The 72,089-nt window shown below is 38.2% G+C and overlaps 1 protein-coding gene across 1 annotated transcript; it reads right to left on the minus strand.

The window, feature by feature from the left end:
* Positions 1-33,026: 33,026 nt before the first annotated feature.
* Positions 33,027-36,339, minus strand: CXCL8 (C-X-C motif chemokine ligand 8). Its single transcript, XM_008543287.2, has 4 exons — positions 36,066-36,339; positions 34,971-35,106; positions 34,609-34,692; positions 33,027-34,176 (listed from the first exon to the last, which is right to left on the minus strand). Exons 1-4 carry the CDS (start codon positions 36,127-36,129, stop codon positions 34,155-34,157), a joined length of 306 nt encoding a protein of 101 aa, XP_008541509.1. The 5' UTR covers positions 36,130-36,339; the 3' UTR covers positions 33,027-34,154.
* Positions 36,340-72,089: the final 35,750 nt, after the last annotated feature.

Raw genomic sequence — 72,089 nt, forward strand, 5'->3', positions numbered from 1 at the left:
TTACACTTCACAATGTTTTATGTCAATTATATAGCAATAAAGCTAAAAAAATAATAAAGTCAGTGTATTAGAGTCCAATGAGTTATGAGCAGAAGGTCAAATGGTTTGGGTTTAAGTCCCAGCTCTGCCCCTCACCTACATGTATAACCTTGGGCAAGTCACGTCGCTGAGGGCTATCGACCTGAGCTCTTCCCTGTACTTCTCCCTGGAGTGAGATTAATACGTTTGCTCAAGGTCACTCTCCTGAAGAGTTGAAACTGGATTTGCCTCAGAGAGTTTAATTCCAGGGGCTGAACTCTTAACCAATAATCTTTAGAACACAATATATGGCCAATTGATTTTCTACAAACGTGCCAAGACAGTACCATGGGGAAAAGATAGTCTTTTCAATAAATGGCATGGAACAACTGAACATCCACATGGAATAAAATGAATCTCGATCTTTGCTTCACATCAAAGAAAAATTAATTAAAAATGTATCATATACCTAAACATAAAAACTAAAATTAATGAATGTCTAGAAGAAAACACAGAAGAAAATTTTTGTGACTTTAGGATGGGCAAAGGATAGTAAAAGCATAAATCATAAATTAAAAGAATTGTTAAATTTGACTTCATCAAAATTTCAATCTGCTACTTTTCAAACAACACCATTAAGAAAATGAAAAGCCAAGTCAAAAACAGAGAGAAAATATTTCTGATATATCTATTGATAAGATTCATAATCAAAATATATAGCAACTCATACAGCTCAACATGAAGAAGATAAACCATTTAATAATAAACAGGGAAAAGTTTTGAATAGGTACTTCAGAGAGGAAAGTATATAATTGGCCAATAAGCACATGAAAACGTGCTCATCAAGGTCATGAGTGGCTAGATGGGTCAGTATCTTTGTCAGAACACATCAAGTAGTACACTTTAAAAGGATGCTTTTTACTGTATGTAAGATATATGTGGAGCTGTCTGCTTTTTCATATCTTTATTCAAACGGAATGCCAGTATGGCAACTCTTAAGATTTGTCACAAATAGGAAACAGTGTCATCTTCACTAACCTCAAAATTGCATGCCTTAAATCTGGAGAAGGAAGCCGACACCCCTCTGGAGCCATGAATATTGTCCAGACTCCATCTGTTGCTCTGATTGGAATTTCAGCAGATTTACAGACTCAGACTGCTGTGGGGGATGCTGCTGACTCCTTAGCTGATTCATTCACTCAGCCATCCATGAAATGTGGGGCAATGTCTACTGCTCTGCTTCATCATTTGCTCTTTCTGAGGCCTAGATGACACCAAATCCATCTGAATTTTTCATTCCAGCAAGTGAGGCTCAGCCAACGTTATGAAAATTTTCAAAGATGACTAACATTGAGTCCTCTCCTCTGAAAAACACAATTTGAATAATTTCAAACGTTCTTAAACTTGTTTTGTTTTAAAGATAAATGACACGGTTTATAAGTAGGAATCAAAACAAGAAAATGAAGGCTATTTTAAAAAGTCCTTAGCATCATTATTAATAGAAAACTTTATAAATTTAAAACATCGAGAAATGAAAACGACATCATTTGTGAATTTTTCCCCCTTAAGTTTAAAATACTATTTAGAACCAAAGGTTTTATTTGTTTTGGCTCAACATGTATTATTTGTTTAAAATTACGTAAATTCAAAAAGCAAAAGTAATATGCTTTTAATGTTCCCCTAGTGATTTAAAACAAATTGTCAAGCACTGCTGCATTCCTAATCTTTTTACAATGATTTTCTAGAAGGTTAACAAAATCAACTACAGCCAACTTCTAGAGACTTTATGTAAAATATATCAAATATGCATTGTACATATTGAAAGATACTCTTCAGGAAGCATTTCTTTGGATTGAGAGTACTTCAAATAACACAGGTTAGATGTCATTTTTTTATATCTGAAAAATCATACATTTTTGTGCTTGTTTACTAAAACTGTCATGATAAATGCTGAGAGCCTTTATTCAATCCCAATAAAGGTATGAGGCATTGTATTGAATATGGGATTCATCACCTTTACATATGAAGAAAAAAGTCTTTGTTTCTCAACAAAAGTGCACACTTATACCTTTAAAAAATATCTTTTTCATAAAAATTTTTGTTTATAAAGTTTATAAAAATTTATAAAATATAAATGTATTGCATAAGCCAAAAAGAGAAAAGTAAAATGCACAATACTGTCAGCAGTAACACGTGGCTGACGTCCTCTGGCTTGTGAACATGGAGACAGCCGCTTGTAGTAAAAGTCTGAAAACAAGTAAAAGCAGTGCATTAAGTCAATATTAATCCTGAGACAGCATCGTGCATGTTCTCAGACTGTTTCCACTCTGCTCTGAAGACCCCTGCACCAAGAGATGGGTGGGACAGGAGAGTTCCAACGCCCACATTTCAGACACCACAAAGGGTTACAGACTCGGGGACCTTTATGGGTTTCACCAGAAGTTGTATCAACATCCAAATGTTTTGGCTTTTTTCTTCAGCTGTGCCAGAGAAAATAGTTTCCTTTTAGAACCTCTAGCTTAGAATCTAGGTTAATAGAGGGCTTTATATAAACCAGCTAAATTTTCTGTTTCAGAATGAAACCACAGAATGGATCTGGTTCGAGGTTACTAATTCCCATAACAAGGAAGAAGGAAGTTTGGCAAGTAAAAGCCCAAAGGGATTTTTGGTGGAGGAAATATTTAAATTCTCTTCTTTTGCTCTGTTAAGGGAAAACATTCACAAACACATTAAGATTTTTAACATTCAATTATAAAAGCTTTTAAACAAAAAAGTAAAATATATATACATATAACAATTTCCTATCTATTTTCCTCTGAGATTAAGCAACATTATATTCATAATATATTTGCTTCAGGTTTTTTTTAATTTAAAAAATGGTATGGATACTAAAGCCCTGTTGGCCAATTCTTTTTCCCCTTCACTGCCCAAATCCTATGATAATGTCATTCTCATTAATGTTCTGAACCTTTACTATACATGCATGTTTCTATTAATGATAAATACAGTACCATTATTCGGAGCTTTAACATTTGCATAAATGGCATTGTTCTAAACATACCTTTTTCTTTTAAATTCAAAACTATGTTTTAAAGGTTTACCCATGTTAATCCCATCAGATGGAGTTGTTTCCTTTTAACTCTGTCCCGTGGCATTGTTTATCAGGTTGACTACTGAGGGACAGCAGATGTTTTCACATCTTGCTTTATCAACAGTGTTTCGTGAGCATTATTATACATCACTTCTGATGTACACGGGTGAGAATTTCTCTAGGGCAGACGCTTACAAGGGATAATGCTAGGGTAAGAGGTGCCTGTCTTCAGCTTCAACTAGGTATTGCCAAACTGCTTTCCAAGGTGGTTGTGTGCCTTTATCCGTCCTCCAGCCAAGTCTGATTCCCATTTCTCCACATCCTCACCAAAAGTCAGTGTTACCAGATTTACCAATTATCAACCATCTGATGGATCTGAAATACTATCTTATTGTGATTTAAATTTGATTTTCCTCCATAATTAATGACACTAAATATCTATTATGTTTCCGTGAATTACCTATTCATATTCTTGTTCATTTCTGTTAGATTGTTTTTCTGCATCTTACTGATATGTAGCAGTTTGCAATATATTCCAGATACCAATTTTAGAAGAATGAGACTTTCATTGTGTTTAAAATTAATCTGTTAGACCATTTAGATGTGCCAATTTAATTTTAACTTCAGAGTCTTAGTAGGAAAGTTTTACGATTTATTTTATCTTCAATATTGTCCTGAGTCTTGAATCTTAATCCTCAATATTATCCTCACATTCTTTTACCTATTGTAATATACCTTGATATATCTATCTATCTATTCATCTCAAAGAAAGACAGTGTAGCATCACATTTAAGAGGACAAGGCAGGGTCTGGGCCAGACTAATATTTCCTAGCTTTGAATCCCAGCTCTGTATCTTCCTAGTCATGTAACAATGGGCACATTATATAACATCTCTGTGCCTCAGTATTTTCATCTGTTAAATGTAGAAAATAATAGTACTTACCTCATAGAGCTATAATAAAGACAGAACACTTAGCACAATGCCTGGCAAAGAGTAAGCACTCTGCGTTAGCTATGATTATTATTCTATAAAATATTTTTAAATTACGGTATTATTTCGAACTTTTAAAACTGTAGCTTAATGGAAGAAGATCCAAGATGGTGCCATGAGTAGTCCTCTTTGTCTCTCCCCCTTTGAGTCTACAATTATTTGGACACTCATCACTTAACAAAGGATATCCAGATAGCGTCTCAGGATGTCTGAGAGTCCCACGCGACTATACATCGGAAGGCGGACAGACTTCCCTCCGTGAGGAGGTGGAGATAGGTGAAAACTCTCCAACCCCAACCGAACAGCCTAGTACCTGCAAGCGGCTTTCTTCCAACGGACGCCTCCAGAAGATCAACACACACCTAGGGCAGGAGCGAGCACACACCAGAGGAGCGACGGTGGAAACAGGTGACCAGAACCCTACCTAAACCCCCCGCAATTACTCCTAAATGCAGAGGGGAAACTCTAGAGTTACACACCTGAGCCCGCGGGGAGAGTCTCGCCCTGCCATTGGCGGGGAGATCCCGCCTGGTGTCCACGGCACCCGGAGGGTCCCAGAGAGAATCACAGAGGGTGCGGCGGCCCCCCAGCTGCCACTGCCTGCACAGTGGGGAAAGGGATTGCCGGAGATCTCGGAGAGGACTGGGGCTGGGTGGAGCTCCAGAGGCCGGCTCCGCGGCCCGGCGGGGGGAAGCTCCAGAGTTCTGCCCGGGCAGCAGACAAAACTCTCTGTCTGCCATTAGCGGAGGGGCCACACCCAGCATCCACAACTCCGGGAAAGTCCCGGAGAGAATCCCAGAGGGCGCGGCAACCCCCAGCTGCTGTTGCCCGCCCAGCAGGGCAAGGGATTGCCAGAGATCTCAGAGAGGACTGGGGCTGGGTGGAGCTCCAGAGGCCGGCTCCGCGGCCCAGGGGGGAAGCTCCAGAGTTCCACTTGGGCAGCAGACAAAACTCTCTGTCTGCCGTTAGCGGAGGGGCCACTCCCAGCATCCACAACACTGGGAGGGTCCCGGAGAGGAGAATATCAGGCAGGGCAGCAGCTGAGCAGCTACCACTGAAATCAGGATCTCCAGCTATCCTCCAGACAGGGCAAAGGGCTCCCCGAGTTCCTGGGGAACAGGACTGGGGCTGGGTGGAGTTCCAGCGACCCGGCTCCATAGCCTAGGGGGAAACCCTACAGGCTCACAGCAGCCTCAGTGAAAGCCTCTGCACAGCACCAGTAGAGAGCACCCATCCAGCAGCCACAAGGCTGGAAGACACCGGGACAAAAGTAGCATAGCTAGGTGAGCTAACCACAGAGTGTAGAAGATGCCAATAGCTCTGCTGTGACCCATAGTGGACAAGTGAGATTTTGTGGGTGCCGACAGTGATAGAGTGGCAAATATAAGTGATCCTACCCCTGGCCGCTGGAAAAGCCCATAACACCGTTGCAGACCCCAAGGAGGGAGCACATTTACGTGGGCTGTAACAGTAGGCACCAGCAGCCTGAAGCCCCCCGGTGACGGCCCCCACGGCAGAAGAGGGAATCCAAAGGACCACTGTGACTATGAGGAGGGGCCCAGGCCCAGTTAGCAACAGCTGATAGGGTTCCTGGTTGGTGCAGTATAAACAGCTGCTCCCCCAACACACCAGCAGAAACAAGTAGAAGGAGCAACTAAACTCTATCTCTATGCAGAGGCACAAATCTACAACATCAAGCAATATGAAAAAATACATTAAATTTCCAGAACAGAAGGAAAATAACAAATACACAGAAAACAATCCCAAAGAAAATGAAATATATAACCTAAATGACGATGACTTCAAAACAGCCATCATTAAAATACTCAATGAGTTAAAAGAGAATTCAGATAGACAACTCAACGAGTTCAGGAGCTATGTCACAAAAGAGTTTGCTACGATAAAGAAGAACCAGACAGAAATACTGGAAATGAAGAACACAATAGAGGAGATTAAGAAAAATCTAGATGCACTGAACAGTAGGGCCGATAATATGGAGGAAAGAATTAGCAATTTGGAAGATGGGAATATAGAAATGCTGCAGGCAGAGGAGGAGAGAGAAGTAAGACTAAAAAGAAATGAAGAAACTCTCCGAGAATTATCAGACACAATTAGGAGATGCAACATAAGGGTTATAGGTATACCAGAGGGAGAAGAGAAGGAGAAAGGGGCAGAAAGCCTATTCAAAGAAATAAGGGCTGAGAACTTCCCAAATCTGGTGAGAGAGATGGATCTTCAGGTGACAGAAGCCAATAGATCTCCAAACTTTATCAAGGCAAGAAGACCAACCCCACGGCATATAGTAGTGAAGCTAGCAAAAGTCAACGACAAGGAGAAAATACTAAGGACAGCCAGGCAAAAGAAACTAACCTACAAAGGAACCCCCATCAGGCTATCAGCAGATTTCTCAGCAGAAACTTTACAGGCTAGAAGAGAGTGGAATGATATATTCAAAAATCTGAAGGACAAAAACCTACAGCCAAGAATTCTCTACCCAGCAAAAATATCCTTCAAATACGATGGAGAAATAAAAACTTTCCCAGATAAACAAAAATTAAGGGAGTTCATTGCCACAAAACCTCCTCTTCAGGAAATCCTCAGGAAAACCCTCATTCCTGAAAAATCAAAAAAGGAAAAGGGCTACAAAACCGAGAGCAGAGGAGATAAGTAGAAGGACAACAACAGAGAGTAGCAGCTCTTCATCAGAACAGATTAAATCATGGGACGAGAAACAAAGGAAACTGAAGAAAACCAGAAAACAAGACACAAAATGGTAATGGTAGGCCCCCACATCTCAATAATCACTCTGAATGTAAATGGATTGAACTCCCCAATCAAAAGACACAGAGTGGCAGGATGGATCAAAGAACAAGACCCAACATTATGCTGCCTCCAGGAAACACACCTCAGCCCCAAAGACAAACACAGACTCAGAGTGAAGGGATGGAGAACAATACTCCAAGCTAATAATGAACAAAAGAAAGCAGGTGTCGCTATACTAATATCAGACAAGGTAGACTTCAAAGCAAAACAGATAAAGAAAGACAAAGAGGGACAGTATATAATGATCAAAGGGACTCTCCACCAAGAAGACATAACACTTATAAATATATACGCACCCAACACAGGAGCACCAAAATTTGTAAAGCAACTCTTAACAGAACTAAAAGAAGACATCAACAACAATACAATAATAGTAGGGGACCTCAACACACCATTAACACCAATGGACAGAGCATCCAGACAGAAAATCAACAAGGAAATAATAGAATTAAATGAAAAATTAGACCAGATGGACTTAATAGATATATATAGAACACTTCATCCAAAAACAGCAGGTTACACATTCTTCTCAAGTGTACATGGAACATTCTCAAGGATTGACCATATTTTGGGAAACAAAGCAAACATCAATAAATATAAGAGAGTTGAAATAATATCAAGCATCTTTTCTGATCATAATGCTATTAAACTAGAAATCAACTACAAGAAAAAAGCAGAGAAAGGTGCAAAAATGTGGAGACTAAACAACACGCTTCTGAACAAACAACGGATTATTGAAGAAATTAAAGAAGAAATCAAATATTATCTGGAAACAAATGAAAATGAGAACACGACATACCAAATCATTCGGGACGCAGCAAAAGCAGTCCTAAGAGGGAAATTCATCGCAATACAGGCTCACCTCACTAAACAAGAAAAAGCTCACATAAGCAACCTCAAACGACACCTAACAGAACTAGAAAAAGAAGAACAAACAAAGCCCAGAGTCAGTAGAAGGAGGGAAATAATAAAAATAAGAGCAGAAATAAACGATATTGAAACAAAAAAGACAGTAGAAAGGATCAATGAAACAAAGAGTTAGTTCTTCGAAAAAATTAACAAAATCGACAAACCTTTAGCCAGACTCACCAAGAAAAGAAGAGAGAAATCTCAAATAAATAAAATTAGGAATGAGAGAGGAGAAATCACAACAGATACCAATGAAATACAAGGGATCATAAGAGAATACTATGAAAAACGATATGCCAACCAATTGAACAACCTGGAAGAGATGGACAACTTCCTAGACTCCTACAACCTGCCCAAACTGAATCAGGAAGAAATGGAGAATTTGAATAGGCCAATCACAAGTAAGGAAATACAAACGGTAATCAAAAACCTCCCCAAAAATAAGAGTCCAGGACCAGACGGCTTCTCTGGAGAATTCTACCAAACATTCAAAGAAGACTTAATACCTATTCTTCTCAAACTATTCCAGAAAATTGAGGAAGATGGAGTACTCCCTAACACATTCTATGAAGCCAACATCACTCTGATCCCCAAACCTGACAAGGACAACACAAAGAAGGAGAACTACAGGCCGATATCACTGATGAACATAGATGCAAAAATCCTCAACAAAATTCTGGCAAACCGAATACAGCAATACATCAAAAAGATTATACACCATGATCAAGTGGGATTTATACCAGGGACACAGGGATGGTTCAACATTCGCAAGTCAATCAATGTGATACACTACATCAACAAAATGAAAAACAAAAACCACATGATCATCTCAATAGATGCAGAGAAAGCATTTGACAAGATCCAACACCCGTTTATGGTAAAAACCCTCAATAAAATGGGTATAGAAGGATAGTACCTCAACATGATAAAGGCCATATATGACAAACCCACAGCCAACATCATACTCAATGGACAAAAACTGAAAGCCATCCCTCTGAGGACAGGAACAAGGCAAGGGTGCCCACTTTCACCACTCCTATTCAACATAGTACTGGAGGTGTTGGCCAGAGCAATTTGGCAGGAAAAAGAAATAAAAGGAATCCAAATAGGTAATGAAGAGGTAAAAGTCTCGCTGTTTGCAGACGACATAATCTTATATACAGAAAACCCCAAAGAATCCATAGAAAAACTATTAGAAACAATCAACAACTACAGCAAAGTAGCAGGGTATAAAATCAACATACATAAATCAGTAGCATTTCTATACATTAACAATGAACTAACAGAAAAAGAACTCAAGAACTCAATCCCATTCACAATCGCAACAAAAAGAATAAAATACCTTGGGATAAACTTAACCAAGGAAGTGAAGGATCTATACAATGAAAACTACAAGACTTTCTTGAAAGAAATTGACGACGACATAAAGAGATGGAAAGACATTCCATGCACATGGATTGGAAGAATAAACATAGTTAAAATGTCCATACTACCTAAAGCAATCTACAGATTCAATGCTATCCCAATCAGAATCCCAAGAACATTCTTCACAGAAATTGAACAAAGAATCCTAAAATTCATATGGGGCAACAAAAGACCGCAAATTGCTAAAGCAATCCTGAGCAAGAAAAACAAAGCTGGCGGAATCACAATCCCCGATTTCAAAACATACTACATAGCTACAGTGATCAAAACAGCATGGTACTGGTACAAAAACAGGTCCACAGATGAATGGAACAGAATTGAAAGCCCAGAGATAAAACCACACATCTATGGACAGCTAATCTTCGACAAAGGAGCAGAGGGCCTATAATGGAGAAAAGAAAGTCTCTTCAACAAATGGTGCTGGGAAAACTGGACAGCCACATGCAAAAGATTGAAAATTGACCGTTCTTTTTCACCACACACCAAAATAAACTCAAAACGGATCAAAGACCTAAAGATTAGGCCTGAAACAATAAGTCTTCTAGAAGAGAATATAGGCAGTACACTCTTTGACATCAGTTTCAAAAGAATCTTTTCGGACACTATAACTCCTCAGTTGAGGGAAACAATGGAAAGAATAAACAAATGGGACTTCATCAGACTGAAGAGCTTCTTCAAGGCAAGGGAAAACAGGATTGAAACAAAAAAACAGCTCACTAATTGGGAAAAAATATTTACAAGCCACTTATCCGACAAAGGGTTAATCTCCATAATATACAAAGAGCTCACACGGCTTAACAACAAGAAAACAAACAACCCGATCAAAAAATGGACAGAGGACATGAACAGACATTTCTCAAAAGAAGATATAAATATGGCCAATAGACACATGAAAAGATGTGCATCATCGCTAATCATCAGGGAAATGCAAATCAAAACTACACTAAGATATCACCTTACACCCGTTAGTTTGGCAAAAACATCCAAAACCAAGAGTGGCAAATGTTGGAGAGGTTGTGGAGAAAAAGGAACCCTCATACACTGTTGGTGGGAATGCAAACTGGTACAGCCACTATGGAAAACAGTATGGAGATGTCTCAAAAAGTTAAAAATAGAAATACCCTATGACGCACCCATCCCATTACTGGGTATCTATCCTAAGAACGTGAAATCAGAAATCCCAAGAGTCCCTTGCACCCCTATGTTCATCACAGCATTATTTACAATAGCCAAGACGTGGAACCAACCTAAATGCCCAGAAACTGATGATTGGATAAAGAACATATGGTATATATACACAATGGAATACTACTCAGCCATAAAAAAAGACAAAATTGGCCCATTCGCAGCAACGTGGATGGACCTCGAGGGTATTATGTTAAGCGAAATAAGCCAGTCAGAGAAAGACGAACTCTATATGACTCCACTTATAGGTGGAAGTTAACATATTGACAAGGAGAACTGATCAGTGGTTGCCAGGGAAAAGGGGGGGATGGGGGGAGGGCACAAAGTGGGAAGTGGTGTACTCACAACATGACTAACAATAATGTACAACTGAAATCTCACAAGGTTGTAGTCTATCATAACATTAATAAAAAGAAAACAGAAAAAAAAACTGTAGCTTAATGTAAAATTATATTTAATAAAGATATCAAAAATAAGTGCCCATAACCTCAAAGTATCCCCCCAAAATGTTTAATTACCATGCTGATTTTAACATATGACCACGAATGCTTTGATACTCCTTTCTCTTAAGTATGAGATGAATCTAGTGAATTCTTTCCAACAAATGAGGTTTGCAAAGGGAAATTGTCACTTTACAGGGGAGCAACCTGGCTGATGTCTCCTGAACCGGATGATCGAGGTTAACATCATCAGCCATAAATAATGTCGACATCAGGTGCCTCTTTTCCCTAAAGTTCATAATTCCAGCCTGTTCATGAGAAAACATCAGACAAATCCCAACTGAGAGACTTTCTACAAAATACCTGACCAATACTCGTCAAAAGGCTCAAGGTCATAAAAAACTGAGAAGTGATCACAGATCGGAGGAGCTGAGGGAGACCCAACAGCTAAACCAAGTATGGTATCCTGGGTTGGATCCTAAAACAGAAAAAGGGCAATAATGGAGAAAGAGACTGTAGTTTAGTTCATAGTATCATACTAATGTTAATTTCTCAGTTTTGATAAAAAATACCGTGGTTATAAATGATGTTAACATTAGAGGCAGCTAAGTGAAGCACGTATGGGAACACCATCCAATCTTTGCAACTGTTCCGTAAAACTAAAATTATTTTAAAATAACAAGTTTAAAATGTGAATGCCCATAATACTTTATTTTACTATTGTTATAACAAACCAAGACCATTTGTAATTAAACAAAAATATATAGATAGCACACACGGGCAGATTATATATCTTTATTTTCTTTATGTTTGAGGACCTAGTATATTTTAAATTAAATTAACTAGGTGTATGTTGCAATGATCTTTAACACAACATGAATTATTAGAAAGTTTTACCCATTGGAAGATATTTAGCATTTAGATTTATTCTAACTGATAAGAGAGAGACTATAGACAAATGTAAGTGGATTTTTAATTTTTTCAATGTTCTGTTTAAGTATTATCTGTGGCCCCAGATGACCCAGCCCCCGCCCCGAACATTAGAATTGCTGGATACTTCAGTTTTCTTTTATTCCTGGCTGTTAGCATACTGAAACTTTTAATTTCTCCAAAAATGTTTTCATAAATACATGTATGACTCTTACTTTGGAATTGTATTAGTCCAAACTGACAAAAATCAATTAAGGAAGCCAAAAAATCTAAGTTAACAGAAAAGCACAACACAATCAACATTGAGACTAGAATGTGTCTGAGAAACTTTTTTTAATTCTACCTAGAAAATTCGCGTGGAATAATTTTACAGGACCATATAATTTGCAATATTGTATGCAATTCATAGAAACCAATTTTAAAAGACTTTAATTATTTACAAATAAATAATTTAGCTACAAATTTGTGCTCATATTTATATACTTTCAAATATCAATTTGGACAGTGATAGATTATATAAGGAAATATAAGAAATTTAGACAATTTTACCCATTTCAGTCCTTGTTCAAAATCCAAACTTTTTCACTAAAGTTTCACACTTACAACTTGATTCTGAATAGTAGTAATTCACTATCACCATGAGGATAAAAATGTATATATTCAAATATTTTGAACCCAAACCTATAAAATAATTCAATCAGCTAAATATGTTGTCTTAATTAGAAGTAGTAGAGAGCAAAATCAGCCACACTTTATTTTTTTCATTTAAAAGTTCCAGTAATAAAAGATTCTAGAATAGACAGGATTTTAATCTTGGAATCTTAAATCTAAGGTTAATTTTTCTTAAAAGTATGGCAATTAGAGCAGACTTTTTCCAGGCTTCCTTATCTCTAGCTAGAAATGGCTTCAACCCAGAGGAAAAAATGTTTTTAATGTATAAAACTTTTAGCCTTTTAACGACTATGGCTTTTTGACATGATGTTAGTTTTAATATATTTGTTTATTATCTCTAATTGAGCTTACACTAAACAAGCTTCTGTCTCTAGGTCAGATCCTTTTCTTCTTTTTCTCATCAGAATGTTCCTATAGAAAATCAGGATTATTAATTTAAAATAGAGCTCACATTCATCATAATAATTCTGGTTTGTTTTCCATAATTGTATTTATCACATTTATTTTTCTCCACTAAATTTCAGTGTTTTACAAAATAAAAGTTTAAAAACTCTATAAAATATTTAATTTTCCACCTCAGAGGGAAGATTTTCTAATAGAAAATCATTTTATGATCCAGTTCTCTGCACACTGATTTCTTTAACTCAAGTAGTGCAATTGCATAGATCACATTTTTCCAAGCTCAGCTCTCTCAATAAGAATCCATCTTACCTCTAAGAACAAGATCAGCTAACACCTGCTCTGATAGAGGACCCAAAGGGGACTAGGAAGAGTGAGTCAAACAAACTTTTAATGTTACTAAAAAAAAGAAAGAAAGGAAGGAAAGGAAACACCAGAAATTTATATCAATACTTTGTTGATATCTTGATTACCCCTGGAGGGTAAATCCTGTATCTTAAAATTCCCTGGCCTCCCTTTCCTTGGCCATGAAGCATATATAAGAAGTGGTTCTAATAAATTTCAATGCACTTGGAGCCAGTGCTCAGGGATACCATTTTCATATAATGAATAACAAATTTAATCTTAAAATAATCTTAGTGTATTGAGAGATTGCAAGGTGGTTTTCCCGCACTCATCATATTTGTGGTATAACCACTTACTCCAGTCAAACTGTAGAATTTGTTGGACACCACATAGAACGTTAACGTCCAGAAATGCGCCTGTGTATTTTTCGACTTTATAAATCTGCTCAGGAATTGTGTGTCAATTGAGCATACCTATTTGTGTGTGTGTGCGTGTCTTGGAAGGTGATATTTAATCAGAACCAAGAGTCTGAACAAGAAGTGGCTGGAGTTGAGACCTTAGGCAAGTTAGCCATAGATCAACACCTTCTCTTCCCTTTCTGGATGTCTATTTTCACCAAGAGTCCAAAAGAGAAAACCTGCTCAGCCAGCTAGTGCTGGGCAGCTCCTTAAACATAACTTTATCTGTCCTCTGAGAACTCATTCTCCAGGGACAGAGTTCGCTTTGAGAATCTAGTAACCAGAGTTACCCACAAGTGTCAGAAGATACTATTTTGGTCAGCAAGCAATTTTGGAATTCTTTCCTCCATGGCTTTATAAGCCAATTTGTTCCAAAATAAAAATTATCCAAACACTCTATAACCATTTCATGCTTTAATCTGATTAGTGTCTTAATCTATACAGATAAAAAGGCTGAGAGAACAATTGCTCCTCTTCTTTCATGATCTCACAGCCTGTAGGTCAGAATCTTCATTCATAGACATGCAAGATCTTCTGACATTGCTTCTAAAACACAAGTTGTTCATTAAATAGACCTATGTTCATATGTTTTTCTTTACCTAATTTAATAAGTCTAACAGATTCCACTACAGAAGGTATAAACTGAAATGGTTCTGGGCAAGGGACCTTTATTTAGAAGGGAAGTCTCCATTCTAAGGATAGATCTATTCACTATCAGGTAGTACATTTTACAACTTATTTTTAAAAATCCTTCCCTATCTCAAGGTCAAAAAGACATTCCCCTATATTTTCTTCCAAGAGTTTTAAAGATTGCATTTGGATTTGCTTTTTTTTGGTTCATGCTGTGAGAAAAGTCATTTTCATTTTTAAAATAAATAGATAAACTTTTTTATCTCAATATAGTGATCTGTTTGTCTCTCACTGTATTTGCCAACACCACAATGTCTTAACTATTATGGATTTCTAGTAATTCCTAAGATTGCAGTATGTCAAGTCTCCTCTCTTTCCTCTTCTTCTTTCTAAGAATCTTGGTTATCCTAGGCCTTTTTTCATATCAATTTTAGAGTCAACTTGTCAAGTTCCATTTTTCATGAAACTTTCAATTAAAATTTTGGTCGAGACATCATAGAACCTATAAATCAGTTTGAGGAGAACTTACATCTTTAGGATTTGAAGTCTTTCATATCACTTAGGATTATATATTTAAAATAGCTACCATTTATTGATTGCCTTTTATGTGTCATTCACTTACCTATTATATAGTTTTATAATAACTCTATGCTATAGGCAAATATATACAGTTTTCAAGAGTGACAAAACTGAGTCTCAAAAATTATTTGTCCCAACTCACATGGCTGTGCAGTGGCAGAACAGAGATTTAATGCTATGTCATTCTTGGTCCAAGTTCATGCTCTTAACAACTTTTCAATACTCTTTTCCCATATATTGTGAGAACTTCTAGCTAAAACCTTTATTATAAAGTGTTTCAGTAGCAGATTCCTGAAAAGAAGGAATGTGTGCTGTCCCACATAACCGCACCAAGCAAGAACACAGCGCTGCTTATCACTAAAGTATTTGCTACTTTTTTTTTATGTACTCTGTAATCATTTGCAAGGGCTGCTGTAACAAAGTACCATAAGCTAGATGACTTAAATAAAGAAATTTGTTGTCTCACAGTTCCAGAGGCTGGAAGTACAAATCAAGGGGTCAGCAGTGTTGGTTGGTTATGAGAGAGATTCTGTTCCATGCCTCTTGCCCAGCTTCTGGTAGTTGCTGGCAATCTTTGACATTTTGAGCTTGTAGATGCATCACCTCCATCTCTGGCCTTCATCTTCATAGGGCAATTTTCCTCCCATTTATAAGGGCATCAGTTATATTGAATTAAATGCCCATCTTACTCCAGGATGACCTTATCTTCTCTAAACTAATTACATGCAATGACCCTATATCCAAATAAGGTCATATTCTGAAGTACTAGGGGTTAGGACTTCAATACATGAATTTGGAGGGAGGTGGTTTGCACACAATTCAACCCAATATGTGATCCTAGTAGTAAACTGGTGCTACTTAGAAGCCTTATAAATAAAGACAAGTTTGTAAAGTTGTACTAATTATTATATTCATTTCCAAAGTAGAGGTAAATGATCAATAAATAGGTCAGTCATTGGGGAAAAGTTTTAAAAAAGTCAGTGTTTTACAACTTTTTCATATGGAGTCACTCATGACACTTTAATCTTTGTCCTCTAAGTGATGTGTGGGACCAGTGAAAGCCCCTGAGTCAAAGGTAGGAGCTCTGTTTATGCTCCAGTCATGCTGCTTTGTTTTTAGTTTGCCCTCTGAGTCTCAAACAGGTTTCATAGAAATGACTGTACCTTTGTATCTAGTACCTAGCACAGCGCTCAGTATTGGGTGCTCAACAAATATCACTTGTTTGCTCTCACCAGGACTTCCCAAAGAAGAGTGCATGAATTACTTTGAGGAACACTAACATCTACCAGACCCTACTTATCACTTGGAGATGTGGAATGATGGGGACAACAGAAACTTATGCTATTTGAATTAGATGAAGCATTTTATGAACAAAATGTTACATACTCACCATTGTTTCTGACCATCTATTGACAGATTTATTTTTTGAAAGGAGAGAGGGTTAAGGTAAAAGTCTTTCCTCTAGGAAATATACATACACACATACACACATATCTTTGTCTATCTGTCTATCTATCTATCTATCACCAAGACACTAAATCATAAATATCTGGTGTATAGTAGGCGCTCTGTAAATATTTGAAGAAGGAAAAAAGAAGAGGCACAAGGAGAAAGAAGAGGAGGTAAAAGAAAGGAAAGGAAAGAGAAGAATAAGGAGGAAAGAGAGGGTAGAAGAAAGGAAGAGAGAGAGAGACAGACAATGTTAGGCTATCTGGGATCAAACCACCCTGTCACTGGTAAACAGAGTGGTAGGAGTTTACTTGTGACTAACACAACTTAGTCTGAGATTATTCCATAAAGATAAATTTGGTTCTCCCACCCATCAGCCACTACTGATTCACATGTTATGCAAGTTCTATGGGGATTCCCTTTATTTCATGTACACAGTCAAAAGGAGATTTTCCATATTTTATCTAACATCTCTAGGCTTTTGAAGAAGAAGGGTTTTTTTTGTTGTCTGCCATCTTGCAAAACCAGAAGTTCATTTTTTACTCCCACTTCATTCTTTCAAAATATTTATTAAGCCCTTCACAGGTTTGTTTTTTAAAGATTGGCCCTGAGTTTACATCTGTGGCCAATCTTTGTTTTTCCCTTCTTCTCCCCAAAGCGTACCAGTACATAGTTGTATATTCTAGCTGTAGGTCCTTCCAGTTGTGCTATGTAGGACACCACCTCAGCATGGTTTGAATAGCAATGCTAGGTCTGTGCCCAGGATCCGAACCTGCAAAACCCTGGGCTGCCAAAGCAGAGCACGTGAAGTTAACCACTTAGCCATGGGGCTGGCCCTCATAAGCTTTGCACAATTCTAAGCACTGTTGTACTATTGTAGATATCAGAGACACAAAAGTGAACAAAATAGGCAAATCCTTCCTAGTAGGGAATAATAATAACTAACAATAAACATGATAAATATGTAAATTATCAGGTATGGTAGAAGGTAATGAGTGCTACAGAAAAATCCCAAACAGAGCAAGGTAAGGAGGATGAGGAGTGTGATGATGAGCAAAAGGGCTCATCATTGGGGTGGATGGGCCTGACATACTGGACTCCACTAGTTTAAAAGAAGACATTTACCTTGGCTGAAATTCATATACCAGAATGTGTGAGCTATAGTTTATCCCTCACTATGGCCCCAGTAAAAAACTAACAGCTCAAGCTTTAGAGACTCAATTGACAAGTGTATTTTGTTGGTTAAATTACCCTCAGGTGCCAGGCCAGTGGCGCAGCGGTTAAGTTCGCGCATTCTGCTTTGGTGGCCGAGGGTTTGCAGGTTCAGATCCCAGGTGCAGACATGGCACCGCTTGGCAAGCCATGCTGTGGCAGGCGTGACACATATTAAGTAGAGGAAGATGGGCACGGATGTTAGCTCAGGGCCAATCTCCCTCAGCAAAAAGAGGAGGATTGGAGGTAGATGTTAGCTCAGGGCTAATCTTCCTCAAAAAAAAAAAATTGCCCTCAGCTATATACTGGCTAACTCGCTGAAGTCTGTGCAATAATGATACACGTTGTTGTGTCTGGGTCAATCCTTCAGGAACAGTGGAACAATCAGTTAATCAATTAAAAGAAAAGACACTTGGTTAGCTAAGGGTGGATGAACTGATCCATAAGGCTTACGATTTTTTAATTAAGCTTATATCAATATTTGCTATTTGTGATAACTTTCACTGTTCTTCCCCTCCCCTGCTCTCTGATACACAAGAGTTTAAAAGCTATTCCACAGCCATCATCCTGAGCCAACTTCCAGATGATCAAACTGTGCCAAAAAAGAGAGAGAGGGAATTCATAATGAGGGAAATAGTGCAGACTTGGCTGAACTAAGGTGGAGATGCCAACATAAGGACAGAGAGATGCACATTCTCTTGTACATGCCACAAGTTGCAAAGTTTCTCAGAAAAGTCACAAGTAGTAGAACTGTCCTCTCGAATAATTCTGTCAGCCTACTCAAGGGAGCATCCTCTCTTTGATAGCTTTTAGCCATTTATCTTACTTAAAAAAAAGAAGAAAACACAAGACTCTCTATTTTGAAAATTGTCTGAGGTTTCTGGTCTAGTAAACTTTTGTTGTGCCTTTGTTTATGGAGGAAAACTTTATGAGCTCTGGCATACTGGCTGATACTGACTCTTGAGAGCCATTTCTTAGATACTCAGAAATTTTACCAGCCAGTTGTAAAACCATCGGTAGCTTGAAAAGAGCTGTGGTGAGAGTATTTACATCTCAGAAACTGGCAAATGCTACAAATCAAGGCTTTTATTTTGGAGAGCTCTTTACCAGCACAAGACTATTACAAGCCTTGTCCTAGAGCCAAAGTCAGAGGACACCTGCATCTCTCAGGAAGGGATCTACCTTAGTATTCCTGCCATGCATCATTGTCAGCTGGGAGCAATGCCTAGGAAGCCTGGTCTTGGGGAAAAATCAGTGGGAGATTTCAGAGCACAGTGGCTGAAGCCAACAGTCAATTAGGCTTCCTGAGATCCAAGGGGTACATTTTTACAACTGCCACGATGATGGAGACAAGGCTCTAGGATTCTCTGATGATCTTACTGACTTTCCTTTGAACTGTACTCCAGTCCAAGATGCCTCCATCCAACCTACCCTCATTCCCTCCTTCACTCGGGGGCAGACCTGCGTTGTGGTCTGATGGGTCTCCCAGCCTCCTCCAGCTCCCTCTCCATTTTCCTTCATACACATTTACTTTAATAAACTTCTTGCATATCTAATCCTATCTTGACATCTGTTTCTCAGAGGATCTGGACTTACTCACATATATAGAAGTACGTCTTAAACTGCACCCTAGCTTGATCTCTCTGAATTATGATGTTGCCCTGAATTTCACCATTCCTAATCTATTCTTCCACTTACAGTCACCCTCAATCCTCTCCCCTAGGTTCACGTTCCATGATGAACTCTCTTTCCCTTTCACCCACATTTTATTCTACACTTCTTCACAGAATGTTTATTCAACATTTTAAAAAGATTTTTATTAAAGTATAACAGGTATACTGAAAAGGGCACATATTTTAAGCTCAGTGAGTTTTAGCAAACTAAACTAGCTCCCAGATCAAGAAACATAGAATTACCAGTACCCCAGAACCCTCTTTCCTCTTTAATCACATCCTGTCTACCAAAGGTTGCCATGATTTGGACTTCTAAAAAGCACATATTACTTTTTGCCTGTTTTTTTCTTTTCTTTTCTTTTGGTGAGGAAGATTGGCCCTGAGCTCACATCTATTGCCAATCTTCCTCTTTTTGCTTAAGGAAGATTATCGCTGAGCTAACATCTGTGCCAATCTTCCTCTATTTTGTATGTGGGATAACTCCACAGCATGACTTGATTAGTGGTGTGTAGGTCCATGCCTGGGATCCAAACCTGTGAACCCAGGGCAGCCAAAACAGAACATGTGAACTGAAGCACCACGCCACTGGGCCAGCCCCTATTTTTCTTTTTTATATGTGGAACCATATAGCATGTAGGATTTTGTGTCTGGCTTTTTAAACCCAACAATATGCTTATGAGATTCATCCATATTCTTGTGTATAATTGTAGATACTTTATTCTCAATGCTGTAATGCTGTAAAATATTCCATTATGTGAATATGTTATAATTGATTTATATATTCCCTTGTTGATAGACTTTTCAGTAATTTTCAATTTAGCACTACAATTAATATTGCTCTGAACATTCCACTACATGTCTTTTTAGGAATACACAAGCACATTTCTATTGGGTTTACCTAAGAAAGGACTTCCTGGGTCATAAGGAATGTGTATGTTCACTTCAGCGGATGTTGCTCATTGTTCACCTGCACACTTGTGCTCCTGCTTAGATGGATCTCCAGTTGCTTTGTTTCTGCACCATTCTATAACAGAGAGTGATTGCTATTGCTTATTCTACCCCTTTATTAAGTTTCGCTTGCCCTTTGAATTAGAAATGTTGCTTGTTTTGTATCTTTCTGGTATGAATAGATTAATAGTTGTCTTCCCTTCCTCCTCCAATTCTTTGCAGTCACAGATGAATAAGGTGACTACTTACTGAAGTAGCACTTTAGTTATGGACCAGTGATGCAAATTTTAGCAACCACAGTAACCTGAGTGTTCTTTGGAAATGATCTGCTAGGACAAGTCCTTGCACTTATTTCCATGGCTACCACACATAGGGTGACAGAAATGCCATATTTCTCCTACTATTTTGTCCTGGGAGGCTTGCCAAGATTGGTGGTTCCCAATTCTGCTGACTTTGTAAGGATGAGTGGTTTCTGCCTCTTCTCCTTTCTACTCAGGTCCCATAAGATTTTTGCTAGGCCAGAGTGTAGAATTCAGTCATATGTACAGTAAATGCACCCGGCTTTGTTTCCAAAATGACCCAAATTCATTTTATTTTTTCAAACAAATCAGATATCAAAAGAACCTTTAGTTGGAAGCATGGATAATATCATCCCTAGCATTAGAGTTTTATCTCCAGAATTGAAAGGATCTCAGAAATAGTTTTGTGAAATCTCTTGTAGCCCAGTTCTGCCCTTTCTTAGCATCCGACTGACCCCTAATTCTATATGCCTTGCTTTCAGACTGACAAATGCAAATTCTGCATTTTGGCCAGAGTTAGCAAAAAGGCGTACAGGAAAAAAAGAATGAGGAAGTGTAGGTGTTCCTCATGGTTGTATAACTTGTTTTCAAGACCTAAGGCAATAACGTACACTGATTATCAAATTATTACAGACTAAGTTCTATTCTTCTCCTGATTTCATTTTACCCACAATGACCTTTTTACTGGAGTAAACGCAGGCTACGTGCTTGGAGAGGATTTTTGCAACCATACAGGAAGAATTATTTTAGCAGGCTGACACATGTTGCTCTTCCCAAGCAAGAGACACGTGATTTGCAAATGTCAGAGTTCCATTTCTTCAGATTGTTTTCCCAAGAACAAGTGACTAGATGATTATTATCAACATTCTAACTCTGCGTTTTCATAATTCAGTGCTTAGCAAGCATAGGTCTTGCTTCTTTTAGCCCTCACAACACTTGGTACATGTGATGGACTCAAGACATTTTATTTTAGTTTTTGTTTTTAAGAAAAGGATTCTTAACACAACAATTGCAGAATGAGAGACTAAAAAGTCTCTTTAAAGATAACATTTAAAGCCTCAATAAAAGGAGTCAACACTTTTTAAAGTGATCTAGTGAGGCAAAGAGTATCAATACAATAACAACCACCACCACCACAACAGTAACAGTAAAATATGATCTTGATCTGTCTACTATGTTAGCATTTCTAGTAGTCATACCAATTCCTAATAAAAATCCATTGTAGTTAATTCTAGTACTTTTCCATAGACTCTGGTTATAGTTTGTTGAGTATGATTATGCCATAGTTAAATTAAATATTAATTCTTTCAGTTGATATAAATGCAATGTCCCCAGAGAATGGAGATGAGGGAAAGAGAGAAAGATGGATGAAAATATAAAGAGAAAAAAAGTATTTTATTTACCAGAATTCCTCATAAAAAAATTGCAATTTTTGGTAAACATACTGTAATGGGCAAATAGGGGAAAATGTGAGTTTTCCAAAGGGTGCTAAATGTAAGTAGAATTATTTTGTGCGAGAAAGTGGAAGAATTTGAGATGAGAGAAGAGAAAGAGAATGAAGAAGATGAACCAGTGAGCCGTAGAAGACCATATGATTTTCCATGGGTCCCTTTCCTTCCCAACTAATATTATGACAGGTTTCAAAATGCAAAGATAGTCTAGAGTTAGTTGATGTCTGAGGAAGTAATCTGGTGAAGATTTGGGATTTGCACTGTGATGATCACAGAAGAATGAGTAAATTTTGGAATCTTACAGGATTAGTGTGGCAGAATCTAGATTCTTACAAAACCTTGGACTCAGTGTTTAGGTCAAATTTAACCAGATTCCCAAGGGCAGGGGGCTCCAGCTGACATTTAAGTTATAAAGGTAACGGCGACAGTACAAAATCCTTACTCAGAATTATCTATGAGGACTCAGAGCTGTACAGCCTTTGCCAGTGCCTGTGGGGTACAGCACATTTGACTGTACCCATGGCAAATAATTGTACCTATGACTATTTTCTAGCCAACACTTCTCAAGGAAAATAACTGTAGCTTATTCACTCATACATATTACCTGAATTTTCCGGCTCAAAGATTAACAGATGTTTGTTAATCTTTGTTAATAAATTCTTATGAAACCGATTTGAGTAAGCCTGACAAGATCTTGTGACGTAATGCAGAGAGAGGATTGATTTGGAGACCAAAACCTAAGTCCAAATCTCGACTTCAGGTAACCTTAAGCAAGTTCCTAAAATTTTCTGAATTTTAGTCTTATCAATTACAGATGAGATAATATTAGCTTTCTCAAAAATGCTGTACTAAAATGGAAGAATATAAAAGTACCAATTAAATAACAGGCATAGGAATGCAATGTGTGTTTGTATAATATATATACATATTTTATTGTCAGGCTTTCAAAGATTATAAGTCCTTTATATTAAAATTTGGTAGGCTAAGGACTATCTTCCTTACATTTAGAAGAATCCTTTTACGTAATTTTGTATGGCCATGGGCCCCTGTAAAAAGGGGTTCCATGAAGACTTTATGTAAGGTTTTAATTATAGTTTTTAGTATATCTATATGCAACTTTTAGTGGCAACACTCTATGTCTCAATGGTGAAATAAGTATAAATGCACCTAGTTCTTTTTCTATGTAAAGTGAAACATGACTATTACTACCATTCAGAAGAGTAAATAGTTGTTTATACTGAAATGTGAGGGAACATTTTATTAAAAGTGTCTTTGTCACTAACTCTTTGTGGTAATATAGCATTTGCATAAAATTTCTGGCATTATTTACTCACCATTTTCACAGAAATTCAGAATTCAGAAATAATTTTACTGTTGCTATTAGCAGTATATCCCCTCGGTGGATGTGACTTTCTTAAGCTTCTAGAGGAATATAGCCAGGAGAGAAATTGATCAGTATTACAGCATCCTGGGAAATTTTAAAGGCCTCACGATGAGTGTTGCACCATGGAGCTAAGAAATGGTACATTCCAAACCCAACTCAAGATTGTAAATTTTTCAAATCTTTATATAGATTAAAATCCTTTTGTCTATGGCAATGTTTTTTCCTATACTCACCTCTATACCATAACAACCCACATCCAATGATTCCTGGCAGGGGAATTTCATGAGAAAGAGAGAAGATTGAGCCTCCTCAGAGAGCTCATTCAGTAATTGCATATTTTTCTTACGAGTTCTTAGTCCTTGTATCATAAAACAAACACCTGTGAGCCAGAAAACAATCCCCAGATGGATACAGGAACTTTTGGCATTTTGGATGTCAAGATTTTGCTTCCTCATAAAGATATGTTTTACTTAAGGTCTAGGACTTTAGATAATATAAATCCTACAGATGAAATTGGGGAGATATCTAATACTACGAAAGTTTTAACACACATAATACCAAAAGCAAAAGCAATAAAATTAAAAACAGATGAATTGGACTTCATCAAAATAAAACACTTTGGTGCATGAAAGGACGCTATCAAGAGAGTGAAAAGGCAACCCATGGAATGGGAGAAAGTATTTGCAAATCGTATATCTGATGTGAGATTAATATCTAGAATATATAAGGAACTACAACTCAACAACAACAAAAATAAACAACTCAATTAAAAATGTGCAAATGACTCAGATAGACATTTCTCCAAAGAAGACGTACAGATGGCCAATAAGCACATGTAAAGATGTTCAACATCATTAATCATTAGGGAAATTCGAATCAATATCGCCTTGAGACACCATTCCTTACTCACTAGGATGGCTACTATTTTAAAAAAAGAAAGAAAGAAGGGCCGGCCCAGTGACCTACACACCACTTATCAAGCCATGCTTTGGCAGGCATCCCACGTATAAAATAGAGGGAGATGGATACAGATGTTAGCTCAGGGCCAATCTTCCTCAGCAAACAGAGGAGGATTTGTGGTGGATGTCAGCTCAGAGCTAATGTTCCTCAAAAGAAAGAAAGAAATAGCAAGTGCTGATGAGAATGTGGAGAAATTGAAAATCTAGTGCATTGCTGATAGAATGTGAAATGATGCCGCTGCTGTGGAAAGTAGTATGGTGTTTCCTCAAAAAATGGAATTGCCATATGATCCAGCAATTCCACTTCTGGATATCTTCCCAAAAGAATTGAAAGCAGGGAGTTGAACAGATATTTGTATACCAAAGTTTGTAACATTTTTCACAATTCACATTCATAACATTATTCACAATAGCCAAAAGGTGGAAACAACCCAAATGTCAACCAATGGATAAATAGTTAAACAAAATGTGAGATATATCTATATTTATATACATATATATGATATATTTATATATATACACATGCACACAGTGGAATATTAGTCAGCTTTAAAAAGGTAAGAAATTCTGACACATGGTACAACATGGATGGACCTTGAGGACATAATGCTAAGTGAAATAAGCCAGTCACAAAAGGACAAATATTGTATGATTCCATTTATACTAGGTACCTAGAGTAGTCAAATTCATAGCTACAGAAAAAATAGAATGATGGCTGCCAGGGGCTGGAGGAGAAGAGAGAATGAGGAGTTATTGTCTAATGGAAACAGAGTTTCCATTTGGGAAGATGAAAAAATTCTGGTAATGTGTAGTGGTGATGGTTGCACAACAATGTGAATATACTTAATACCACTGAACTGTAAAGCTAAGTATTATCAAATTATCAAAAAGCGGTATGTTTCTTTAAGTATATTTTATCACAACAAAATAGTTTTAATGTAATAGGGAATGCAGGTGACCCTAGATAGGTGGGTAGATAGATAGATAGATAGATAGATAGATAGATAGATAGAGGACTTTTAGAATTATATAAAAATTTCCTAACTTTGATAAAAAAAGGTAAAGAAATACAGCTAGGTCAAGCTTGAATTCAGACTTATGCTTCTTAAGTTGAGAACCCAGTATAATTTATCGAGATTCCGTTGACTCTTCCTCACCTACGTCTACTCAACATATAATACTTCTAGACTATCTCTGTCTCAGGCTGCCAAGTTCCTTGCTTTTTAGGGTTAAGTTAAAGACCTCAAGGTTATTTTAGAATTAGGGTGGAGGACATTCTAAACAGTCAGAGGCAGACACAGTGCAAGGGGCAAGTACAGGTAACAGTCAACTCGGGGAGCCAAGGGTCAGTACTGGAAATCCGGTCTGTTATTACATCTAGAGAACAAGTAGGGGAACGTAGTTAGGAGGAAAAAGAAATGATCAGAAACTAAAGTTGCCAAGACAGAGTGCAAGGAAAGAAAATATTATATGCTTCAAGAAAAAAGCCATAAGCAAAGCCAAGGTATTTGCATTTGCTTTTGCTTTTAGTAGGTGCTGGCCAAGAGTTATTGAGTTGTAGCTGAGTCAAAATAAAGCCTTATTAAGGGAACTTTGTCTCCATATTTTATTCTCTATGTACAGGCCTCATATTTAATGCAATCTTTCTCCATCTCCATATGTCTCTCTCTCTCTAGCTTCTGTTCTGGTTTCTTACATCATTGCAGTTCAAATCATACTAAGATTTGTCAACATTGGACAGGGAGAAGAATAGGAAGTTGAGATAAGGTGGAGAACAGATTGTAGCTAATTGTGCACTTGAGCTCAGACAGGCCTCAGAAAGGGCTGGAGACAACTAAGTCAAGTGCAGCAGAAAATCCCAGTTAAGGTAACTTTATGGTTTGTGATATCATATCCAAAGGATGGTGGAACCTCACGCAGTTTGTAGTATCACAAGGTTCACTAAAGTGGGCAGGGAATTCCAAGCGATGGCTCAGTTTGTACTGGGAGTGAGAATATGTCCAAACATAGTAGGATTTCAGTTAGGGGCATGGGAATAAGGAGGATGAAGAATTGTCTCTAGACTGAAAGAGTGGAATTGTCGGGAACTAGACTAGTCTAGTTAGTCCAATTAATGCTTGAGACTAAAGCTGGAACCCTAAGCCTTGGAGAGGACTGAGGTAAACGATAGGGTAACTACAGAGAAAATTCAGAGTGGTGCATGAATAAATGAGTCCTTCTTTGGCCCCAAGTCAGTATAGAACACAGATATAAGGAGACATTACTACAGGGACTGATTAAGAGAAATTATTGGAAAACGTGGTTAGATAGAAGAACATGGGAGCTAATAGCCCACTGACTCGGTTGCTGGAATCTGTTCCTGAGGGAGTCTGGTATAGTGCTTGTATTTTTATTCATCCTGCCAGTCTTAGTTTAATAACTTGAGAAGACTGAAGCTGAGGCTTAGCCCATCGGTTGGGCCAGTTATAGATAGCTGGGGAAAACAGAGAGGAAAGGAGGGAGGCAGTCATTAACACATTATTCTCTTGATTTCTTTCAGTCCTTTTCTCTCCTTTGTCATGTTTCTTTTTAATTGGGCATGCTGAAGAATTGAAGAATAATTTGACTTATCAATAATATTTATTGAATAGTATTTATTTGTATTTCTCAACTCTCTCCACAATTCCAGATGCAAAAAAGCTAAAACATACTGTGCTTAACACATGGACTGTAACGCTGATCATCCAATCCTAATCTAAGGCGAGTAGGCGTGAATGGAACCATGGAATTAATTAAAGAAGGAACACCTGTAGTATCAGATTTTCCTATTACATAACACATTCCATTGAGGGGTTAGTTTTTATCAGTCAACTCTGTGGTCCAAACTGGAAACCAAAGGAGTTTGACTTGGCAATCTCTGTGCTTTAAGATTATTTGAATTATTAAGACTCCAGACAGACTATGTGTTCTGCAGTTCACCACAATTCCTATGCCATTCTGCTGATGCTACTTGGCTGTTACATACACTTTTCTAACCAGTTTAGTCACTGAATATGATTATGATTATTGTTGTAGACCCTTGACATATTTTGAGAAATATGTATAGATATTTGGCAAGTTCTCAAAGCCCAGCACACTCTAGTAGCAGACCTCAAGGAAAGGATGAAAGGTTGTATAGATGTGGTTAGTGGTAAACCTAGCTTCCCCACTGCCTAAGAGATATGCTCCCCACACACCAGCTTCCTGTACCAGGTTCATTGTGACTAGCAGAAAACTATGTTAGTTATTTATTTTGGTTCCTATCTCCCTGCTTTTTTTTTTAAATAGACATTTTTAGATTTACTGAAAAATTGAGAAGATATTATAGAGAATTCCCATATATCCCATACCTAGTTTCCGCTATTGTTAACATCTTATATTAGTAGGGTACATTTGTTACAATTAATGAACAAATATTAATACATTATTGTTATGGACTGAATTTGTCTCCCCAAAATTCATATATTGAAATCTTAAACCCCTAATATGATGGCATTAAGAGATGAGGCCTTTGGGAGGAAATTAGGTCATGAAAGTGGAGTGCTCTCGTATGGGATCAGCGCCCTTGTGAGAAGAGCCATGAGAGCTTGCTCAGGCTCCTGCTTTCTGCCATGAGAAACTACAACCAGAAGTCAGCAGACTCCAACTGGGAAGAAGATCCTCACTAGAAGCCAACCACGCTGTGGGTTTCCAGTCTCCAGAACTGTGGGAAATAAATGCCTGTTGTTTATAAGCCACCCAGTCTATAGTACTTTCTTATAGCAGCCCAAACTGATTATTATTAATATTAACCAAAGTCCATACTTTTTCCAAATTTTCATAGATTTTACCTGATGTACTTTTTCTGCTCTAGGATCAATTCAGGATATGTTACATTTAGTTGCCATATCCCCTTAGGCTCCTCTTAGATGTAACAGTTTCTCGGAATTTCCTTGTTTAAGATGACCTTGACAGTTTTGAGGAGCACTGGTCAGGTGTTTTGTAGAATGCCTCTCTACTAGGATTTGCCTGATGTTTTCCTCATGATTAGATTAGGATCCTGGGTTTTCAGGAGGAAGACCACAGAAGTAAACTGCCATTTTCTTTACATCATTACATTCTATCAACACGCTTTATCATTACTCGTGTTGACCTTGGCTGACATCGTATTTTTCAGCTTTCTCTTCTGTAAAGTTACTCTTCTTCCTTCCCCTTCCGAACTCTGTTTTTTGGAAGGAAGTCACTATGCATGGCCCACACTTCAGGAGTGCATAGTTATGCTACACCTCCTTGAGGAAGGAGTATCTACATGAATTTTTTGAATTCTTCTGCATGGGAGATTTATCTCCTCTTCTTCATTTGTTTATTTAGTCAACCATTTATTTTCATCGGTATGGACTTGTGAATATTTGCTTTATGTTTTGGGATATAACACACTACTTCTTTAAGTTTGTTCTCAATTTGTTCCAGCTTTGGAGATAGTTCCAGCTTTCAGTTGGCTCCTGTTCCTCTTTGACATATCCTCATCAATTTTTTTTTTGGAGGGAGTCACTTCCTTAATCTCTGAAGCTAGAAGATGCTCAAGACTTATATTTTTCCTGCCCCAGTCCTGTGATCAGTCAGTTCTCTGAAGAGCCTGGTTTGTTGTGTTGGAAAGTGGTTTCAGAAAACAAGACCTGGGTTCTAGGTATGCTTGTTGCTACTGGAGTGTCATTGCTTTTAGGTCCTCTCAGCTGACAAAGGAAGAAATATATCTGTTTACTAACTCTTTTATATACACATACCCGTAAGCATTTCTATATGTATCCATCTGTACCTATATAAGCTAAACACAAATTCATAGTGATGTCTTCAACTTTAACTCATTACTACATGGATTATTTCAGCCTCCTCCTCTTGCTTATCTGAAAATTCCTCCTGTAGCAGAAGGAACCTGGCTTCTACCATCAGCCATCCACTTACTTAATTGTTCAACTAAATTGTTCAGTTACATTTGTAGCAGCATCAGAACTGTCAACCCACACATCCCCAGGCCACAGATTTTTCAAGAGAAAATTTCAAAAGTTAACCCACAAATATTTTATTTAGGGGAACACTAAAAATAGAAATTTGATGGTATTTTGAGCGGCATGAGGTGAATGGCAGAAGATTAATTTGGAATGCAGAGGGTGGAAAGAATCACATCATAACATGATTAAAACTTGAGCTAAATCATGCCTCATGAGATAGAATTGCTAGATACATTCAAAGTTTATGTTCAGCCCTGGCACCACAATCTTTTACAAAGCTATTAGAACATTTCTTTAGATATGTCTGAAACAAACTTTGAGTTCAAATATCTGTGAATGTTTTCTTATCTTTAATTTTCCAACCTGCTATGCTTTAAGTGTACCTATCATCTCACCAAATAACGTGAGAAAGTCTTGTAACAATAGTATTTATCCAAGTTGAGTTTTATCAATGGAAACGCAAAGAACGTAAAAGCCCTCTTTCTCAACTCATTAAGAGCTGGATTCTTTGACCCTTAAGTAATCTTCTGGAGAATTCCTGATTGCCCCATCAGTAAATCTTGTGGGAAGGAATTGGTCTGATATTTACTCTATGTTGAAAAATTCCATAGTTGTTGTCTATGATCTCTGCAAATTCAGCTGATGGTTATCAAACCTGAGGCAATTACTGTCTGGCTGTTTTTTTAAGTAAATAATGGAGCAATTATTATTTTCTTAAGCTTCCTTTTGTTACTGCAGGGTTAATACAGTCTTAAGCAATTTTTGCTTGCTAAGTTACCTCCATAAACAAAAAGCAGAATGGTTTTTCATTCTCTCTTCTGAAGTTTTCAAACATAGCCTGGATGGCAAAATAGATGAATTAGAGTAAAAAATAATTATCTACTTATTTACCAAAGTCTTGAGAATAAAAGATTTTGCTGAGGTAACTTCAACCTATGAATCTATTTTTTCTTCTTTTTTTCTGAGGAAGATTCACCCTGAGCTAACATCCATGCTGATCTTCTTCTATTTTTTAGTATATGGGCCACCAGCACAGCATGGCTGCTAGCAGAGAAATATAGGTCCTTGCCTGGGAGCTAGACCCAGGCCCCTGAAGTGGAGTATGTGGAACTTAACCACTAGGCCACTGGGGATGGCCCAGAATCTATTTATTGATGCATTTCTAGCCAAAAAAAGGCAATTATGAAAATTACTTGATTTTGTATGGTCTATGTATGATGTATGCATTATAGTATTTTTTAATTAGTGTAATTTTAAGGTGAACACTTTATTCTCTCTCCATACCTTTTTATTTTGTGTATGTGTGTCTGCATATTTACATTCATATTTCTACTTGGTAAAAATAGGTTTGTAATTTATAACCCACACAAATGAATTAAAGATATGGAATAATATGTTGCACATTCAAGTTTGTGTCTATACAAATAAAACCTGTGTCTGTATACATAATTTTACTAATATCATTGAAGCAAAATGAAGCAAAATTTTCAATTCAGCAAATTGACTGGTTTTTCCTTCTCTCTAACTTTTGCTCTCACATTCTCTCTCTCTTACCGTTTTTTATTTTTCCTTTTTGGCTTGTTCAAATGACACCTAATCTCCAATTTGATCCACTTACTTGCCTTTTGGATGGAATACTTTGCTGTCTTGGTGACAGTATAGATGAGAGAGTGGAGAAAATCATTTGGCATATTTTAAAGTGATAAACACAAAATTAAGTAGATTTAAACAAATATTCATTACTAAGATTCACCAGATTGGTGCAGATGTCTTCACTTTGCTTTCAGGGTTGGACACTGATCATATTATAGATGTGTCCTTAACACAGTAAGAGGTTTTGTATAAGGTTGGGAGTTCTTTGATGATTCAATCTTCAAATGGCATTAAAAACCCAGAAGATCAGACTTTTGAGTTACTTGTATGACTTCCCACCTCCTTTTGGAAGGAGACCCAGAAAGAAGAATGATTTACAATGTTCACGATTTAAAATGTGGGAAATTGGAATCGACTAGAAGTTTTCAATTCCAAATGTAAGCCCATTAGAGCATTCCATAGTCCATTTAGCATAGCTTAATCTGTTAGTACGTATTCTGTCATGCCAAACTTCAATTACACTGAAATTCTTTCACTTCTCAAACCATGTCATGCTCTTGCTGACAAATTACTTCCCTGCTGTCTAGACCACTCTTCCCCACACAGTCTTCTTCCTTTTATGTGGCTAACTCCTACTCCTACAGATTCTTGTTTAGATTTTCTCAGGGAAGCCTAGGCTAGTTAGGTTCTATAACTACTTGCTATCTGCTTCTGAAGAACCCTGTATGTCTCTTGTCAACATGTTATTAAAATTACTTGTTTGTGATCTGTATTATTCACTATGTATGAAATCCACAAGATGAGAGAATACAAAGTGGGTAGGACAAGGGAACTTGAATTTGAAGAGGAGAATATGGAAGTGAAATTTAGGTTGAACTCTGAGAAAGCATAAGAGGGCCCACAACATAGACTGAGAAGGAATTTAGGCAGGCAGAAATCACCTCTAGAGAGAAACAATTAATGTTTCTAGGAATAGTCAATACCGGGGTTGAATTTCCAGTTGGCTCCTGTTTGTGCAGTACTCATAAATCTTTTATTAATTCTATTAAACTGTACACTTTTGTGTTAATGTGCATTGGGAATTGGAAAAGAGAATGAGCTTTGCTCCACACCACCCACAACATTGCCCCATAGAAAGAATGGCAGCTGCAGGCACCCAGAGTCATTATAAGGAGCTAAATGACATAGAAAAAGTAGGTTACAATGTCAACTAACTAGTGAGAAAATAAGAGAGGACTCTCTTCCTCATTCCACATTGTGAAGCTTTAAAACACAAAAAGCAGGACTTAAAATACCCAACAGCAATAGCAAATGAGCTGAGAGGTGGATAAATGTGAATCGTTCTATGATCTTTGTTTTTAGACTAGAATAGAACATTACGCATTGGTAAATTGGATTTCTTGAAACTGCAGATTGTTATTTTTCATCATTTCTGGAAAATTTTCAGCCAGTGTCACTTCAAATATTGTCTCTGATTCTTTCCTCTCTCTTTTGCATGTAAAAATCCAATTAGACATCAATAAGACCTTCTCTCTGGATCATCTGTGTCTTTTAACTTCTTTTTCCAAGTTCCTTCCTCTTTATCTCTCTGATATGAATTTCAGATAAACTTCTCTGGTTTTATTTCTAGTTCTCCAATTACGTTTTCATCTGTGTCAAATCTGTTGTAAAATCCATCCACTGAGCTTTTTCATTAAATTATTACGTTTTTCTTGGTAAGAGTTTTGCCCGATGTGTTTTCATATGATCATATTTTAAACTTCTTTGCCTCATACATGTCGTTTTTATTCCTCAGTTAGTTGAGAAGGGCCCTATAATGTGTGCTCCCTTCCCTCTTTCACTGAGTACCCAGCTGTGCTTAGCTGTACAGACATGTGGGCTGGTTAACTGAAAATCTGAAGTCAACCTTACTAGCAAAATGGTACACAATAGGGAGTTGAGAAAATTTCCAACATTCTGCGTAAGAGACTACAATTTGTAACCCATTTCTGGAGAGGAGTTCTATTTTTTAACAAATAAAGATCGGTGATTTTCTACATAATATACAAAATGCTAAGGGGAAACATTTATGTTTTCTAAATCAAAATATTATTTTTAATATAAACAAAGAGATTCCCAACAAATTTTAAAACTACCAAAGAAAGACAAACTCTGGATGACTTTGACAATAAATTTGATTTTGAAAGTTTTAATGTTACATTTATATTTTCATGCTATCAAAAACAGTAGAAGAAAATCTCTTTGGGAACACATAAACCATCTTAAAGTGAAAAGAAAAAAGTCAGAGTTAAAAACCACAATATTTCTTTTTAAATTATGAGAATCTATTTGCACATCATAAATAAGTTTTAACCAGCAAGAAATTACTTTGTTAATATTGCCTGGTGAATTTTTGCAGTTTTGAGAAAAGACAGTCTTAACTCAGGAGTCTGGTGATCCAGCACAGCACTGCGTAACAGAGCTGGCAGAGACCCGACAACACCAGGAGTCTCAAAAGCAGGATGGCCAGTTCACTTAAGATTTCAGATAAATAATGATGTACTCATACTAAAAAAAATGTTCACTGTTTATCTGAAATCAAAATTAACTGGGGGTCCTGTTTTGTTTTTTTTTTAATTTTGCAAATCAAAATTTCTGTAATATAACATAATTTAATATTTAAAATAAATATAAATTCACTCTAACATCATTACATTATCCTATCAACCGTGCTTCCTTTCCCACTTTTCCAAATTCATGCAAAAATAATTACTATATTTGATGGATAAATAAATATATAAATAATAAATAGGTGAATAAGTTACACTGGAAAATAATTTACATGATCATGAAAATAAGTTAAAGTGCTTCCACCAGTCCTCAGCTCTCTGTGAGGGAGGATAGTGGCTGATGCTTTTCTCCAGTTTAGGATTAAAGAAGAAACCAAGGCTTAGTTGAACAGGGACTCATGGATCCTGGGCAGCAGACTAGGGTTGCAAGATTTAGCAACAACAGCAAAATACAGGATTTCCAGCTAAATTTGAATTTACTGTAAACATGAATAATTCTTTTTTTTTTTAAATATAAATGTGTCCTAGATACTGCGTGGGACAATGAAAAAGCTATTCATTATTTTACTGAAATTCAAATCTAACTGGGCATCCTGTATTTTATCTGACAACCCTACACCAGATCCACATAGAATATGAAGAACTGAAGTAGATTTGCTTGAAGTTTCATTGGCATCTTTACTGAGGAATTCTTGGAAACCATGGAGAACGCGTTGTTTGGTGCTTTTTTTTCCTTCATGGATTTTGCCCCTCAGCTCTGAAAATAAACAAAATAAAAATTACAAATTAACAATGTTCTAATAAGGAGAAAATATGGTTCTTGAAAATATATTTGATAGAGAAATTAATACAGTCTTAGATATTCATGTGTTAGAAATGCTCTATATTCTTAACTCTAAATAAAGCAGATAAGTTATCATCCTAACCACGACACTTCTGAGAATGAAGGGAGCCATACTAAGGACTCAGGCACAGGGATAAACTCAGACTTCCCTGGACAAAATGAGGTGTGTGGTCTTCCCCGTCACGAGAACAATAAACTTATTTTTGCTGCTATTTTTTTTTTTAATCAAAGAGGCAGATACCTAAACAAGGAGATTTTTAGCAGCAGCAGCAAATTTATAGGCTGACTTTTGAACTGTATGTCTCAGGATAGACAAAGAATCTAAATTTGAAAAAGCCAACTTACCTCTTCAAAAACGCCTGCACAATAATCTGCACCCACTTTGTATGGGGGTTCAGGCAGACCTCAGCTCCGTTGACGAGCTTTACACTGAAATGAGAGAGATGATTAAAATGGATATTTAGTGGGTTTCAGACTTCCCTTTGCCGTTCAAGTCATGGATGCTTAAGTATAGGCATAAAATCTCAGTTCAAAGCTATTTTAGTCATGGAAGGTACCATATTTAAATGTCAGGCAGACAAAGAATTTTCCTTTGTGTTTTGCTCCCTACTGTAATCCTAGTACCTAGAACTTTGTCGGATACTTCCACCTTCCTCGACTCTAAGTTTGCTAAAGTAAAATATCCAATTCCTTTTGAAAGTACTTACATGATTTCTGAGTTTTCGCAGTGTGGCCCACTCTCAATCACTCTCATTTCTTTGATCAGTTTGGGATTGAAAGGTTTGGAGTGCGTCTTGATGCACTGGCACCGAAGCTCTGCAGTAATTCTTGATACAACCGCAGCTGTGAAAGAAATAAAGCCAATTAACGCCTGGTTGCATCTACTCCCTCTGCTCTGCTATCTGCTCCCTCTTTAATTCCTATGCGATAATTTTGTACCTGTGTGTTTGGTAAACATCGCATGTTTAGCAAACTCATTCTTGAAATTCAGGGTTAGATATTCTCTTAGCCTCTGACCTCAATCTTTTTCTCTGTTTTAAAGACAGTCATGCCTGACAACATTGAATTACTTTCTACATAAAGACTTGGAGTTGTCTTCGTGGGATGTCGACATCCTCATGGTACTTTTTCTTCTACTTGGTGTTGCATAATCCTCTGTGATACCACAGTACTATTTATAGTATGCAAACTAAGATTCACCAACAAGGAAATTGCCCTCAGAAAGAATTAATAGAAATATATAAGTGATTTTCACAGAGATGTCTTATATTTAGCAAAATCCTTAACGCTTAAGAGAGAAGAAAAAAATATAGAAACTATATACCATAAACATTCTAAGCTGTATTTGTTGCATAGGAGGGACCCCAAGAAGGTCTGTAATCTGCCATCGTGTCTTTAAACCAAACAAGAACTGACAGTTGTTTGAAGCGGTCAATACAATAGTGCATGGAGTAAAGTTACCTGAGCTACCTTGCTCAATATCAACAGTCAATAAGATAATATGGGTAACTTGGCCCCCAATAAGATATACTCTAAATTATAGGTTTATATGAAATATATGCATACCATAAAATATGAATGATAGGAATAGAGTGTCTATATTAATCAAACTTTATACTTTTCTAAATGTTGTATAGATATAGCCTAAAAAATTAAAACTTCAATTTAATATTAAATGACTGAAAAGATTACTTTCTTTTCCTGAAAAAAAGATGTTTGTTATCAAAGCCTTAAGGATAACCTTGCTATCTGAGGAGCGCATTTAGACACAAGGACACTGTGGATCAGAAAGATGTGCTTACCTTCACACAGAGCTGCAGAAAGCAGGAAGACGGCCAAGAGAGCCACAGCCAGCTTGGAAGTCATGTTCAGACGAGATGCTGTCTTTCTGGTGCTCTCTTACTGGCTCTTGTCGTAGACACTTGTGTCTCTGCTGTCCCTGGGGACTTGTGTCGCATGGAGAGCTCCTGTGGCTTTTTATATTATCGCAACCCTGGAGAATATGTGCACCCTCATTCTTGCATTATGTCAGAGGAAATTCCACAATATGCAATCAATCACCCGCCCTTCGAGAGCAGAGCTGAGTCATCAGACTCCTCTATTTGTCTCTTATCAAATATGCAGCACGATTAAAGCTTTATTTGATATTTTAAAAAAATTCATTTCATTTATTTTATTTAAAAACACGTTTATTTTAAAACGTTGTTTAAAAATACTTTTTAAATATTCAAGCCTCTCAGTATGATAAATTATTACCAGTTGTATTCCTTTTTATTTGTAAGTAATTTTATCATAGCACTATCTGTCAGGGGTTAGAGTAAGGTCATTTATGATTATTCTTTTATGGCATAATTGTTTCATTAGGTAAATTATATGTGCTGTAATGATACAGAAGATATTCTGGCCAAGCGCTTTTATTAGTGACACAATTTATGGCAAGTCCTTTTCTAAGCATTTTGGAGAGTTTTCAGGAGCTATTACTGCTCTCGAGGATAAAATTACAACTTGTCAAAAGATTTGGTGTTATAGCGTATGTTTAACAGAATGAAAAGGCATGCCTGCTGTACAAAGAAAGAGCTCAGTCCACAAACAATTATAAAGTAACTTCTGAATAATGTGGGGGATCTAGAGATGGATAAGACTGAGTGCTTTTCTTAAAGAGTTTGGTCTATCAGAAGAAGAAAGCAATATAAGGACTATACTACAGGTAGATGAGTGGTACCAAGATATTAATTCCCACAGGGGGTAAGAGGGCAGACTCTTACATAAGCAGTTCAAGCAGGATGCTGAAGGATGGGAGGACTTTAATAGAGGAAGATGGAGGGAAACAACACATTCCACATAGGGACAGCACATTCCAGTTCAAAGACACTCAACTGGTAAAAAAACAAGGTATACTTATGCTCCAGGACGTGGTTCCCTATGGCTGCTTGGTTGGGGTGGGAATGAGGTGGCATCTAACGAAAAGGCAGCAGTGTATCCTTAGTGGAAAGAGCATCTGGCTTCAAACTCTGGATCAGGAGCCTAATTTTTATGTGGCTTTTAAACATTCTGAATTCCACTTTCTATATCTAAAAAAAGTGCTTAACAAAACCTGCCTATCTCATAAGGTTAATACACGTAAACTTTTTGGTTTAACTTTTAAACTGGTGAATTCTCATCTACCCCAAGAGCTATGGCTTGTATGTCTCTTGTTCTTTTCAGATGATTGACTTCCAAACTGCAAAGATATTCAGCCAAAAATTGTTTCCTAAAATCTCATTTGCCTTAGAGGCAGTCTTGATGAAAGACTGGTTTCTGAAACACCAAGTTCAGCCAGATTCCGGCATGCAATAGGAGCAATATAATAAAATAGAAACATCCCTTTGAGTTATGGTTTGCTAAAATTAAAGCTCCAGATCAAAATCAGATGGTATTAGAATTCAAATTGAAAATCTGAAGTACGGAGAGCCTTCAAATCTATAGGCTTCCAGAAGACTTGTGGAAATAACTAATTTAAATGGTAATATAGGATTTAACTTAAACTCTTTGACCAAAAATGATTGAAAATTAGATGAAGAGCAATGAGGTTTCAGAATGTGAACATTTGTGGTCTGAGGAGAAAACTTTCTTTGCTGAAAGATTTGAGTAGTGACCCCAGTTAACTTCTTAAACATCGCTTCAATTTACTTACCAGGTTCACTGCGTGTGTGTGTGTGTAAATTTAATCCTCACAGCAATCAGAAAGTAATAATGTCCTCATTTTACGGATGAGGAAACGCAACAGCATTTCCAAGTTCATGTATCTAAGTAGTGGGGGATTGATGTTTCAAAAATTTAACTAGTTTTGGTCCTGGCCTACAAGCACATTCAAAAAGGGGAGTCAAAAGAACTTTTCTTCAGAACACTAGGACATAAGGCATCTTTTTATGACTCAGTAAAGTTTCTTACTCCATCTCTCTTGGGTCCTCAGAAATTAGTCTGGGTTTCCTTGGATAAGGAGCACTAGGAAGGACCTTATAATGGCAAAAGTCTATTCATCTCTGGGCAAGTACACAATTTATGAGGAATTCAGCTTGATTCAACATCTTTCTTCTTTCCCAGGAAGATTGATAAAGCAGTAAGCTGTTCCACACAAGTGTGTGTGGAGGAAGAACACCATGTTTGAGTGTTTTCCAAGGAGGTATTCATTTTGTGTTCAATCATGTTTCTTTCTTTTTCTCCCTCCAACCAACCTAAGACTTGAAGGCAAAATAGTTCCTGAGTTACATCACGTTCTATAGCAAAGTAAATGTTCATTATGTATAATGCAGTTTCTATTGTTTTTAACTCTACTATTTCAGGAACTGGATTGTTCACTTATTCATTTAATGTATATTGATTATCTGCTAGTGCCAGGTATTGTAGTAGATGTGAATGCTATGTAAATAAGATATAGCCTCTGACTTCAAGGAGTTTGCAGACTAGTGCAGGATAGGGACAATTAGTGATACAAGCCAGCAAGATACAGTGACAGATGGTATAATACAGATCATTACAGGAAGCTCTGGGAGCATGTGAAGAGGACTTCTGATTAGTTTTGATAAATGGAGGTTTTCTGAAGAAACAACTTCTAAATATTGGCTTGATATTGGTGATGAGTAAGAGTAAGACCAGTGGAGTGGGGAGAAGGGGTGACTGCATTGCTAGCGGAGGGAAAAGCAAGTACAAAGAAATGAGATGTAAGAATATGGCCCATTTGGGTTCCTGACGTTGTTGAGCATGTATGAAAAACAATGTGTGGAATGAGGAGAGGAAAAATTGAGGGCCAGATAAGATCGAGGTAAGCAAAACCTCAGTTTTAAAGGAAATTTCCCAGTCTCTTTGCTTCAGTGATGTTGGTGTGTTCAGCAAAGATATTCTCATATGGACAGACTGCTGTGACTGGTTCAGTCCGTCATCATTAAAACCCAATCAAATGAGTGGCACTAAGAGTTCTGAGGAGTTCTCAGGGTTCTGGAGGTTTGCCAACACTCCTCTATTTCCCCTCAGGGTTGCTGCTGTATTTTTGCTGAGTCCCACTTGCATAGGTACCTCATTTCCCTCCCTCTTCCATTTCCTCACGTCCCTCCTTTCCTCCTCTCGGGGTCTCAATTGCATCCTGACATTATCCTAGAGGTTGAGCTAATGAGCTTCACTTAGCCTAGGTGCTCTTTTTTTTCTTTTTTTTTTTTAGAATAGTGCATTTATTTATAAGGCAAAATGTCATTCATCTCTCACAATGTAACTTTGATGCAGGCTGTCCTAGGATCCTCTCCATCAGAGGTGAAGATGGACAAAGACAAAGCGACTAGAAGGGGCAGTAATTTTGGTCTTGTCCTCCTTCTGTAAAGGTTGCCTTTTGAGTCATTGCATAGTAAGTAGAAGGACTAAATGGGGTTAAGTTGGGGATAAAAAGGCTCTGGTCTGTTTGAGGACGTGTTGCTTTGAAATAGAGCAGAGTGGACTGAAAAGCGTAACTGAGGAGCAACGCTGCACATAAACACAAATGTTTAGTCACCCACTAGAGATGAGTGCAGAGTTCATGGAACTGTCAACCATTGAGCTGTTTACCTGAGTTCCAACCAGCTCCTGAGACATGAGAAGCATTTACCGAACAGCAAAGAGCACCCAAAGACCTTCACTAAAGGCATGGCACCAAGTCGATCATCCAAGAAAGGGAAGAGCTCAAGCAAGAGCCAAGGCAAAGATAGACGTTTACGTTTTCTACATGTATACGTAACTCTTCTTCCATCAAACTTCCCACAGGAGAATTGAGCTTCTTTATGGTAGCTTGAACCAACGAACACCCCCAACCCCGCACTTCAAATAGTTATTTTAGAATTAGGGCTTTTTTGTAAGCCCAAACACACTTATACTACATAACAAAGCAGAACGTGGTGAGGAAAATGTAGGCTTTGAAGTGAGGTGAACTTGAGTTCTTGTCCCATGCTTATTAACCGAGAGACCTTGAACAAGCTGATGCTCTGCCGATGTTGCAACTGCTGCTGAGCCACCTTTTCCAGTCCCAGTAGTAAAGTCTCAACTCTCACCTGGATTTTTTTCTCACTTTGAGGAAATTAGTCTCATTTTAGCAATCCTCAAGACTAAGAGGACCATAGACAAAATGTTAAGCATTTGTCAATGAGTTTAACTTACAGTGCTATTAATGCTAAGATCATTAACGTAAAATACCTGCCCCCTGAAATTTTCATCAATAAAACTCAGAGTTAGCTGAAAGATCTAAAGCATATTCTTACTTTTTTTTTTTTGGTGAGGAAGATTGGCCCCAAGCTCACATCTGTTGCCAGTCTTCCTCTTTTTGCTTGAGGAAGGTTTGCCATGAGCTAACAACTGTGCCAATCTTCCTCTATTTTGTATGTGGGATGCTGCCACAGCAAGGCTTGATGAGTGATGTGTAGGTCTGCACCTGGGATCCGAACCCACAAACCCTGGGCTGCCGAAGTAGAGAGTGCAAACTTAACCACTATGCCACCAGGCAGCCCCCACATCTTCTTTTGATAGATAAAAAGACATTGACGCGAACTGTGTTGATATTATAACTCAATCTGCTCCAGTGCCTCAAGGGCGTTTCAGCTCCATTTTCAAATTCAAGTGTCTCCAGTTAACAATTTGTAAAAATACTAAGCAGAGTTGGTCCATGCTGCTAAAAGTGTCCCACCTTTTAAAGAAAAGACAGTTTCCAGTCATAACAAGTTGGAGAATCAAACAGCTAAAGACATTGATTTTGAGCAATATCAAGTCAGAATAACTTAAATGTAAAGGTATTCATAGGTATTGGAATAAGACAAACCTGACCTCAAGCCTAGCCCCATCAGTTAGCAGCCAAACAACCACGAGAAGCTGTTAAAATATCGCTGAGTCTCAGTTTCCTCATCTGTAACATGAGAAAAGCACCAGTTCCAGAGGATCACTGTGAGAGTTAAATGAGAAATATATGGGAATTGCTAAAGGTGGTGCCTGGCACATAGGAGGTGCTCACTAAATGTCAGTGCTCCTCCCCTCTAGTCTGTCACTTAAGTCACAATTAACTTTGCCTTGAGTAAGAGAACCACATTTTTTTTAAAAGCTCACCAATCAAAAAGTAAAGATTTACTGACACAACAGATCTCTTAACGCTTACACCTAGCTTCCTTTTTTTTTCTTTCCATTGTAGAACTTTCTTCTTTATGCCTAATAATTCAATTCATATTAATATATTAAAAGAAAGTACAGTTTGGGCCGGCCCCGTGGCCAAGCAGTTAAGTTCGTGTGCTCCACTTGGGCTGCCCAGGGTTTCACCAGTTCAGATCCTGGGAGCGGACATGGCACCGCTCATCAAGCCATGCTGAGGCGGCGTCCCACATGCCACAACTAGGAGGACCCACAACTAGACTATACAACCACATACTGGGGCATTTTTGGGAGAAGAAGAAGAAAAAAAGAAAAAGAAAAGATTGGCAAGAGATGTTAGCTCAGGTGCCAATCTTTAAAAAACAAAAAAGAAAGTACTGTTGATATACACAGAGAATTGAGGATCATTTCCAATTCTATGTCCCAAATCAACGGAGATTCTGAGATGGAGATTGAAGGATGGCATTGGAGGAAGAGGCTGGTTGTGGAAACAGGCATTTGGACTTGGGAAATCTAAGATCAGCTCATCTTCCATATGAAAAAAAAATTCAATGTCAATATTTACTTGTATTCATTTCTTTTCTTCATTAAATTTATAAAATAAAAGTTTTATGCACCAATTTTCTTTGTTAGATTTAACTAAAAACATTTGGTGATTGTTTACACCAATGTTTACGATAATGGAATGACAACAATTGTGTACTATTTGTCACTAGAATTTCTTTCATATGAAGTCAGATCATAGGAAATGAAATCACTTGGCAGAAAGGGAAGTTGCTCTATTAGAGGTTACTGGACTTGCGTGTGTGTTTAATTGTGTCTTGAGGTAAACAAAACCCACCCAAGGCATTGAGTCAAGTGACAGGGAAAAAGTGGTTTTAAAAGTGCTGATTCAAGGTGGTACAATTTTATAAGAATATTTTTCTTCTTTTCTTAAAAGTTCCTTTATTATTTTGATCTTTTGTTTTTATAGACACATGATATTTTAAAGAGCTGAGGTGAGATGAAACTCTTAGCATTCTGAACAAAGTAATTTAAGCAGAAAAACAGGTTTTACGTTGTAATGCCTATATTTTGTTTCTCACAACACTCCTTAAAACTTTGATTGTTTTAAAGTTTTGGCATCAAAATATGAGCCTCACCTTAACTAGTTCTTCTCCCCACTTAGGCCTTGGGGATTGTGGAGTGTTTAAGACGCAATTTGGCTGGAATGCAAACTCTGCGTTGGTGGAGTCTGTTAAAGAGAGGAGTTCTCAGCCCATTTGTATGGTTGTTGGTTGATTTATGTCTCACTCACTTCACTGGAAATTCCACAGAGTCAGAGCCCACATCCACCTCATCCGCGCCGCGTGCCAGCTTCTAGCCTACACCGAACAGGTGCTCTATAAACATTTCTTGAATGAAAGTACAAATTCCCCAGTTCTCAGAACTTTCCCCAGCAACAGCAGTGTCAACAAAAGGAAGTGAAAATGTTTATCTTTGTCTATTTTTGTTCTCCCTCAGGGACAATTGTCTTATTTACGTGAATTCCGAAGAATCTAGTATGGAAACTACGGTTTTAGTTCATGCTCTCATTTAGTGGGGGATAGACAAAATAGTAACTAGTTCAGGGGCCAGCCCAGTGGCACAGTGGTTAAGTTCACGTGTTCTGCTTCGGCGGCCCAGGGTTCCCCGGTTCGGATCCTGGGTGCAGACATGGCACCTCTTGGCAAGCCATGCTGTGGTAGGCGTCCCACAAATAAAGCAGAGGAATATGGGCACGGTTGTTAGCTCAGGACCAGGCTCCCTCAGCAAAAAGAGGAAGATTGGCCTCTGATGTTAGCTCAGGGCTAATCTTCCTCAAAAAAAAAAAAAAAATTAACTAGTTCAATCAGGCAGCAATCTCCTCCTTTAGTGAATTAACCATCCAATCTCTTATGGTACCTCCCAGGCTGGGGTAAGATGCACAATACAGCGGGCAGTGGGAGGGATGGAGAGCAGCAGGCGGGGGTACAAGTGACTGACGTCTGCTGACGGAGAAGGGCTCTGCTGCTCCCTCCTTCCCATCACCTGTGTTTCACAGACTGTGGAGAGTCAAGAAGACCACACAGACGGTATTTCCAGAGTGAACATGAATGGTGTCCCACAAATTTAGTCTAAGTAACCTTGAATGTGCTGAAATTAAAAACCGATTATCTTCCCTTTTAGGTATCACCTCAGTGGTTCTTAACCTTTATTATTTGAAGCACCAAATCCTTTGGAAATATAATGAAAGTTCTAAGCCCTGGGCTTACCCCTAAATCCACCCAAGTGTAAACGTACAAAGTTGTGCATCAAGTTTCAGGAAGTTTACTGGCCTCCATTAAAAACTCTTAATGAATAAGATCAATAAAGAGTAAATTGGAGGGGCCGGCCCAGTGGGGTAGCGGTTAAGTTCACGTGCTCCACTTCGCCAGCCCAGGGTTTGCCAGTTCAGATCCCGGGTGTGGACCTACACATGGCTCATCAAGCCATGCTGTGGCGGCATCCCACAGACGAAATAGAGGAAGATTGGCACAGATGTTAGCTTAGGGCTGGTCTTCCTCAACGAAAAAATTAAAAAATAAAGAGTAAATTGGAGATATAACACTTGAGAATAATGATTGAATCCCAAGTTTACTATCTTTAAGTCATGTCAGCTGAAAGAGAAATGATATTTTCCACCTGCTACCTGCTGTCTCTGGGTATGCCCAGGACAGAGACTTCAGAAAGAAATTCCTGGAGTTCTCAAAACAGAAGATGGAGACGTGTAAGGAGAAGAATGAGGAGGAGGAAGAGAATCTTCATATCAAATGAATTCAAGGTATGAATGACCTTCAGTTTTTTTTGTTGTTCACAGGAGTAAAATCCAAATTCATCCAAAAAAGATGAAAACTGAGTGTAACTTTCAACTAATGCAACCTTCTTAGCTAATCTGCTACAAGGCAGTGCCAGTGGCAAAAGTTTGCTGAGGGGGAGGGGGAAATTTTAGTCCTTTCAAAATTCTCTCAGCTGGTCAAATAGAGATACAATTCAAGAAAAAAAGTACATGGGCTAGCCTGGTGGTGTGGTGGTTGAGTTCACACACTCTGCTTCAGTGGCCTGGGGTTTGTGGGTTTGGATCCCAGGTGTGGAACTACATACCACTCATTAAGCCATGCTGTGGCCATGTCCCACATACAAAATAGAGAAAGACCGGCACAAATGTTAGCTCAGGGACTATCTTCCTCAAGCAAAAAGAGGAAGATTGGCAACAAAAGCGAACTCAGGGCCAATCTTCCTCACCAAAAAAAAAAAGAAAAGAAAAGAAAAAACTATGTGATATTTTCACATTAAAAAAACAAAATTAGAAAATAATTCAGATTGTATCTGGGTTTAGAGATGGGAGCCAGACTCAGAATTTCCTAAATTTATGCAAAATAAGAATATAAAGCTTTTTCATCCATCTCTGCTTAATCTGGTGCCTGATGTTATCTGATTTCCAGGTTTGGGCCCTTTTGTTTCTAGGTACTTTATTTTCCTATCTAGCATAATTTACTATTTGCCACATCTAGAGAGTTCTCCTTTTCAGCTGCATCACATTACTCATCAAAATTAAATTCTTTCCTGTGGTCCCTAAACCAGGAAGGAGGAAACCACCACCCGAAGAATCCAGTGGAGTTTTGAAACAAAGGAAAACTGTTCACTGCAAAACAGTTGGATGAGCTTTTCATGTACTTCCCTTTCCCCAGCTGCAGGTGGTGGACCTGAAAAACACCACTGGCACCATCTCCTACAAAGTTGGAGATAAAAACAAAACAGGCAAGAGAGAGGAGAAATAGATAAGAACTAACAGACTCAGCCAGAAAAGCAGGACCTCAACAGCACACAGTAAACAGAACCAGGGAGAAATGAAGCAGGTTTTGGAGAGCTAAGGCCAATGAGAAGAATTAAAGTGGCACATTTCTTTTCCGGACTTGACATACTTAGATTTTAGCCTAACTCAAGAATAATTGTACTAACAGGATCTTACTACCATGTTTTATTTGTTGTAGTATTCACATTAACCCTATATTTTAGTATTATTTATTCCCATTTAACAGATGGGGAAACAGACTCAGAGACGTTAAGTAAACTGCAGAGGGTCACCCAGCAACTAGGAGGCAGAGTTAGGATTTGAACCTGAACAAACAGAGTGCAAGGAGTCTGTACTGCCTCAGGAAGTTTCTCTCATGTGTCTCTAAGACTCATAGACTTGGTTTTGAGCACATTTCCCTTTTTTCTCCCACTGTCTCCTGCCTGAGAGGATCCAAGGCTGGAGAAGACCATCTTGATTCAGTGAAGAGAGACAACATAATCTAGTAGAAAAACTAGTTCCTCCTCCTGTTAGAAGAGCTCAGGTTTTTCATCTGTAAAATGAGGGAATTTGTCTACACAGTCCCTTCTGTCTGATGTATTATTCTAAGAAGCAAAGAAGATGCGTAACAGATGGAAAACTTCTTCTGGGAAACTTGACCACTCGTGCCAGGGGAGGATAATTGTCCAAACTTCAGATTCAGGAAAACTTCAACAGAATTTACATTTGCCCTTAAATGTAGCTAATTAAAAAGTGTCATTTGCAAGGTTCTCATTAACTAAGAGGAGAAGGGCCTTAATTTTAAATATTTTGACAATGAAAGAGCCTAGAATTGGAGGTCATGAGGGTGGTGTGAGTTCCCATCAGACTCCTAACCCCCATCCTCAGCCCCTAAGAATGAGAGGAAACGCTTCCTGTGCTCGTCTCTCTCCTGACACCGTTTCCTCTTACTTGGTTTCCCCATGACTCTTAGATAAGTTGCAACTCTTAAACCTTTATTGTGAAATAAGTAACGCGGTTAGAGTTGGAAAAACAATTTGAAAGAAAGAAAGAGAAAGAAAGAAAGAAATGTGATTTGCTGGAAAGCAAAAACATCAAATGTGATGGCTATCACTTGAAAGTACATTCAAAGAGACCACACTTGCCCATTATTCATCCATTCAACAGACAGGTACAGAGCACATTCTATATCTTAAGCACTTTTCTAGTTGCTTGGGAAATGCTAATGAATAACAGAAACAGAAAAGGCTACCCTCAGAGAGTGTCTTAGGTGGATAAATGTTATGGGAAAAAAGTAGAGCAGGGCAGGGGGGTCAGGGGTCAGGTGGGTGAGGGCGCGAGCAGATTACAGCTTTGAGTCAGAGGAAGCCTCCTCGAGAGACTGAGGTTGAGCTAAGAATTGAAGGGTATAGGAATTGGCTAAAAGTGGCTATGTGAGTGAATGTTCCAGGCAAAGGGACAACCAGAGGTAACAGCTGGAGTTGGGAGCATGGTTGTGTACTTCAGGAACAGTGAGGAGGCCGCTGTGGCTGGAGCAGAGGGGGAAAGAATGAGCAGGAAGGCAGGACTGAGAGTAGGGGCCAGATCAGACAAGGCTTATAGGCCATTCCAAGGATTTTGGGTTTCCCTCTGAGTGGAGAGCCATTTCCGGGTCTGATCCTCTGGCTGCTAGGGGGAATAAAGAGTTTGTAGTGGGACAAAAGTAAATCAGGATGACCAGTTACAGGTTATTGTAAAAATCCAGGAGAGAGACGATAATTGTTTACTCCAGGCCAGGGTGGTAACAGCAGAGGTGGTAACTGGTAGTCAGATTCTGAATGTTTTAAAGACAGCACAAATTCCTTAGGGATTGGGTATGAGATGTGACAAAAAGAAAATTCATTTATGACGAAGGTCTTAAGTGTAATTAATTGGAAGGATGGGGTCTCCATCAACTTAGATACTCGAGAAAGTATCTAAACTAATATTGCTACATTGAGTATGGGGCAATTCTTGCTTAATAGAGCTCTTCCAACCGTGTCCTGAGTGGAGCTCATCAAGTACACCCCAGGGTCACATGAAGTGGTGAGTGTGCCTGGTGGCGTAGAGAAGATCGAGGCAGGAAGGGAAGTGAGGAGGGAGGGGTAGTTTAATATTTACTGTGTTCTTGTCACTGTACTAGATTCTTTTTTTTTTTTTTTTTTTTTTTAAGATTTTATTTTTTCCTTTTTCTCCCCAACGCCCCCCGGTACATAGTTGTGTATTCTTCGTTGTGGGTTCTTCTAGTTGTGGCATGTGGGATGCTGCCTCAGCGTGGTCTGATGAGCAGTGCCATGTCCCCGCCCAGGATTCGAACTAACGAAACACTGGGCCGCCAGCAGCGGAGCGCGCGAACTTAACCACTCAGCCACGGGGCCAGCCCCTAGATTCTTTTTTAATATATAAAAATCGTATATGTTTAAGATGTAAAACCTGATGATTTGACATGCATAGACACAGTAAAACGCTTACTACAGTCAAGCTAATTAATATATCTCCTATCATTTTTTCGTGGGATGAGAGCACTTGAAATCTACACTCTTAGCAAATTCCCATATTCCATACAGTATTATTACTATAGTCACCATGCTGTACATTAGATTTCTAGACTTACTCCTCCTACATAACTGCAACTTTGCACCCTTTGACCACATCTGCCCATTTCCTCCACCTCTCCACCCCCGCTAACCATTGTTCTACTCTCTGCTTCTATGTATTCAACTTTTTAAAATTCCACATGTAAGTGAGATTATATAGGTTGTTTTCTTTTTGTGTCTGGCTTGTTTCACTTAGCATAATATCCTCCAGGTTCACTCACGCTGTTGCAAATGGCAAGGTCTTCTCTTTCAAGGCTGAATGATATTCCATTATGCATCACCATCTCTTTTTTTCTTCCAGCTTTATTGAGATATAGTTGAAACGTAACATTGTATAAGTTTAAGGTGTACAACTTGTTGACTTGATTCATTCATCCATCAACGGACACTCGGTTTGTATCCATATCTTGGCTATTGTGAACTATGCTACAATGAACGTGGAAGTGCAGACATCTCTTTAAGGTCCTGATTTCACTTCCCTTGGATGTATACCCAGAAGTGAGATTGCTGGATCACATAGTAGTTCTGTTCTTAGTTTTTTGAGGAAGCTCCATGCTGTTTTCTGTAGTGGCTGACCAATTGATATTCCCACCAGCAGTGTACAATGATTCCCTTTTCTCCGTATCCTGGCAAACATACCTTATCTTTTATTGATAATTTTTTTCAGTAATAGCAATACAAACATACTAAGGTGTGAGGTGATATTTCATTGTGGTTTTGATTTGTATTTCCCTGATGATTAATGTTGTTGAACACCTTTTCATATACTTGTTGGCCATCTGTACATTTTCTTTGGAAAAATGCATATTCAAGTCTTTTGCCCATTTTTTAATCAGGCAGGGGTTTTGGGGGGAGTTTTTGTTTTGTTTTGTTTTTGCTATTGAGTTGTATGAGTTCCTTATATATTTTTGGATGTTAACCCCTTATCATTTATATGGCTTGAAAATATTTTCTCCCAATCTATAGGTTGCCTTTTCATTTTGTAGATGATTTCCTTTGCTGTGAAGAGGCATTTAGTTTAACGTAGTCCCACTTATTTGTTTTTTCTTTTGTTGCCTGTGCTTTTGGTGTCATATCCAAAAAGAATCATTGCCAAGACTGATGTCAAGGAGCTTTTTGGCTCTGCTTTCTTCTAGGAGTTTTGTGGTTTCAAGTCTTACATTTAAGTCTTTCATCCATTTTGAGTTGATTTTTGTGTATTGTGTAAGATAAGGATTTAGTTTCACTCATTTGCATGTGGATATCCAGTTTTCCCAACGTTATCTATTGAAAAGACTATTTTTTCCCCATTGTGTATTCTTGGTGCCTTTGTTGGAAAGTAGTTGGCTGTATATGCTTGTGTTTATTTCTGGGCTCTCTATTTTATTTCATTGATATATGTGTCTATTTTTATGACATTATCATACTGTTTTGATTACTATGACTTTGTAATATAATTTGAAATCAGAAAGTGTGATGTGTCCAACTCTGTTCTTCTTTCTCGAGATTGCTGTGGCTATTCGGGGTCTTCTGTGGTTCCAAACAAATTTTAGGATTTTTTGTATACTTCTGTGAAAAATGCCATTGGAATTTTGATAGGGATTGCATTGAATCTGTATATAGTTTTGAGTGTACTAAGTTCTTTATAGAAGTTAATTCATTTTGTTCTCACCACAAATTTATGTGTTTGCTGTGTTAAAAAAAAGAAACAACAAGACCAAAATGGAATCACTTGCCCCCAGGACAGCAAACCAAGACTTCATTGCAGTTTCAACCCCTTCCAGGAGTATGACCTTTAACCAGTCAGTCTGGAATTTCCTGATTAACCATGGTGAGGTAATTTGCAAGACAGACCCTCACCCTTCTCCCAAAGGAAGGTGACCTTACCTAAAATAATCCTTTCTTTTGTTTACGACTTCTTTGTCCCACTCCTCTTCTGCCTACAAAAGCTTTTCATTTTGCACAGCTCCTCAGAGTGCCCTTCTGTTTCATAGAGGAGATACTGCCCAATTCATGAATCGTTTAATAAAGCCAGTTAGATCTTCAAATTTACTCTGTTGAACTTTCTTTTCTAACAGGTACTATCATCTCCATTTTACAAGTGAGGAAACTGAGGCTTACGTAGCAAAAATTGTGTACATGCAGCTAACAAGCAGCTGGGCTCAAATCTGAATTCAAATCGGAACCCTGGTCTCTGACCCCAAAGCCTGGGCTCTTTGACCTCTGCAGAATTAAGGCCAGGGTGGGCATAGGTCCAGGAGCCTATAGCGAGTTTATATCACAGTGGCCTCAATCCAGAAAACCATAATTCAAAAGATAATTTTATGTTTAGAAATTAAGAGGTCTGAAAACATCAGGAAAAGCTTTTGATAGGTCTGAAGCTGTTTTCAAGAGTGAAATGTGCCCTATCACCACCCCCTCCATCAGATCTTTTCCATAACATCTGTGCTTTGTGAAGACTTTATCAAAGGGGTGTGGTAAGGGATGGGGGTATGTTTGTCCTGGGCCTTGAATTCATAAAAAGTCTAAAAGCTGAACTTTGATGTTATCACTGAATAAAGTCACACCCTCGGCCACAAAGATATATTGATAGGATTGAAAATGGAACATGTTTAATATTCAACTTTGACTTATTTATCCCATCTGGGACACCGAGGGTGAATGCATGAGGAAGTGCTTATATTTTTAATAACATGAATCTATTGCAATATATTTATGCAATCCTAAAAGTGCAATTTATTAAATATAGGCATTTCATTTATTTAAAGAAGTCTTATAATCTTGTTTTGACGTTCCTTCTCCTTTTTCTTCTTCCTCTTCCTCTTCTCTCCTTCCTCTTCTTCTTTATTCTTCCCTGCTTCTCTTCTTCAATATACTAGTATTCTAAAAAAAGAAAAAAGAGAAAAAGTAGCTCAGGCTCAACTTTACCTTTCAGGGGCTTTCTGGAATAACCCATAGCACAGTAACGCCCTACCTACCTTCATAAATATGCCAAAGAGAGTGAAAAAGAAGTTCTGAAAAACTCAGATGTTTTATCTTTCCTATGGTAAATAAGCGTTCCAGATGTGGGTCTTGAACTATGCACGTACTCCATGCTGGGTGCCGTGGAATCCTGCAGCCTGGTAAGGTGATGAGTAGTAAGCTACTAGGGGTGATGCTTAATCATATCCAGGTGGCAATGCAGCAAGTTTTCTAAATGGAAAATGCTCACACAAGCATCCTGCTGTTGTACAGTATGTCCCAATACAAGCCCCACCTCGTGGCTAGAAAGCAGTAACACCACACTCCTGTCTAGGAAGGAAGAGCTGCTAAAAGGCTGGGCTGGGAGAGTTTCAGGAAATGCCGTCAGCATTTTAGGCAAGCACGTGGTCCTGTCTTCCTCAGATTTTCTCAGTTTTCCAGAACTGTACCTGTCCACTTGCTCATTTCCTCTGTGTGTGTTTGTGTGTGTGTGTGTGTCTGTGTGTTCACTGTTGCATTTAAGCATCTGAGCCTGTCATTTTCTACATCTACCGACATTCAGCAAACTGACAAGATTGTTGTGAGGATTAAATAATAATGTTTGTAAAGTGCTCAGTACAGTGATAAAGGATAGGATTCATTATTGTTACTATGAGGATTTCCTGGAATACTAGCCGTTTGTTGCTTCTCCATGAGTGACATGATCCCAAACCTCTCTAACATCATCTGGTAACACTACTTCCCTCACGCCTAGATCCCTGCCAAATATACTCTGTTGCTACATAGATTTCTTCTATTATTTTAATTATTTTTTTAGAACTGTACGTCATTTCTTGTAGCAGGGAAATGTGTCCAGAAAATAAAACAAGTAGCTGCCAAGACAATCAAAAATTGGATCTCTGTTCCAACACCTTCAAATTATCTACTTATCTCAACAACTAGAGCAGAAAATGCTCTGAATCAGTGAGGCAAGGCCTGGGTTGGGTCAGGGTCTGGGCAGCCAGTCCCCCGCAGAGCTTTAGCAGGGCAGCCTCCATCCAAGACGTCAGACTCAAAGACACATGCCCTTCTTGTGACTTTTGCAGCTCTGGCTGACCTGATGGACAGCCAGGAAGGGCACAATCTACTTACTCCCCTAGCTCGGCCCCCAACCTTATATCCACTTCTCTCCTCTTCCCCCTCCACATCCCACTGCTGGGCTCGGTGTTACAGCCTGTCAAGACTGCTTTGTGGGTAATTTTAAGACAGGCTGTAGTTTAAAAGACTCCTGTAGCAATTATAATTTATTCCTTTTTATGAAACCATTCTGACTTCCCATATGTTATCCCATTCAGCCGTCAAATATGACTCTTCCTTCCTCCTCCCATCGTCCCTCCTTTCCTTCTTTCCTACCTACTTAACACTTGTACTTCCTGTTTATAAATATGATTCACATTCAGTGTAGAAAATATGAGAAATAAAGAAAATATGAAGAAAACAAAAATTATTTGTGATCTCACCACTCAGAGGTAAAGATTTTGGTATATATTTCTTCCAATAATGTATTTATATTTATAAGCATATATTTCAAAATTTCTGTTATACTGTACAAACAATTGTATGTTCTGTTCATTTCACCTTCCACTCTCTTGTCAGTACCTACCTTTATCATTTGTGATATAACATGTGGTTTTACTAAGTCACTTTTTTTTAAACGCCTCTCCCATTTGGAGCCCTCCCTCCTTCCCTAGCCCCACTGTGCGGGGCTGAGCCCTGCTTTCTCTGGAACACCATTGAGATCTTCGAACTGCTCTAACCTCAAGCTTCAGCCCTCCACCATTCACTCATTCCTGCCAGTGAACTTTCTAAAATGCAAATCTGATCATGTATTTCCCTCTTTTTAATCTTCACTGTCTAACCCCACCCCGTGAGCTTCAGGATATAGTTTACCCTCCTTGCCATGGAAAAAGTCCTTCTCCACTGGGTGGCTTCTAGCCTCTCCAGAGTCCTCTCTAGGTCTGTCTCCTCTTCCATTCTCAGCTTCAGTCTTTCCATTCTTGGTTCTGTGACCCTAGCATGCACTCTGTCTAGAACACCCTTCCTCCATGCCCCCCCACTCCGCGCCTTTTTTTTCTTTTGATCAACAAACCTGCTGATCCTTTGCAAAATTTAGGCAGCGGCATACTCTCCACCTTGCCCTCGGCTCACCCCATCTGGGTTCAGGTCTCCAGATCTGCTCTCTGCAAATTCTGTGAGCCTCCCTCTAGCCTAATGGGCACACCAGAATTGCCTGGAAGGCTTGTTGAAGCACAAATCACACAACTCTGCTCCCAGAGTCTCTGTTTCAGAAGGTCTGGGGAACCCCAGAATTAGCATTTCTATAAATTCCCAGGTGAAGTTGATACTACTTGTCCAGAGAACAGACTTAAAGACCCACTGCTCTAGCCTAACCTACTGTATCATAAGTGATTGCTTTTATTTCTCCCTTCTGGACAGTGACTTCCGTGTAAGAGGTTCTGAACTGAACCCCAAGATCCTAGTGCATGGTGAGAACATGCAAACATCTCCTGAATTGCGGAACTCTTCCAGGAGTCCTCCTGGCTCAGAAGCCAAATGGCAACTGTGGTCATCCATAGCTCGCTTCGGGCTCCATTATGATCAATTCCTGAGGCATGACTCAATATAAATTCCTGGGCAATGTCATCTGCTGACCTGCTGCAGGAGTCATGAAGCTTGAGACCTTTGACCATGTGTGGAATTTCCCAAGGATTTCAGAAATCCCCCTTAAAGTCCCCTTTCTTCAATGAATTTTCAATCATGGATGCTTCACGAATAAGAATAAGGCATGGTTTTCCTATGGATAAATCACCAATTGTATAAAAGTCTCACATTAACTTTGTTATGAGGAGCCACAAAAAGATATAGAGGAAGCTACATGAGGTATGTCTCAAAATTTGGCAAAAACTTTTTCCATATGCAAATTATTTGTATTTCTGGTAGAGGATAGGGAGCAAGAAAGGCAGAACTTTATGTGAAAGAAAACACGGTGTCATGGAAAGAAAAGCCCCTTTGAATGTGACCTAATGGGAGATTTTCATGGGATGAATTCTGTTCCATCTACTACCCTGCTAACCACATCTGCTTTCATACAGATGACATGTCGAATCTAAACGTAAATCTACCAAATTCAGGAAAACAATTGTTCATTCAACTTCTCATAAACACATAAAAGCCAGGAACCAAAGAGCCACTTCCCTAAAGTGTTCTGGCTTCATTTTTACATGTGAAACTTGTAGGTTTTGAGATAGTCTTTAAAAATGTGCTAATAAATTGTACGTTAGTAATTTCTATTAAAAAGTGCTGATAATTTCTATAGTGGTAACAGATAAAAGAATTCATGCTGGCTCCATGTTTTCGAAGACTCATATGAAATCAATTTCTATTTCCTTAGGCAAACCTGGACTAGACAGTCTTAGAAATTCGCTCTCCTTCCCAGAACTGAAAACAATGAAGCAAAGTGATAGGAGGGATCCAGCTCCCTCAGGACAGATTTTCTCCTAATTTTTTTGCAATTGTTGCCCAGTCTTTATGGGGTATCCAATTCTGTTTGTTTTTCTTCCTCATTAACACTATCTCACCAGGGTGCAAATTACTTAGTACGTGAATACAAGTAGGGAGCTTAACTCAAAAAATGACAACTCAGGGGCTGGCCCCGTGGCCAAGTGGTTAAGTCTGTGCGCTCCGCTGCAGGTGGCCTAGTGTTTTGTTGGTTCGAATCCTGGGCACGGACATGGCACTGCTCATCAAACCATGCTGAGGCAGCGTCCCACATGCTACAACTAGAAGGACCCACAACGAAGAATATACAACTATGTACCGGGGGGCTTTGGGGAGAAAAAGGAAAAAATAAAATCTTTAAAAAAAAAAATGACAATTCAGTTGTGTACCTCACAGATGATCAACAATTAGCTAGATGACTTATAGATGTTTAATCAACAAAAAAAATATATAGACAACACAGACACATTTCAACTAATTTCTACCTACAAACAATGGCAAGTATGGGGATGAAGTAGAACATTTTCCCCTCCCTCCTAAAACAGAAGGAGGACGAGATTTACCTTAAACAATTCAGGTGGCTCTTTCTTGAGTTCTAGGCTTTTACTAAGTATACAGAGTAGTTCAATGACCAGTAAATAAAAATGATGATTCATTTGACTCATTTATAAATTTAAAAATGTGAATTTCTAGGTAAATTAACAAAACCATTTCTTTGAAGTTTTAATGATTAGATCTTATATATTAATTTGCCAAAATATGCAAGTAATAGAAAATGTCAAGAACTTACCTAGGATAGAGTTATGGCAGTGCTTTCTTTCATCTTTTGCTATGTTCTTTAAAAGACATTCTGTGATTAATTTCACTCATTACTGTGTTTTTTCATTCAGCCATTGAATTAATATTTATTGAATGCCCATTACATTAAATGCTAGGCATGGTGTTAGGTACAAATGAGTTTTTGTTAAAACTTATTAATGCTGTCCACTAAAATTTTTTAATTAAAAAATGTCTAAATACTGAATTTGAGATATTTGTGATATCAATATGTTTATTGAGATATAATTGACATATATTATATTAGTTTCAGGTGTACAACATAATGATTCGATATATGTATCTATTCTGAAATGTTCACCACAGTAAATCTAGTTAACGTGCATCACCACAAATAGTTACAAAATTTTTTTCTTGTGATGAGAACTTTTAGGATCTACCAGTAAATAAAAAATAAGTCCTGGGAATGTGACGTACAGCATGGTGACTATAGTTAATAATACTGTATTATATGTTTGAAAATTGCTAACAGAGTAGACCATATTATTTTAAACACAAAATTCTGAAAGTTCAATCTCAAAAAAAAATACTTTGAAGGACAAAATATTAGTTCAGCCTGGAAATTATAACAAATTATATTTTCCTTATTATGCAAACAAACATAAACATATATCATCATTATACAAAACTCTGACTAATGTCCAAAGTGGGGAGGAGAGTGAGGGGAGTAGAGAATGTTCGTACTATTTCAATTTATCTTTATTTATTACCCAGAATGGTCATATTCTAGTATCTCCTTGTTTTTGCTGCTTAGTACAGAAAAAAATAAACCTATAAATGTTGGGTTTCAAATGGGGAAGCTAGGCCCAACAGGCACACTTGACAGTGCTAAGGACTCTGAAGGGTTGTGATCACCATGCAACTCCTACATGGATTTACTTTTTCCCTGATCCTCTCCTCCCTCTGCTAGTTATTGATCCAAATGGTGTTGGGATGTCAGCAGGTTGCAATTAGAGTATGGAGGAGAAAGCATAGGCCAGTCTAACACTTGCTTTCTTCCTGGCCACAAGTCATAGGCTTTAATGGAATATACAGGCAACCGGCGGTGATGAATGGAGACATGAACACAGGAAAGACCGTAGGTGTTAGGTTGTATGCTTTCATACCCCTGAGCATCATATTGGAGCACCCTGGTCCTCGGGGTTACACAGCATTCTACCAGATTATACAAGAAACCACAGGATCAACATGGGCATCTCCCTGGAGAATCAGTTTTCATGGGTGTAAAGTAAATTAAAATATCACTTTTATGGTGCATTAAAATAATCAAGGAAAGGGGCCGGCCTGGTGAGGTAGTGGTTAAGTTTGGCACATTCTGCTTCAGTGGCTAGGGTTCACAGGTTAGGATCCCAGGCGCAGACGTACACCATTCATCAAGCCATGCTGTCGTGGTGACCCACATACAAAATATAGGAAGATGGGCACAGATGTTAGCTCAAGGCCACTCTTCCTCAAGGAAAAAGAGGCAGATTGGCAACAGGTGTCAGCTCAGGGCCAATCTTCCTCATCAAAAAAATAACAGTAATAATCAAGGAAAAATTGTTAAGTAGGAAGTGTTGCAGGAATCTTTAAATTAAAATTAAACTAGTGATTTCTAAGGAATTTCCCACTTGTATGGGCCATTAGGCTTCCATGGCAGGTCCCCAATCCCTAGGCTCCACATGCACTCTCCTTGGCCATTAAAGGTATTTTGGTTGCAAGAGTGAAAAGTGCTGGTCCACTGTGATTTCCCACTGACTCCTACTCATTTCCACCAGCTCTGCTGGGTTTGGTAATCTGCTGTCATTACATGTGTGATTGTTTTCTGTCTCTTACTAGATTGGGCACTATGTAAGGATGGTGACCATGTCCTTTAAGTCTATGTCCTCCACTGTGCCCCGCACATGCTTTAGTGCATTACAAACAGAGTAAGACTCGTTAATTTCAGGACAGGTGTTACTTTAGGAGTACTCAAGCAGAGAGTTGATTACAAGCAAACTTGTGACGAAGTCTTCTATCAAATTCCCAAACCACCCAATTCTATGCTCCACTTCTCAGGCCCAGGACCCTTGTTTTCTCTTCTCCTTTCCCCTTTTCAAAACTCCGTTTTGATTTGTCTTTTAAATATGACATAAATGATTAATAAAACGTAAAGTGTTCTCCCTGACAGAAAAACGTGTGGAAACAGGAAACAAATCCTTAAAATAAACGAATTGCAGGCATCATTCTGTGGGTGGAGAGAAATCACTTCTGTCATAGGGCATTTCCAGTTCTCCTAACACGCAGAGACGGTTACATATTCTGATGACTTATAAAGCCAGACTTGAAGTAATCCTATGCTGGATCACATGAGTCAGATTGAATTCACTTTTTTATGGAAAAAAAGTTATTTTCAAAGTCCAAAATGAGCTGTCAGCACAAGATGACATTACATGCTGTAGAATCCACTGGGATTAATTACATGGATTTAAATCTATGGCAGATAAAGCTCTGTTTTCTGAAATGTAAAGAAAACCACTTGATCCTGATGGGTTTCACTTTCCTTGACTATTAAATGAGAATTTTAGGCAGTTATAGCAAAGAATATTTAACAGCATATTTTCTATGTACCAGGAAATTTCCCTAGTGCTTTCTATGTAGTAAGTCATTTAATCCTCCCAACAACCCTATGAAGTCAGCGCTACTATTATCCTCAATTTGTAGATGAGGACACTGAGGCAGAAAAGTTTACGCAGCTTATCCACGGTCCCACAGGGACTAATGACAGAATAAGATTCAAACTTTGATATCAAATTCCAAGGCCTGCCTTCTTAACCACACACCATGAGCTCAAAGCTCTTCCAGGACTAGGAATCTACAAGTCTCTTTCAATGATCCATGATTCACATCTGAGAGAACATTAGTCCATGAAGCATCATAATAAAGAAGCTGCACGATGTGCAATCCTCGTATAATGAAGAAATTAGCAGATAGTGATATGTGCCTTAATTGTCCAAGTTTCCCAGTATTATAATAATTATTTGAGAAAGACTTATTAAATCTCTTTGTTTTCAGGCTGTTTTAAAGTTCTATTATGTTTGGATTTTGGAATACTAAGACTACTAATAAACATTGGTGATGAGAGTTTTTCTCTCCCATTTGCTGATGCTCGCAGAACGGATAAATTTATCCCATGTAATCTCATTGTACATAAGAGATAGCAATTACTGCGCTACTCAGGGTCATACCTAAAATTTGAGAGCTATAAGTGTCCTTAGACATGATCTAGTCCAAATTCTACATTATGGATTATATTTCCCATTTTTTACCTTGGCAAATGATGTGTATTCAAAACTTAAAAGGCAGCTATAATTCAAGAAGTTAGAAACATTTGGCTGTATTTTCATGAGCAAGGCATTTCTATTTACAAAGTGGGACAAAGTCTCTAAATATTAAAAGGGACAACATTATTAATGACATTAGGACTAAGCTATATTTGAGGACCTCTATAAAGAATCTTCATCCAATGACCTGACTTGGATTTGGGATTTCATCTTATGGACAGATCTAAAACATCGTTTCCCTTCATTTTCCTTTTACTGAGAGATTTAGGTCACTTTTTCACAGTAAAGCATTTAAAGAACTCTTAGCTATTAAAATCATCTTGTTGCATGCTTAGCAGACCAGATAAACCTCAGATAATGGAGTCTGTCCTGCAACATTAAAGGCTAATAAGCATATTAAATGCTTCTACTCAATTTCTCCTTTTTAAAAAGTACTTTCCAAGTAGTGTAAACTGGCTGGAAGGTCAGGGAATTGGGTTCTGTGCTTTTGCTCAGCTGCTCGCCTGCTCTGTGACTGTAAGAAAGCCACTCAGTCTCTTTGGACATCAGATTCTTCATCTACTAAACTGGATGTTAGACTCATCATCACGATTTTTTCTTCAGCTGTCCTAGTGATGAATTTACATATGGAACTTCAACAGGTTGGTCTCATTTGAGGGAACTGTCAGAAAAAATGAATGTCATATCCTTTAAAGTTCTTCAATCCAATCACTCACAAAAAGTTGAGGTTTTTCAAGGTATAGCTAGAACAAAGTCATGACATGGTTTGCTTTTGATCTCTCTCCTTAAAAAAATGTGAAATATTGTACATTTCAGAAGAGAATTAAAATTTCTAATGTCTATGTTCTTGTTTTAAAATCATAACATCTTTAAGATATATGAGCTGTTACAAAACCAAGCTTGAATATGCTGGTCTAAAGGAGAAGCAAGGATAAGCAAGCATTACCAGGAAAGTTTTCAGTAATCTTTAACTAAATTAGGTCTAAACTCATTATTTATGTGAACTATCCTATTAGGTCAGCTAGTCTTCAGTTTATTGGGGTGTCATTTTGACATTTCTTCTCTTGCCTTGGGATGATTTGACCAGTCTTAGGAAAATAAATATACAAAAAAGAATTTTAAAATGGGAAAGATTATAATCTATCTAGAAAAGGTTAGTGAGTTAATCTCCAGATTAAATAGACTTTACTAAGCAATCATTATCAGCATCTTGAATTTTGAGCAATTGTTAAGAATACAATTAATGTGATTCCAGAGAGAATTTTCATGAGCCATTCATTGGTGCTTCTGAAATGTACTTTCAGAATAGATTCACATTAGCAGGCACCAAATTGTTTGAGCACCATCTTTGAAGGAGGAAATGATCAACATTCTTCAAACACTAACCAGTTTTGGAGAGGAGTCATTGAAAAATGGGCTAAAGCCAAAGATATTTCATGGGAGACTTGAAATATTTCTGTTTGGCAATAAAAATCTTACCTAGTCTTCTCAACTCAGATTAATCTGATCCTGTTCTTTGTAACTTGTGTTTATCTTTGCAGCCACCGAGTCTACCGGACCTATCACTACCTACATCTTTTTTCTGCCTTTGAACAATGTACCCACAATGACAGTGAAAAATTGAGCAATCCTGAACCCAGGGTTGGGAGGGTTGTTTCTCAAGCTGTGAAATATGTAAGTATTAAGAGCAGTCTGTCACATTAGCCCCCATTCTCATGTTTTATGAAATAATTGTACCACTCAATTCCTCCCTTATGACTCATGAAGAAACAAAGTCCTCCTTTAGGAATCCCTTTCATGGTTCTTTGTAAATATCTGAGTTAAGAGCAGTTCATACCATAATACTTACTCTTCTTCCGTGTTCTGGTGTTTAGGCCTAGGTCAAATTTATGAAATAAAAATGTGGACATAAACATATCTTCATGCCACCCCTATTCAGCTCTGTGGAGCACAGACCATATGGTGAGACAAGCCTGGCTTCCCATCCTGAGTCTAACACACCTACCAGTAGTGTGACCTTCAGCAAATCATTAAATGAGGAAATCTCTGGTTCCTTATGTGCAAATTTGGGATAATTATAACTACCTTGAAGGATTAACCAATACTCTGAGTGTGTGTAGAATAATCAACAAACAATGGACACTCAATATATAGTGCAATTATTATCACTACCATTCACTGAAAGAATTACTCATAGTTGCTTATTTTGAAGACCTAAATCAAACCAAATCTTAAATCAGCTTCTAATGGGTCAAGAGTAGAAATGAGCAACGTCAAACATTCTACTTATTTGAAAGAATGAGTATTTGTCATTTGCCAGGAAGTTGTTAAGGAAGACAGACTAACAGGGAGGATAACATCCTCTTGTCTCACACCTTGTTGGCACTGCCATGAGACAGCATTTCTCCTGATGATTTAGAAAGCTTGTTTTTAGACGTAATTTGTCATTAAAGTGTGCCAATCATTCCGCCTAGAATTCTGACCTAGAAAGTTTAAAAGGTCATTATGACCTTTTTGACATCATGACTCTAACCTTACAGGTTAACAACATACAGCTACAATTTTCTTAGTTCCTATTTTTCTTATTTGTTTCTTTCTTCCTCTCTTTCTTTCTTTCTTTTTTTTCTTTCTTTCTTTCTTTTTAAATGTCAACATTTACTTTAGCATCCTAGGCATTTTCATGCTATCTTATTTCATCCTAACAACTTTGTGAGAGAGGCATTATTAGTCCCCATCACCGACGTAAACTACTCATTGGCTATGAGCTATCAGAGGAATGGAGTGGGGTGTATAACCACCTCAGACAAGGGCATTTCTTCTGTCAAGGGGGCAGCCATCAGCCCTTATCAGCCAGCATTCCTAGCAGCTGGAAGTGGGTGCACTGGCCCAGGGGAAAGGGGATAGGAATGAGCACCACAGGATCTATTATATCACCATTTTGCAGGGGGTGAGGGCAACACAAAGATCAGAGCATTTTGGTGACTTTACCATGCTCACATATCTGGTAGTGCAAAGCTAGATCTTAAATCAGACTGCTTGATTCCAAGTCGAGTTCTCTTTCTCCCATACCACTGCTTGTTTACTGAAGGATACTAGAGGAGCAGTTGTGAATTTATATAAACTTCTTACAAGTGGTAGAAGAATGACTTCATGAAGTGCGTTACTCACTGTAAAAAGTACTAGTTCCTTTAGATTTCCCTACGTTTAGCCCTTCTCATCTTCAGCTGATGCTCCCTCATCTTTGTTTTATGGAAACTGAAAAATAATGCCATGGCATTCTCTTCTTGTAATACACAATTTCATCAGCTTCATTTTGAGTCTTAGAAACGTATTTCAAACTTGAGTCCTATACTTTGTGTTTGACTTCAGCGAGAAGTTTTTATCTCCTTGGAACAATGGTCAAGTTTTGGGCTTGACCATGCAAAGCCTGATATTGAACAAGCCTGTTCTTGCATGCCATATGTCCTATAGCTCTTATCTAGATGCCATCTAGTCAGCACTTGAACTTTGACCACTGCAACGCATCACAATGGTGGAATGGCCAGCCCTTCAACTCAGTAAATCAAGGATACTACTTTCTCTAGGGCATTGCACAGGAATAGGCTCCAAAGGAGATCTTTGCTTTCAAGATAGTTTTACATTTAAGACAAAATTGGAGAAATACTAAGATACAGAAAACACTGGAGCCGAGAGGAGAGGAATTTATTGTAACTGAGAGGATTAGGAAAGGCTTCTTGGAAAAGCATGCAATTAAACTGAATTTTGAATATTGAAGAAAATTTCAGCAAGTAGGTCCATTTGAAAGAAAATATGAACAAGGAAGCAGGTATAAGGGACACAGATTGAAGGACAAATCTTTCCCACCATAAGGAAAGTTAGAACTTGAATCAAGAACTAGAGCAAGTAGATAAATATCTGGAACCAAGATCTGACAACACTAAGTTCAGAAACACAATGGGGTCAGTTTTAGGACCCAGATGATAAACAAAGCCGAAACCAAAACCAAAACCAAACCCTGGAGTCAGAAGTAAAGACAGATAGATATCAAGCCCAGAAAGACAACCATAACCAACTGGAACCTAAAGACACTACGGAAAGTTTGACACAGAGTCTCTTATTGGAAGGAGAGCTGCCCAAGGACTTAGCCAAGACCATAACAGGAGGCAGAAGTGGGTCATTAGGTTGCTCTTGCCTCATCCGGTCAATGTCACCCTGAGGTTTCCAACCACAACCTGAACACCACAACTACTTTTGGGAGTGGTGGTTCTTGAAGACTTTTTGTCCAAGAATCACTTTGGAGGAAGAAAAGACTGTACTTGCTCCCATTCCCAGGACAAGCAAACTGATTAGAGAAACAAGATCCTTTTTTGCCCAGGACTGGATCTTGGGAAGTGCAAAAGGAAAGGGCCATCCTCTGACTTCTTAGGTCTAATATCACAGGTTAGCAATGCCCATAACATCTTAGGGATTTTTTTCATTCTTTTCTTTCTTTTTTTAAAATGTTGCATAGCATCATTTGTGTGCCTAGTGACCTAAGCATTATCGTGTTGGAACTAATCTGCTTTCAACAAGCTGAATGTCCTGATTTGAAGTTGTAAGTAAAGAAAAAGAGGAGATAGGGGAAGAAAGGGTAAGAAGGAGATACTTGGGGGTCAAGAACAGAAGGCATTCCTTTCAAGGAACTGAATAGTCATGATGCCCAGACATAATGTAGCTGAATAGGCATAATTCAGGACGCTCAAGGGATAAAACAGGAGGAAGAGAGAGGAGTGGCAGGAAGTAACATTTCCAAGTGCCTATTTGAACCAGGCATAGTGCCAGTTATTTTGCACAGTTGTTATCTCCACTTAATCGCCTTCACGTTGCAAGTTGGTAAATTTCCAAAAGAAAAGTCACTCAGAATAAAACAGGCTTCCTTTAGCTGCACGCATCCAAACTGAAGTGTAGCTTAGCTTGGCATTTTGGACCAATTTTGGACCACTTAGGTCTTCACTGACTTTCTTTAGTTCCAGGTAACAATTAAGAATTGCTGCCCTTGGAACAACAAAAGACCCCAAATAGCCAAAGGAATCCTGCGAAAAAAGAACAAAGCTGGAGATATTATACTCCCTGATTTCAAAATATACTACAAAGCTACAGTAATCTAAACTGCACAGTACTGGCATGAAAACAGACACACAGATTAATGGAACAGAATCAGGAGCCTAGAAATAAACCCACACATCTATGGACAGCTAATTTTTTGACAGGGGAGATAAGAACATACAAGGAAGAAAGGAAAGCCTTAAATAAATGGTGTTGGGGAAACTGGGCAGCCACATGCAAAAGAATGAAAGTAGACCATTATTTTACACCATACACAAAAATTAACTCAAAATGGATTAAAGACTTGAGTCTAAGATCTGCAACCATAAAACTTCTAGAAGAAAACATAGGCAGTATGCTCTTCGACATCTTAGCAGCATATTTTCAAATGCTATGTCTGACCATGCAAGGGAAACAAAAGAAAAAATAAACAAATGGGACTACATCAAAATAAAAAGCTTCTGGGGCTGGCCCTATGGCCGAGTGGTTAAGTTCGCATGCTCCGCTGCAGGCGGCCCAGTGTTTCGTTGGTTCGAATCCTGGGCGCGGACATGGCACTGCTCATCAAGCCACGCTGAGGCAGCATCCCACATGCCACAACTAGAAGGACCCAAAACGAAGAATATACAACTATGTACCTGGGGGCTTTGGGGAGAAAAAGGAAAAATAAAATCTTTAAAAAAAAAAAAATCTTCTGCACAGCAAAGGAAATCATCAACAAAACAAAAAGACAACAGAACAATTGGGAGAATATATTTGCAAACCATACATCTAATAAGGGGTTAATACCCAAAATGTATAAAGAACTCACACATCTCAACAACAAAAAAACAAAAAATCCAGTTAAAAAATGGCAAAAGATCTGAACAGCCCTTTTTTCAAAGAAGATACATGGATGGCCAACAGATAGAATCCAGCTATTCCACTGCTAGGTATTTATCCAAACAACATGAATTCGTAAAGATATATGCACCCATATGTTCATTGCAGCATTATCCACAATAGCCAAGACTTGAAACAACCTAAGTGCCCATCCAGGGATGGGTGGATAAAGAAGATGTGGTGTATATATACAATGGAATACTACACAGCCATAAAAAAGATGAAATCTTGCCATTTGCAACAACATGGATGGAACTTGAGGGTATTATGCTGAGTGGAATGAGTCAGATTAAGAAAGTCAAATACTGTATGATCTCACTCATAAGTAGAAGATAAAAATAACAAAACAATAAACACATAGGTACAGAAATTAGATTGGTGGCTACCAGAGGGGAAGCAGGGAGGGAGGAAGGTGAAAGAGGTGACAGGGCACATGTGTAAGGTAACAGATGGTAATTAGACTTTGGGTGGTGAACATGATGTAATCTCCACAGAAACTGAAATACAATGATGTACAACTGAAATTTATATAATGTTATAAACCAATGTCACCTCAATAAAAAAAAAAAGAATTGTTGCCCTTAACGAGATTAAAAATAATAATTAATTCAAATTTATACAGTTGAATAACAGATACGGCTTGATTTATGAAGAGACAAGAAAGGATAAAAATGTATTATTTGCTTCTATTTTTATTGGGCAATTGCTCAAAACTAGAATCACAACTGTGAGAAAATTGTTGGTATAACAAGGTTAATCATATGCAGTTCCCGAAGACAAATGAAAACCATCACTGATGCCACTGCTTCTTCAACATTGAGGGACGCTGCCATATCTAAGTGAGGCCACTGTCACCTCTAATTTTATACGGATATGATTGAAGATTAAAATATTAATTTTATAAATATATTATGACTACTTACTCTCTACAATGAGAATTCAGACCTAAACCATTTAGCTTTTGCCTAGCCACTAGGTAGAACATTGCAATTGAATTCAACAAATATTTGGTATTTGAACATTTCAAGATGTTGAAATGGCCAGAGCTTCACAAAACCATTTTTAAAACATTTGTCATACAGATTCAAGATAATACTAAATAAAAAAATTTTAGATAGATTCTGAACACAATTTTTTACATTAAACTCTCCTATTGACTCAGCCAGTTTTCTATTAATTGAAGATCTTTTTTTGGACAACTCTTATTTTCTTTTGAGTAAAATATACCTTAAAATAATATCTCTTGGGTGTCTACTGTGTGCTCAGTCCTAAGAAGCTATTCATTACCCAAAAAAGGTGATGAAGAGAAAGTCACTCAGTGGAGCTCATCACAAGATCCTCATGACTATCTTTACTGCTAGCACATAATACTGATTCAGTCCACTGTTCTCATTGCTATTTGTCAAATATCTTTTCTGATAAATTAATTGTTTAAAAGCTAATTATTAACAACTAACACATGCCAGGTACTACAAAGCTTCTCGGGATAAAGAGGTGCATGAGATAAATATGGTTCCTGCTCTCACAGATTATACAGTTGAGGAGGCTCAACAGTGCCCCCTAGTTGAAGATTCTGAATTTCAAACTACGTGGCTGTACATTTTCCTAAGCAATTATTCACATCTCTCTATCCCTTGCTCTGAAATGAATGCATTAAAGGTAGTCTATGTGGGTGTCTCTTTAGCCTATAATGGGATTGCGAGTTGGCAGGCCTGTGGAATAAAGTGGAATTCACTCATACAGCGAATGTTTGTTGAGTACTAACTATAAATTAGATGATGGGAGTTATAATTTTGGCAACGGTAGACATGGTCTCAGGTCTCAGAATTTTACATTCTAGAAGGGTAGATGTTTAAAAAATACATAATTAAATGATCATGTGATGCAGTACCGATCCCAAGAATAGGGTTCACTCTCTCTTCCCCTCCCGCACAGTACAGTAAGCACAGCCTGACACAAGTACTGAATAAGATCTTACACCTGCTTATGGAACCACACTTAGTGACTGTGGCCTCGAAGAACCCAGTGTCCTGTGTAAACTGAATCCATGAGACACTAGAATTACTCAAAATGTCTATGTTGAATCTCTGTATTCATTAGAATTACTCAAAATGTCTATGTTGAATCTCTGTATTCATCTCCACAGGCAAAGCCTTATGGCCATTTCTGACATATGGTTAAAAAATCTGCAGACAACACATGGTGAGTGCATTCCTTGGTAATCTGGGCTTACCTGTTCACAGGCATTGTATGTGGACACCACAAGCCAAGAGCAGAGATCTTGTACCCCTGTCTGTGCCTCCCAAATCCTTTCCCGTCATCTGGTAATGTGACTGGAAGAAAGTCACTTGGCCGTGCTTATCTTCAACTAAGAAATGAAGGCCTTGGGCCAGAAAAGATAGAAAATTCTGATTCTGCATTTACTTAGTCACATGATTCCAAAACTTTGATTGGCGGTATGACTGAAGACACTATTGGGAATAAATGCATATCTCTTGCCTTTGGTCATTTTACTTTTCAGCGCAAATAAATAACTACTACAGCTTCTCCTTTACTATAAGTGGTTCTTGGCATTTGAGAAAACACTCACATTGTAGCCCTCACAGCCCACAGCTCACATGGCAGGTATCCCCATAGCAGATAACTTTGAACCGCTTCATTTCCAGTGTTTGGGAAGAGCCATTTCCAATTTGTAGGTTTAATGTGCAGATTAAAGAAGATGCACTTAAAAAGCACCTGGAAGAGTATCACACAGACTAAGCATGAAGAATGGCATATGTTATTCCATTTTTCTTTCACCATCACTTCCTCCTTCTAGCTGTCCCTTAATGCATAAAATGACTTATTCCTAAAAATTCAGCTATGAAGCAAAATTCCGTATATCAGATCTGATTTCTCACTATTATTTTTTATTAAAGAATAAATAAATTTTATGGGGAAAAGAGAATCTATCTCTTTTTATGTCCTCTAAGTAACTTTTTATGTCCTCCCATTTTAATAATTTCATTATCTTTGGAGATACAAATATTTTTTATTAGCAGATAAAATATCTTTATGCAATTATGAATGGTATTGAATTTTGCTTTGGGAAGTCCCAAATAGATTTTTTGAAAATGAAAAGAAGCATTGAAGGGACTCTTGTTTTGTTCCAGGTGCTGTGCTAGGTATTATACTGTGTTGCAAAAATATTGCTTTTACTTAGTTCATGCCATGATGCTGGGGGGAAAGTATGAACTTATCTACAGCCTTTCACCTAGCAGCTCACCTCCTCCTCCCCAGCTTGCTTTCTCCCCTTGGCTTCCAGGACAGCGCACTTTTCTGACCTTCCTCTCCCTTTCTTATCATTCTGTTGCTGGTTCCTCCTAGATCTCTAAATGTTGGCGGACCCAGGTCTCAGAACTTGGAACTCCTCTCTTCTCTACTTATATCCACTTCTGGTGACTTGAAATGTCATTCATATCTGACAACTCCCACATTAATACGTCCAGCCTGGTCCCCTCTGCTGACTCTAGACTTGACTATCCAAATGACTTCCTGACATCTCATTTGAGCAGCAATAGGAATCTCAGACTTAACTTGTCCAAAATCATACATGGTCCTCCCCAAGAGTCTCACATTTCTATAACTGAAAACTCCATTTTTCTAGTTGCACAGTATGAAAACTGTGGTGACATCCTTGATTCCTCCATTGTTCCCATGCCATCCTGATTTCCATCCCATCTGTTTCAGCCACCCTGATTTTTTTCCCCCTTGATCCTAGCAGACAAGTTCTTACCTCAAGGGCTTTGTACTAGCTCTTCACTCTGTTGGAACAGTCTCTCCCAGGAATCTGCATAACTCCCGCTCTCTTCCTGCTTAGAGTATTTGCTTCTCAGTGAAGACTTCCTTGACCATTCTATTTACAATTCTAACTCTTCACCATCCTCAGCCCTCCATCTCTACTCCAATAGACACTCCTTCGCACCTCCTCTGCTTTCTTGTTTTCTGGGATACTAAGCATTTGATATATTAAATATTCCACCATTTCATTGGTTTATTACTTGACTCTCCACATCGTCCCCTCCTCCTACACACACACTAGAATATATATCCAGCAGGTAGAAGAGTGCCTGGTACATTGTAGACATTCAGTTCATATCTGTTGAATAAATCTCCATTTCAAAACTGAAGCAACAAAGGCTCAACGAGATTAAAAACCTTGGCCTAGATCACAGTGTGTGAATGACGGAGTTAGGATTAAGACCCAGTTCTGTCTGCCTCTTAATGCTCCCTGATTCTGAGCTATTAGCCTTTGATATTTATTTATTTATTTATTTATTTATTTATTTATTTATTTATTATACTTGGCACCAAGTGACTCCAGACTTAAATATCCAACTGTCAACCTGACATCTCACGTGGGAAGAGATAACAATCTCAAACACAAGTTGTCCAAGATAAAAAAATACTCATTTTCATTGGCAGACCAACAGTTCTAAGAACCGGTAACTGCCAATGGACTTCCTCTTAGAAATGTTAGGGTCTCTGCTAAGGGAGAAGCAAGGATAGGAGCGGAGCGCCTCTCTCACAGGGTCAGCTGATTTGGTCCGTCCCTTGCCCTCCCCCCATCAAGCTCAAGACTGTACACACACAGGCCTGACTTTTCAAGATGTTATTTCTGTACATTCTGAATGCTTTGAGGAAATAGTAGACATGCAAATTAGATTCCAGGAAGGAAAGATCTATGAATGGTAGAGTTCTTTGAATTAGAAGTTTCATTCAGTGCTTGGAAAATCTTCCTCTTTGAGTGATTAAGACATATGGGAAGCCTGTAGCCATTTTTTCAAAGATTTTATATGAAAAAAACAAAATCATGAATGTAAAAGTTGGAGAACTGGTAAAAGCCCGACAAGCATATGTGTATCAATTCTTTATTTATGCAGAATAATTCTTTAAAAGAGTTGTTCTCATATTTAGTCCATACTAATTAAATTAATAGCTCAGAGGGAGTGAATAGAACTGTGATTAAGAACATATGGCTTTGGGAGACAGAATGCCTGGGATTTGAACCCCAGTTCTACAAATATTAGTATGTGATCTTGGGCACATTATTTAACCTCTCTGCAATAAGTTGCTGATCCATAAAATTGAGATAAAAAGAGTACCTGCCTGACAGTGTTGTCGTGAGGATTTAGTGTGTTAACACCTGTGCTATGAAAGTGTTGAGTTATTATCATACGTCTTGATCTTCACATGGAATAATGTGACTGGAAACTTGTGTCAATGACGTAATGAAGGAGTTGTTTAAGACTTACAGGATAGTGCTTAGGAACACACACCTGAAGTCAAATAATACTGAGTCAAAGACTCATTTCCAAAGATTACCATCCATTTGGACTCGGGACACATCTCATCCTTTCCACATTTTCTTTCTCAGTCTAAAATATGAGGCCGGTAGTATCTACCTCAAAATACGGTAAAGAATTAAACTAGTAAGGAATTAAGCTAGTACTCATAAGCCCTCAGGCAGAACTTCGTGCACATTTGGTGCTAAATAATTGTAAGTACTCATTCTTACCACAAATAAATGAAACTAAATCACAAGATGGAAATTTTAAAATTTAGTCCAAAGAATTATCTGATAAATGCTATTCCTCTGCAAAAAAAAAAAAAGAGAAGAAAAAGAAACGGTTTTTTTACTAAAATGCTTTAAACTTTCTATTTTTTACAACTCTGCTCTGTCATCCCAGACTAAGCAAGGCCAATTGCCCAAGGCATTGATCACAACTGAAATTCAAGAATTCTTGATCATTTGGGCAAGATTGTTCCTCAAACCTACTCAAAGAACTCATTTCCCTTTTCCTGATGACGTAAACCCCACTTGGTGTCCCGGCAACAAGACAGAACGTTCTTACATTTGTTACTAGTGTCACAGTTAATCACCTAGACATGAGAACGCACATTTTGGAATAACTTAAGCAATGGTGGAAATGAGAAAGACCAGACCTTCGTCAGAGTGGACCTGATCCTTACAAATCTTACCTAATCCCTCTATTTTTTTCATCAGCCTTCCTCTGTGGCTGTCTTAGAGTCAGGAGGAGAAGCAGCAGGTCATCACCCAGCAGTTGAGGCAGCCCTCTCTGGGCTGGATCCTCATCTCCACCTTTCTCTTCCTCCTTTACTTCATCTCTAACATGGGGAAATAGGAGCACTTCAGACTCAGAGGGGAACTGGGAAGATTGAGATAAATGCAAAACCCTTAGCCATCATCCGGTCATGTAACAAATATTATCATGTGGCAATTATTGTTATGACAGTTATCAGAGATCCAATTAATCTCCTTCAATGAATAATCCATCAGTTTTTGCTGAACTATTATCTGAATAAATGTACTGTTCCAAACTAAATCCTTAATATTCCAGTGGAGTTTTCTATTATAATCTCTCATTTTTGGAAAGGATGATGGGAAATGTGATATCAGAAGAATGTTTGAAAAAACAAAAGATAAGTGGTCACTGTATACTAATAGTTTCAAAAAGGCTTTTTGTAATTTCAAAAAGGCTCATCTGAGCAAAAAGTGCTATCATTTCTTTGTTCAGGAAAATTGCATTTTAGTAAAGCACCTCCCTGGGAAATCCTCCAATAGGATTATTTATTGTGTATGAGAAGCACTTGGTCCAGTGAAAGCACAAGTACAAAGTCAAATAGTTCAGAACTAGAATCCCAGTCCCTCATTTATTGCCTGTAGGACTCTAGGTAACTCTCTGAGTCCCAGTTATTTTACCTATAAAATAAACTAATAATCTCTCTTTACAAGATTAGTATGAAAAGTAAGTAACTAGAACCACATAAAAACCCAGCACATAGTCTAGCCTAAAGCAGATTTTCAATGTATATTTGAATTTTCACCCTCTTTGTAACCTTTGTTCTACTATAGTCTCAAAATTCAATAGTCTAGACCTCAATATGTCATCGGTATTTATAATCGCTCACATCAGTGTAACAATTTAGAGTTTGCAAACTGTTTACATTTAGATCATTGGAAACTGAGGCTCTGAGAACTTGTCTTTTTCCAAAGCTACTAAGGTGCAGATCTCAGAAGGTGGGCCCAGTTCTTCAGGCCCAGGTCCAGCAGACTGCCCACTCCCCCCCTCAGGCCCTCTCACACAGCCATACCAAGGTGATCTGTTCTCTACCAAGCAGGTTTCAGAAATGGAAAAGGTCCCAGGTCTTTGGATTATTGCTTTAGCTTAGAAAACTTCAATGGAAATGCTTAAGGCAAGATTTTAAATTGCAGCAGGAAGTCATACACACTTTCCTGCCCCGGTGCTTAATTTCTCAGAGTAGGTCTTCCACAGTTCTGATGACTCACTCCCTTTGGGGCAGACACTTGGCCTATCTTGAATGCTGTGAAGCATCATGGAATATGAGCCCTTGTGGAGTCCATTACAGTAACTAACCAAGCCTCCGGTAAGATGTGACTTCCCACCAGAGTGGGGAATCAGGTCTGTTTTGTTTATAGGGGAGTCCTAATCATCTGACACATAGTAGTGCTCAATACGGATTGTTTTAATGAAGGAATTCTACTTCACAAGGATGGAATTCGACTATGACTTCACACGAAATCCCAGACAGCCACGATTTGGCTCTCAGTCTGAACCACTACTCAACTCAGAATAATTAGCC

The sequence above is a fragment of the Equus przewalskii genome, chromosome 3 (genome assembly GCF_037783145.1).
Source record: "Equus przewalskii isolate Varuska chromosome 3, EquPr2, whole genome shotgun sequence".
Taxonomy (NCBI): Eukaryota; Metazoa; Chordata; class Mammalia; order Perissodactyla; family Equidae; genus Equus; species Equus przewalskii.

Bases quoted from the DNA above. Each gene is read 5' to 3' on its own strand.
- CXCL8 (XM_008543287.2), bottom strand. From the start codon at position 36,129: ATGACTTCCAAGCTGGCTGTGGCTCTCTTGGCCGTCTTCCTGCTTTCT. The intron at 34,693-34,970 runs GTAAGTACTTTC...CTCTCATTTCAG, and splicing joins TGCGAAAACTCAGAAATCAT to TGTAAAGCTCGTCAACGGAG. The intron at 34,177-34,608 runs GTAAGTTGGCTT...GTTTATTTTCAG, and splicing joins GTGCAGGCGTTTTTGAAGAG to AGCTGAGGGGCAAAATCCAT.